General features: G+C 42.1%; 1 protein-coding gene across 1 annotated transcript; it reads right to left on the bottom strand.

Annotated features, from left to right (window-relative positions):
* Positions 1 to 23,886: 23,886 nt before the first annotated feature.
* On the bottom strand, positions 23,887 to 59,718 carry EDAR (ectodysplasin A receptor). Its single transcript, XM_054592011.1, has 11 exons — positions 59,641 to 59,718; positions 58,732 to 58,854; positions 58,304 to 58,485; positions 50,719 to 50,804; positions 40,797 to 40,883; positions 39,700 to 39,828; positions 39,518 to 39,592; positions 39,164 to 39,236; positions 36,653 to 36,812; positions 35,508 to 35,568; positions 23,887 to 24,613 (listed from the first exon to the last, which is right to left on the bottom strand). Exons 1-11 carry the CDS (start codon positions 59,689 to 59,691, stop codon positions 24,291 to 24,293), a joined length of 1,350 nt encoding a protein of 449 aa, XP_054447986.1. The 5' UTR covers positions 59,692 to 59,718; the 3' UTR covers positions 23,887 to 24,290.
* Between the last annotated feature and the right edge of the window lie 12,371 nt (positions 59,719 to 72,089).

Here is a 72,089-nt window from a genome sequence, read left to right as displayed (position 1 = left end):
TACAAGTAACCCAAACTATTTTATATGAAATTTGTGTGCTTGGATTTAGCAACAGATTATTGTGCTAAGGCTTCTAAGCATGGGTTGTCCTATTTCTGATTTAAAGCAATTCCAGTCAACATGTTCAGTCTCCAGGTGTCTTCTACATTCAAAGAACTCATCCTATATTAAATATTTAGAAATTGTGGTTGTTTGGGCAGGTTAATTGTAGGACCTGGATTACTAATGTTACGTGTAATATAGAATCCCTTTCTCCCAGAATATCCATCTTTATTGTACTGAGTCATCTTAAAGTAGCATTTATTGCATTTATTACAGGTTTAAAAAACCCTGGACTATGTAATGTTTCAATGGATTGTTCTCAGAGTCTGCTTTGAACATTAGTAACATAGCCAAGAATTACTTAAGAATTGGAGACTGGTTTTGTTTGGTTGTTTTGTCTTGTTCTTACCAGGAAGAAAAGTAAGCTGCTGGCAGCCATAGAGGTGATGTGATCTCTCCTCATCCCTTTAAATATATTTGTTTATTTGTTGTTTAAATATCTTATTAAGAATTTGCTCATAAAAAAAAAGGAATTTTCTCATGTATGACAATGTATTTGTTCATGGATATATCAAGCTGTGAAAAGAATTATTTTGGGCAGATAGACTTTAAAAGATTTTAATTATGTAAAGCAATTCAAATTCAGATATCCTTTTAAAGTTGCCTGTTTTAAAAATAGCCATTTTTGCTTTTGTTGAAATTAGTTGTATTTTTTTTGTGTATGTGTCATGCCAGCTTTTAAGGAGTTGTTAGTCATATGAGATTGTTAATTTGTTTATATGTTGAAAATTAATAAAAATGTATAAATAATAACAATAAAGTACATTTTAAATATTTATTAGCTTATAAGCTTGTTTTCTATTTTTTATTTTTATTGTATTTTTCCCATTAACATTTAACCCCCTTATACTCCCCTCTTCCCTGCTACCACCACACTGTCCATATCTATGAGTTTTTTTTCTTTTTTGCTCTATCCTTCCATCCACTAAGTTTTATATGATCTTGTGTTCCATGTAGATTCATCCAAACATTTTGCAGAGACATTTAATGTAAAGCCATAAGATTTTCAGAAGTGCATTGTCAGGTCCCATGCAACATGCCACAGATTCTTACAGATTTTATCATGAAAAGATTTTGTTTTCTAAAAGTATCAGGAAAATGCACAGTAAGTAATACTTTGATATTTAGAAAAATGAAAATTCATTTTTGTACAAATGTAATCAATATACCTTTGGTGGTAGTAATACATGCTTATTATCTCCAAACACCCTTTCTATTCTCTTTCCATTTTAAAGCCAGATAACTTCTGAATAACATGTTAGAAAGCAAATTCCCCCTCCTCTCCTTTACTCTGTTCCAAAGTTGGCTTAGCTTTTTGTGGACTTTTATTCTTACATAGATATTTTAGAAGCAGTATGCTAGGTTCTATTTTTTAAGTCCATTTGGAATTTTTATTTGGATTGTATTGAATTTATAGATTTAGTATAGGGAAGATTTGACATCTCTACTATGAAAATATTTACATTTCTTCTAATTTTTCATGTTTTACTAGAGTTTGGAAATTTTCTTCATAGAGATCTTAAGTATCTATTTGTTCACTTTTACAAATGTTAACAGTTTTTGTTATGAGTAGTGTCTTTTTTTGTTTTGTTTATTGCATGTACAGAACACTTGTTTTTTGCAAATTGTCCTTATATCCAACATTCCTACTGAACTCTCATTTTAATTATGTTTATTTATTCCATTTTTTTTTTGTGTAGATCAGCATCATCTGCAAATATTGACAGTTTTAATCCTTCTGCCAGTTCTTATATGTTATGTCTTCTTCAAGACATGTTAACTGTGTCTCTTTTCTGGCCAACCCCTTAATCTAAGAGTGGATGTGGGTGAGTTTCATCCAAGAGGGTTCCACCTGAGATTCCTCCATAAAATGTGATGGGCTTGATTATAGGTTCTGAGTATGTGCCTCTTATAAAACTGAGAAAATTCCTTTCTATTCCTATTTTACTAGAAGTCTTTAATTATAAATAATTATTGAACTTTATAAACTGCTACTCTTTATTTGGGAGATAATTTTATAATTTTTATCTTTTAATCTACTACTACATTGATAGATTTTCTGATAGTGAATCATCCTTGAATTCCTGAGTTACAACTCCTTTATCATTCTGTTAATTTATTTACTACATTATTGGATTTGGTTAACTATCTTTAGATTTCTTTCAATTTTTAAATTTCAGTTGATATTCAATATTATAGTATTTTCAGGTGTATTGCATAGTGGTTTGACATATAACTTACAAATGGATCTCTCATTCTCCATGAATCCAGAACATGCCTGACACCATACATAGTTATTACAATATTGTTGGCTATACTCGTATTCCCTATGCTGGACTATTTTTTAACTACCAATTTCTTCTTCTTAATCCCTTCACCGTTTTCACCCAGCTCCCCAACCTCCTTCCTATCTGGTGACCATCAGTTTTTTCTCTGTATGTATGAGTCTATTTTTGTCTTGTTCAGTTAACCATATTTTGTCATGTATAGTGCACATTTTTTTTTTGCCCAAACTTTTGAGGGAAAAATAAGGATGAGCATTATACAGGGGTAGTACTAATTCTGTATCTATATAAATGTTTTTAATTCTTTTATTTATGCTTATGCATTAAAAGTATAACTTGCGAAAGCAATAGTGATATCCATATGAAAATAATACCCTCAAATATGATAATCAGTTTTGTTGAGATATAAATAAATAAATAATCAAATTAAAAAATTGAATTAAAAAATTAAAACAAGCCCTGGCTGGTATGGCTCAGTGGGTTGAGTGCTGGCCTGCAAACCAAAACGTTACTGGTTCAATTGTCAGTCAGGGCATGTGCCTGGCTTGCAGGTCAGGTCCCCAGCTGGGGAGGTGTGAGAGGCAACCAGTCAATGTATCTCTCACACATTGATGTTTCTTTTCCTCTCTTTCTCCCTCTCTTCCTCCTTCTTTCTAAAAATAAATAAAGAAAATCTTTAAAAATTTTTTTATTTATTTACTTTTAGAGAGGGGGGGAAGAAGGGAGAAAAAGAGGTAAAGAAACATCAATGTGTGGTTGCCTCTCCTGCACCCCTCACTGGGTACCTGGCCTGCAACCCAGGCATGTGCCCTGACTGGGAATTGAAACAACGACCCTAGGTTTCACAGGCCAGTGCTCAATCCACTGAGCTGCACCAGCCAGGGCTAAAATTAAATAAATAAAATCTTTACAAAAATTTAAAAAAGATTTTTTTCCTGAAAGTTTGGGCCAGAAACATGAGTGTGCATTATATACAAAAAATACAGTACTTTGTTTTCTAGATACCACAAGGAAGTGAAATTATATGGTATTTGTATGACTTATTCTATTTAGCATAATGACCTCAAGGCACATCCATGTTGTCAAAAGTGGTAAGATTTTATTCTTTTTTATGGCTGAGTAATATTCTGTTTTATATATGTATAACTTCTTTATCCAGTTGTCTCTCAACAGACACTTAGGTTGCTTCCCTATCTTTGCAAGTGAGTCTGTGCACAGGCCATTTAAGTGGGTGCCATGGTTCCTGGGAGACTCTTGTCTAACCTGGATAGATAGAATCCTCACTGGTTTTCACAACCAGATATTATGGGGTCTCCTCTTCTTGGCACTGGAATCCTGGGCTTGGACTTCTTACTCCTTAGTAGGGGATTCCACAACTGAGATAATATCCCTATTGATTTTCAGCTGCCAAATATGGGTGTGCATTATATACACACCATAGAAGGAACAACCCCTTCTATGTCTCTGCCAGTACTACCAGTCTTGAAGTGACTTTTTCCTTCTATAGAACTTCTGTTCATCTAGACTTCAGGCAATTCTCAATGCTGGCTGTTCCATAGTTTAGTTGTAATTTTGATGTAGTCGTGGGAGGAGGTAAACTCAGTGTTACTTACTTACTTTGTCATCTTGACCTGAACTCAGGTTAGCTATATTTTAATATAGATGATTTTATTTTTTAAAATTGTTGTTCAATTACAGTTTTCCCAAGTTTTCCCCCATTGTTCTTCCCATTTCCACCCACTCCTTGCTTCCCCAGTCAACCCCACCCTGCTGTTCATCACCACAGGTCCCCCATACATGTTCCTTGACTAGACCCCTTCCCTGCTTTCTCCCATTATCCATCTCATCTCTCTCCTCTGCTCACTGTCAATTTGACCCATATTTCCATGTTTCTGGTTACGTTTTGCTCATTTTTTTTGTTTTATTCATTAAATTTCAGTTATGAGTGAGATCACATAGTATTTGTCTTTCACTGCCTGGCTTATTTCACTTAGCATAATACTCCTCAGTTCCATCCATGCTGTCATTAAGGGTAGGAGTTCCTTCTTTTCTTCTGCTGTATCATATTCCATTGTATAAATGTAGCACTGTATTTTGATCCACTCATTTACTGATGGGCACTTAGGCTGTTTCCAGCACTTGGTAATTGCAAATAACGCTGCTATGAACACTGGGGTGCATAGGTTCTTTTGAATTGGTGTTTCAGAATTCTTAAGGTATAATCCCAGCAGTGGTATCACTGGCTAAAAAGGCAGTTCCATTTTCAGTTTTTTGAGGAAACTCCAAAGTGTTTTCCACAGTGGCTGTACCAGTCTGCATTCCCACCAACAGTGTACTATGGTTCCCTTCTCTCCACAACCTCACCAGCACTTGTTGTTTGTTGATTGTTAATCATGGCCATTCTGACCAGTATGAAGTGGTTTCTCATTGTGGTTTTAATTTGCATCTCTCTGATTGGGCATTCTTTCATATATCTATGGGCTGTCTGTATATCCTCCTTGGAGAAGTGTCTGTTTAGGCTATTTGCCCATTTTTTAATTGGATTGTCTTCCTGGTGCAAGTATGTTTTCCCATATAGTTGGTTCCCATTTCATTTTGTTGATGTTTTCTTTAGCCATGCAGAACCTTTTTAATTCGATGGAATCCCATTTCTTTATTGTTTCCTTTATATCCCTTGCCCTAGGAGATACATTGGAGAAGATATTACTTCATGGGCTATCTGACATTTTACTGCCTGTTTTTTTCTAGGACTTTTATGGTCATGACTTCTATTTAAGTCTTTTTTAAAAAATGAATTTATTTATTTATTTTTAGAGAGGGGAAGGAAGAGAGAAAGAGAGGGAGAGAAACATCAATGTGTGATTGTCTCTCATGCACCCCCTACTGGAGACCTGGTCCACAACCAAGGCATGTGCCCTGACTGGGAATCGAACTGGTGACCCTTTGGTTTGCAGGTCGGCACTCAGTCCACTGAGTCACACCAGCCAGGGCTAGTCTTTGTCAATCTAGAGTTTATTTTTGTGTGGTGTAAGTTGGTGGTCAAGTTTCTTTTCTTTTCTTTTTTCTTTTTTCTTTTTGACATGCACCTGCTCTCCCAACACCATTTATTGTAGAGGCTATTTTAACTCCATTTTATGCTCCTGTCCCCTTTGTCAAATATTTACTGATCATAGAAACATAGGTTTATTTCTGGGCTCTCTATTCTGTTCCATTGATCCATGTGTCTGTTCTTATGCCAGTGCCACTGTTTTGATTACAGTGACCTTGTAATATAGTTTGGTATCAGGTATTGTAACCCCTCCTACTTTGTCCTCCTTTCTAAAAACTGCTGAGGCTATTCAGTGTCATTTTTGGTTTGATATACACTTTTGAAACATTTGTTCTATATTTGTGAAATATTATTGGTATTTTGATAGGGATTGTGTTGAATCTATAGGTTGCATTGGGTAGTGTAGGGACAGTGGAGTCAGTCAGGCTCCCTCACCTGGATGTCCAGGAAAACATAACTTAGCAATGTTCATATAAGCTTGAGTATGGGCCCGCGTGCATGGAACAAAGCTCTGTTATACAACCAGCAAGTCAGTGTTAGCACCCTGCCAGCTTTGTGTGAAGTTAGTATATAAGGGAGTCAGGACTTTCTGTGGTGTGACTTGTGGCTTTGGCATGTGTGGATCGACCCACTCTGGAATAAAGGCATGTCAGAAATCCCAAGGGCTCTGCCTTCATTCTTCTGTCTGCCTGAATCCCGTGTGAACCTGCCTGGCCTCCAATGCTTGCAGGACAGTTGCTGTAGTCTGCAGAATTTGTCACAGTATGGTATAGAGCCAGGACCCCTGGAAGGGGTATTAGAGGATTGGCTTGCCACTGGTCTATAGTATTCAGTGGCAGGGCTCCTAGCGGCTTGGACTCCTCCTCAGGACTGGCCCAATGTTAATGACTCACCTGCCATGGTAGAGAAGGCCCTGTGGGTGGTAGGGGAGACCCTGGAGAAGCTGAGTCCTGGGTGTCTGTGGGGGCCATGGACTGGGTGTTTCTAACAGCTTTGTGAGCTGTGACAAAGACTGCACTTTGTGTCACAGAGAAGTTATGAGAGCTCCAAAAGGGAATGGAAGACTTGGAGGCTCAAGTCTGTGCCGTCAAGGAAGACTTCAGGACAGCAGAATCGTGGCAATATCCCTCCCTGATCACTCTGGTTGATTGGAGGGGGAGGAGCTGTGTTCCCTGTGTTCTTGCCCAGTAGTGATACAAAAGATGAAATCATAGCAGCCTATGGCGCCTGGGTGGAATCAGGCTGGTCCCACCCAGATGGTTGAGCACACTACATACAGCCCTTAAATGCAGGCCAAACTAGTCAATCTGGTGAAATAGTTTTGGCAATGGGCTGGGGAGCCCTTGGTGGCATGGCTCCTCTGCCTTTGGGATTTAGGGGTAGATAGTATCATGTGCACTGAAAATGAGATGGAAAAGTTGACTTCCACCGCAACTCACCCTTTCCTGTGCCAGCAGCTGCAAAAAAAGCCAGTGGTAAAGAAGGGGACAGGGCTTTCATTCTTTGTTAGAATGGGTCATGTCTGTGACTTGTGTGATCTGGGAAGATGTAGGAGATATGCCAGACACTGTGAGCAAATGGCAGTCCTACATGGATTTTGTGCAGATCCTACAGGAATTGGGCATGCACCAGGCCATGTTTAATCCAATACTCAGTGTTCTGATGATGAATACTTTATGGCAGGAATGAGGGATCTGGTGTTACAACATGTCCCCCTGCCTCTTTGGGATCCCTTATAGCTATTTTGGCCCCGTATTTCGGGAGCCATATTAATGATGTCACTACAATGGTGTTAAGTCTGGGAGAGGCAGAGAGTTGGTGGCAGCAGAAAGGAGTTTGTGTGGTGTCCTGGGCCCCATATGTCTCTCAGGCAAAGGGTGACCAAGTGCAGGTGACCATGACCCAGATGTGAGTGGATCTTTTGCGGGGGGGGGGGGGCTGGAGTAGATTGAAATAAGATTGATGGGAAGCTGAATGCTTACCTATTAGAACTGTGGAAACTGTCGCGAGCTGACCAATGCTTTCTGCAGCCCCAGAAGAAGAAGGAAGCAATGGGAAAACCCAGGAACACAACCCGAGAGGCCCATCCTGTCCAACTGGAAGACCATCTGGCTGTGTCAGCCTCCTGAGAAGAAGGAGGAGATATCCTCTGGTGTTTTGAATAGGGGGAGGGCTGAGGGACCCATCTACAGGGGATGAGCAGGGACCAGAGGCTGCATGTAGAATTGGATATCCACTGGTCCCCTACAAATGTCCAGTGGGTCCTGGCTCTAGGAGACACAGGGGCAGAATGTATGCTCTTGTATGAAAACTCCGACAAATTTATGGGGCCTGCAGCCTCTATTGATGGTTACAGGGGTTGCAGTGTAAGTGAAGGCTGTGCAGCTCTCCCTGAGTACTGGGCAATTGCCTCCTCCCCCCCACCCCCTGTGAATATACTGTTTATGTGTCCCCCGTTCCTGAGTATATCCTGGGCATTGATGTGCTCCAAAAATTGAGTTCTGCCTGAGAATGAGAGTGGTAAAAGCCATTGTGCAGGGAAATGCTGAGCATGCACCTGTTCATTTGCCTTCCCCATGATGAATGACGGTGGTGAAGCAGTACCAGCTGCCTGGGGGACAGGAAGAGATTACAACTATATGAGAGTTGGAAAAGGTGAGGATAATTAGGTCTGCTCACAGTCCCTTCAGCTCCCTCATGTGACCAGTATGGAAGCTGGATGCACATGAAGAATGATGGTAGATTACTGGGAGCTGAATAAGGTTGTTCCCCCAATACATGCAGTGGTCCCTTCTGTGATGGATTTGATGGACTGATTAACTAATAAGTTAGGAATGTACTACTTTGTAGCTGATCTGGCAAATGCCTTTTTCTCCATTGATATTGCTCCAGAGAGTCAAGACCAGTTTGCCTTTATGTATGAAGGCCAACAATGGACTTTTATAGTGTTCCCTCAGGGGTACTTGCCCAGCCCGACCATCTGTCACAGGGTTGTGGAGGAGGACCTGGCTAAGTGGCCATGCCCTGCCACTGTGTGCCTTTTTTACTACATTGATGGTGTTTCGCTAACTAGTGATTCTCTTGCAGAATTAGAAAAGGCAGTACTGCAAGTGTTGTGGCATTTGAAGTCATGTGGTTGGGCAGTCAATGACGCCAAGCTGCAAGGGCCTGGATTATCTTTCAAATTCTTGGGGGTTTTCTCATTGGGTAACACAGAAGTAATCCCTGATGTCATAATAGATAAAATTCAAGCACACCCCTACCACTGTGAAGCAGCTCCAGATGTTTTTAGGCCTGCTGGGGTAATGGAGAGTAACCTTGCTCAGGTTATCCACCCCTTATATGCTTTGGTAAAAAAGAGAGTGAAATGGGACTGGACCCCAACCTCAGAACAAGCATTCCAAGGAACGAAGTGCACTATTAAATGCACTTGGGCCTTGCATGCTTTGGATCCTGCTAGACCTTGTGATCTAGACATGCAAAGGCCTCGGGTGGGGTCTTTGACAGAGATCAGGATGGCTCTGACAACCCTGGGTTTCTGATCCTAACTATGGAAGGGAGCAGAGGTATGGTACTCCCTAAATGAAAAGCAACGGGAAGCAGTGTATGCTGCCCTTTTGGCCATGGAGGCTATAACAGGAAATGTCCCCATGACAGTAAGGACCATTTACCCCATTGCAGGGTGGGTCTGAGATTGGATGGCCAAGCCTCGCAGTGGGATGGCCCAGATATCCACATTAGCTAAGTAGGGGGCTTATCTGCAACAAAGATGTGCTCTTTCAACTAGCCCACTGTGGGCAGAGTTGCAAGGAGTGTTAAGCCCTGTTACCTATGTAGATGAAAAATCTACTGCTCCTGACACTATAGAAGAAATGGAAGCTAGCTCCTTTCATGAAGGACAGGCACCTGCTCCCTCAGATGCATGGTATACTGACGGGTCCAGCAGGGGTCAGCTTGCCATGTGGACTGCTGTGGTAATGCAACCAGAAACAGACACAATCTGGTTTGATACTGGAGTCAGTCAAAGTAGCCAGTGGACAGGACTGTGAGCTGTGTGGATCATGGTTACGAACGAAGGACTGCCCCTGACTATTTTCACAGATAGCTGGGTGGTATACTGGGGACTAATGTTATGGAATTCTACATGGCATGCAAATAAATGGGTGGTTATGCATAGGGATAGGACTTGTGGCAAGAGCTATGGGAATTAGACCACCAGAAACAAATCGCTGTATATCATATGACTGGGCATGCACCCCTTGTTCTCCTGGTAATGATGAGGCTGATATGTTAGCCAAGGTGTGATGGCTGGAAACAGTGCCTGCCAGACTGTCAGGAAGAGACTTCACCCAGTGTCTGCACCGTCACCTCTTATATGCTGGACAGAAGATTATGTGGTCTACTCTACAAACTTGGAAGTTACCTGTCACCTTAGCAGAGGTACAGGAAGCTTGTGAGACTTGTGTTGTCTGCTTGTGAGAGCATCCACAGAGGCAGGTGGGAACTACTGGGAAGGTGGTGTGGGGACGAATACCACTGGCCAGGTGGCAGTTTGGTATGATTGGACCCTGACCTAGTTCAGAGGGGTATAAGTATGCAATCATGGTGTGGACATGGCTAGCAGATGTTGGCTGCATACTGGGCATGTCACCCAGGTCAGAATGCGGTGATCGCTGCGCTGCAGTGCTTATGTGCTGCCTGTTGGCTACCCTTGATCATTGAAAGTGATCGGGGGTGCGTTTTACAGGGGTATTGGTGCAAAAATGGGCCCAAGGCATGCAGATTGGCTGGAAGTTCAATGTGGCCTATTACCCCCAAACTGCTGGGATGATTGAATAATATAATGCCTTACTGAAGCAGGGCCTGCATGCCGTGCTGCCCCACCCTGCTGAGAGGCTGGATGAAATGCCTGTGGACTGTCTCCCAGACTCTAAATGAGAGGAGTCAGAGGTGGGGGGCCAGCTCTGGTGGAAGGGTTACTTTACCAGACTGCAGCTCCAATCAGCTACAAGTACAGACTAAGGATGGTTTGCTGGAATCAGGCATGGGAAAACAAGGAAATACTCTCTTGCCTGCACCCAAGGGCTTAGAGTGAGGGCAAATGGCCATTTTGATGTGGCCATGGGAGATAAAAGCCCCCCACATGCATAGGGTGGCCCTTGTTGCCCCTTGAGGATACAGGGTGAAGAGAAAACTTGCAAATAGTGCCCTAGGTGATTGAGACATGGCCCTCAATGTTAAAGGTATCATACCCAGGGCCAGCAGATTATGAAAAACTGCTCCATTGGCTTCTTTGTGGTATCCCTGTGACCCATTATGAGTTCTTCGTTCTTTTTGCAAGTAGATGCTGCACCCCAAGTTGAGGCACAAAAGATATGGTATTTGCACCCAGGAAGGCCCCCTCTGCAAGCCACCATCTTATCAGCTGGCCAGAAATTTGCTTGTATCTTGCCTGAGGGTCATGATTTGCCATTGTTAGTTCCAGTAACTGCTTTGTCTTTTCGCCCCTAGGGTCCAAGCTAACACCCTAGTTGATTGGGTACATACCTATGCCTCAGTGGCTAACCAGTCAGCATTCTGGGTCTGCACTGAAATCCCCTTCAGTACATCTGCTGCCAGCCTCCCATGGCGCATCTCTCCAGCTTCTGTCTCAAAGTGAACTTGGTTACAGAACCAGTAGAACAGCGCACATTCCTTGTGGAATGCAACCTGGGCCGACATCTACACTGGGGCAGAGCGGTGGTATGACCAGCCCTGGCTGGTAGTCAGCTACTCCATATGGGATGACTTGGGGTGGCTCATGGCCGAGGCTGTATTGAGAACCCTAAAGGACAAACCCAAGTGGGCTGGACTCCAATAGATCTGTATCAGAAGCATACTCTTAAGCATTACTGGGAGGTACAGAATAAGGCATGGGCTGAAGTTTCCACTGGGGCCCTCTGAGTGTGTAGCTCACATGGGTGGCCTTACTTGCCCAGAAATTGGACTGGCCTTGGTACCTGGGTGTGGCCTTATCTGTCTGCCTGAGTTCAGAAAACTTACAAACTGGCCAGTCAATTGGGAAGCATTTAAGGCATGACACCAGGTAAAATGTACCCCCTGGTGATACTACCTATTAGCCATTTTTCCTCTTCAAGCTGCTTCTATAGTCTCTGAGGCTAAGATAACTGTTTTAGCTTTACACACTGCTCATGCATTGAATGCAACACATGATTCTTTGAGCCTCTTGAATGAGGAAGTGTATCAATTAAGAAAAGTTGCCCTACAAAATCACATGGACTTAGACTTGCTCACTGCATCACAAGGTGGGGTATGTGCCCTAGTTGGGGCCGAATGATGTGTGTACACTCCAGATGTCCTTCACAATATTAGCCAAGCCACCCACGTGAGCCACATACTCAGAGGGCCCCAGTGGGAACGGTAGCCCATGCATTATTCTGTGCCTCCCATTAATGCTTAAGAGTATGCTTCTGAGACAGACCTGTTGGAGTCCAGCCCAATTGGCCTTGTCCTTTACGGTTCTCAATACCCATACTTCTGAGACCCATGCTATTGTACACCTAACAGGTGATCCCCTGCAGGAATGGTTGGCATTCTTAACTACTGAATGGTGGGTCCTTGCTGCCTTGGGCAGCAACACTTTGTGTTTTGGTTGTGTGCTGTTGCAGCTTGTACTGCTGTTGCAGCATTTGGATGCAGGGCTCTCCCCTCCTCACCAAGGGACCCTGGTGGAAGACAGCCTCATGTAGATTGTATGGTGAGGAACCATGAAAGGGTGGAATGTAGGGACAATGGAGTCAGTCAGGCTCTCTTACCCAGATATCTGGGCAAACATAATTTGCAGTGTTCATATAACCTTGAGTAGGAGCCTGCATGCATAGAATGAAGCTCTGTTATGCAACCAGAAAATTAGTATTGGCAACCTGCTAGCTTTGTGTGCACTTAGTATATAAGGGAGTTAGGACTTTCTGCACTGTAACTTGTGGCTTGTGATGCATGTGGATCACCCCACCCCAGAATAAAGGCATGTCAGAAATCCTGACAGCTTTGCATATATTCTTTTGTCTGCTTAAATCCTGTGTGAACCTGCTTGGCTTCAAACTCTTGCAGGACAGGCAGTATGGACATTTTATTGATATTAATTCTTCTACTCCATGAACACAGTATGTGCTTCCATTTATTTGTGTGATTCTTAATTTCTTTTCTTCAGTTTTCAGTAGTTTTCTAAGTACAGGTCTTTTACTTCCTTGGTTAAGTTTATTCTTAGGTACTTTATTTTTCTTGTTGCTATAGTCAGTGGGATTTCTTTCCTAGTTTCTGTTTCTAATATTTCATTGTTATTGTACAAAAATGCCCTTGATTTCTGAATATTGAATTTGTATCCTGCTGTTTTGCAAATTCATTTAGTTGGTCAATAAGTTGTTTTGCAAATGCCTTTATTTGTTGGGACAGCCTCAAAACCAGATGGGTGGTCTTTTTTCCACACTTTCCTCTCTTGGGCAAGTCTGCTGAGGGCAACCCCAGACATAAAGTCCTAGGGTGGTCTTGGCTGGCCAGTGAGGTAGATGGTGGTGCTTCCTTTGTCTCAGGACTTTTCTGATTTTCTTCTTAAAGAAGACCCTTAGCATTTCATATTATGCTGGTTTGGTGATAATGTACTCTCTTTAGCTTTTTCTTGTCTGGGAAGCTCTTTATCTGCCTTCGATTTTAAATGATGGCTTTGCTGGACAGAATAGCCCATTTTCAAGTATTATTATCTAGTGTAAAGTTTACTTTAAGGAAGGGTGCCATAAATAAAACAGCATTGAAAACTACTATACTAGGTAACAGATGATTAATTTTTTAAATCTCCATCAGAAATCAGATCAAAAAAATTCAATAAGCCTAGGTAATAGACAAAGCCGCAATCTCAGGGACTTAAAACCATGATATATATTCAGCAGATGGCTATGCTTCATTTTGTCCGCATTCAGAGACCAGCTACAGGACCTCTGTTTACTGTGACAGAATAAATGTGACAAATCATTCATTGCCCCTTACAGTCTTTTTCCCAGGGTGGCACTGCTAGGTGCATCTGTTGACTTTTCATCATCCAAGCAAATCACACAGTCATGACTAATTTCAAGAGGGATAGAATTTTACTCCTACTCTGTACCATGATGGAGGAGAACTGGAAACAAAAGAAAACTGAAGTTAATGACAACAAGAGTCAACTTTATGTAAGAGAGTATGCTGGATAAACACTTGCACAGCTCCTAACCTCATGGATCTTAGAGGACTAATTAGATTCCATAGCAACAAGATTGATAGAAGTGTCATGTACATTTTCATCATAATATGGATATATAGAAATGGAACCTCCTAGAATCTAAAAAGTGGAACATTATGGAAAATGAGACCTCAAAATTTATTGATTATGTGTGCAATTGTAAAATCTTTGATCTTTCTGTTTCCCAACCTTCTTGTTATAAGTTATAATTAAAGGTAATATTACAAAAAAAACTTGACTTATTTGGTCAATAAGTTTTTTGGTGGCACTATATACACTATCATGTCATCTGCAAATAATGACAGTTTTACCTCCTTCTTTCCAATTTGGATGCTTTTTGTTTCTTCTTGTCTGATCACTGTGGCTAGAACTTACAATAATATAATGAATAAAAGTGTTGAAAGCAGATATCCTTGTCTTGTTCCTGATCTTAGGAGGAAAGCTTTATTTTATTTTTCCCATTGAGTATGATGTTGACTGTAGGTTTCTCATATATGGATTTTATTATGTGGAGATATGCTCCCTCTATTCTCACTTTGCTGAGTGTTTTTATGAAAAATGGGTGCTAGATTTTATCAAATGCTCTTTCAGCTTCTATTCATATGATCATGTGATTTTTTTCTTTCATTTTTTTGTATGTGATTTATTATATTTATCGATTTGTGAATATTGAACCATCCTTTCATCCTTGGGATGAAACCCACTCGATCATGGTGTATGATCTTTGTAATGTATTGCTGGATGCAGTTTGCCAATATTTTGTTGAGGATTTTACCATCTATGTTCATCAGTAATATTGGCCTGCAGGTTTTTTTCTTTGTGGTGTCTGTACCTGGCTTTGGAATTGGAATAATGCTGTCCTCATAAAAAGAGTTTGGGAGTCTTCCCTCTTCTTGAATTTTTTTGGAATATTTTAAGCAGGAGAGAAGTTAGCTCTTCCCTAAATATTTGGTAAAATTCACCTGCAAATCCATCCAGTCCAGGGCTTTAGTGTGTTGAGAGTTTTTATTTTTATTACTGTTTCAATTTCACTAGCTGTTATCAGTCTATTTGGGCTTTCTGCTTCCTCTTGATTCACTTTTGGATGATTATGTGTTTCTAGATATTTGTACTTTTTGCCCAGGCTGTCAAATTTCTTGGCATATTGTTTGTAATAATTTCTGAAAATCCTTTGTGTTTCTTTGATATCAGTTGTAATTACTCCTCTTTCATATCTGACTTTATTTATTTGGGTTTTCTCTCTTTTTTTCTAGATGAGTGTGTTTGAAGGCTTATTGATTTTATCTTTTCAAAGAACCAGCTCCTGGATTTATTGATTCTTTGAATTGTTCTTTTAGTCTCTGTGTCATTTAATTCTGCTCTAATCTTGATTATTTACTTCCTTCTACTTACTCTGGACTTTTTTGTTGTTTTGTTGTTCATCCACTTTTGTGGGTGTAGGGTTAGGATGTTTGTTGGAAATCTTTCTATCTTTTTTAGGTAGGCCTGTATTGCTATGAACTTTCCTCTCAGGACTGCCTTCACTGTGTCCCATAGGTTTTGGACTGTTGTGTGTTCATTTTCATTTGTTTCCAGAAACCTTTTGATTTCTTCATTTATCTCATTATTAAACCATTCATTGTTTAATTGTCTCCATGAATTTGAATGTTTTTGAGTATTTTCCCTGAGGTTAGTTTCTAGTTTCAAGCCATTGTGGTCTGAGGAAGGGCTTTATATAATTTCAATTTTCTTGAGGCTTTTTTTGCATCCTATCATGCGGTCTGTCTTTGAAAATGTCCAATGTACATTTGAAAAAAATGTATATTTTGCTCCTTTGGGGTGAAAGGTTCTTTATATGATAGGTAAATCCATGTGATCTATTGTGTCATTCAGTGCCACAATATCCTTATTGATTCTTTGTTTGGAAGATCTATCCATTATTGACAGTGGGATGTGAAAATCCCAGTGTGTTGCTGTCTATATCTTTTTTGAAGTCCTTCAAGATTTTCCTTATACATTTGGGTGCTCCTATGTTGGGTGCATATATGTCTACAATGGTTATATCTTCTTGGTGGATATTTCCCTTAATTATGATGAAGTATCCATCTCTGTTTTTTCTAATGGACTTTTAAAAAAAAATCTATTTTGTCTGATGTAAGTGCTCTTACCCCGGCTTTTTTGTCCTGTCCATTTGCTTGGAATATTTTTTCCCAGCCCTTTACTTTCAGTCTATGTAGGAATTTTGTTCTGAGGTGGGTCTCTTGTAGACAGAATATGTGTGGGTCCTGTTTTCTCATCCATTCAGCTACCCTTTGTCTTTTGATTGGAGCATTTAATCCATTTACATTTGTTATTACTGATAGGTACTTATTCATTGCCCTTTTTTCCACACCTGTGTTTCTCCCTCTCTCTCTTGATCTTTTTTTCTTTCTCTCTCCCTCTCTCTCTGTTTCTTCTTCTTTTGATAGCAGTCCACTTAGCTTCTCTTGCAATGGTTGCTTGGTGGAGCCATACTCTTTTAGTCTTCTTTTGTTCGGGAAGCTCTTTATTTCACCATCTATTTTAAATGAGAGCCTTGCTGGACAGAGTAATCCTGGTGTAGGTCCTTGTTTTTCATTATCTGGAATATTTCATGCCAATTCCTTCTGAGTGGTAGTGTTTCTGTTGAGAAGTCTGCTGAGAGCCTTATTGGACCTCCTTGTATGTTAGTTGCTTTTTCTCCTTTGCTGCCTTTAAGATTCTCTGTTTGTCTTTAACATTTGGCATTTTAATTATGATGTGTCTTGGAGTAGGCCTCTTTGGGCTCATCTTGATTGAGACCCTCTGTGCTTCATGACCTTGCATGACTTTTCCTTTCACCAAGTTAGGGAACTTTTTTGTCATCATTTTTTTCAAAAACGTTTCCTATTCCTTGTTCCTTTTCTTCTCTTTCTGATTTTCCTGTGACATGAATGTTGTTACGTTTCATGTTGTCTTGAAGTTCCCTTAAACTATCCTCATTCTTTAAGAGTCTTGTTTTGTTGTTCTGCCTGGGTATGTCTTTCTACCTTGTCTTCTAGCTCACTGATTCAGTCTTCTGTTTCATCCAGCCTACTTTTAATTCCTTCTAGTATATTTTTCATTTCAGATATTGTATTCTTCATTTCTTCATGGTTCTTGTTCATAGTTTATTTTTCTTTTTTCATGCTGTTGTAGTTCCCACTCAGTTCCTTGTAGTTGCTACTGAGTCCCTTCAGCATCCTTATAACCATTTTTTTTTTGAATTCTATGTCTGAGAGATTGCTTGCCTCAATTTCACTTAGCTGTCTTTTGGGGATTCCTCCAGTCCTTTCAATTGGGGGTTCTTTCTTTGCCTCCCCATTTAGGTGACTCTTTCTAATGTTTTTTTCTGCATCTCAAGTTGTTCTGCTTTGCCTGCCTATCTTAGTAGGGTGGATTACTGTGGTAGGAGTTCTGCTGGACTCAGTGGTCCAGTCTCTTTGATCACCTGATCTGGATGCTCTAGAATTGCCCTTTATTCAGTTTATGTGGGCTCTCTTGTTGTACTTCTGCTTTGGTAATTGGTAGCTCATTTGTTAGGGTGTTCTCCCCTCCAGCAGGTTAACTGGGAGTCACAACTTCCACCATGTGTTGTATGCTGTTGTACAGGTGGTTGTTAAGAACAATATTACTAGAAAACCAAACCCACACCAGAAAAAAAATACCCTTCCATATCAGCAATATTAAGAGCAATTGAGAAAATATTAATAAAGGTGGAAAAAGAGTAAGAATATTATAAGATAGGAAAAAAGGTATATGAGATGTCTAAAGGAAATAAAAATAATTTTGAGTTGGAAGAGGGAGGAGATATAAGACTAGGGGATAGAAAAAAGGAAGAGAAAATAACATTTAAAATATAAGTAAAACAGGGAATGGTGATGGCAAAATGGAGTAAGAAAAGGGAAGAGTATACTATGAGGTTTGAAATGAATGGTAGTGAACAAAAGGGAAAAAAATTCAGCAGGGTCAATAACAGTGAGAGCTGAGCAAAGATTAATCCATGTGGAAAGAGAATAAGAAAATTATACAAAGAGAAGAGAGAATATGAGATGTCTACAGTAAAGACATCTTTATGGGGGAAGAGTAATAATAAAAGTAAGGGAATAAATCCAGGCCTAGAAAGGGGAAAAAATTGAAATTCCTAACTCAAATAAGCAAGGGCAGGAGGAAGGAAAAATGGAATAAGACAGGGGAGAGTAACCTATGAGATTTGAAGTACAAAAAGTAGTAAACAAATAGGAATACTGTCAAAGAAGAACAGCAATAACCATAATATCCACACCAAATGAGCAACAATTTATAAATGTAGAAAGGGATTGAGAATATTATAAGAGGGGGAAAAAGAATGTGAGCTTTGTAAAGGAAGGAAGCATGCTTTTGAGAGGATAGAGGGAGGAGAAAGTAAGAATAAGGAATAGGAACAAGGTGTAGTGTGGGAGATAATATAATTTACAATGAAACTAAGAAAGAGCAGGAGGTAGGCAAAAAATGGAATAAGACAAGAGAAGGGTGCAATGTGAAGTTTGAAATAACAATAAATAAAAAAAAAACCCGAATAGAAAGAATAAAAAAGAAAACACAAAGAGTAGTGAATTAGTTGGAATACAATTGAAGCAAAAGAGGAAATATTAAAAGGCTATGTGAAAGGAAGAAAAAAATGCAGATTCTGAAGAACAATGAGGTAAAATTTATCTTAGCCATTTGGTGTTCACCTTCTGACTTCTCTCTCTGGATCCACATCTGGTTTTTTATCAGCTCAAGGTCCTGGGTTGGGTCATCCTACTTCTGGCAACATCACATCCATCACCTTCACCTGCCTCTAGAGGGAGCTTCTATTGAGATCAGGAGGGTGGGACCCCTAGGTCTCCCCTGGGCGGCACTGTTCAGTTTTCTGGAAAATTTGTGGGTGTGTTCCCTCTGCTCCTGTATCACCTGTCCTGGTCTGTTCCCCTTATTTCCAAAAATGTATAGTTTCTGATTAATTGGTTGTCAGTTTCACAGGGAGAGCAATCTGTGTAAGAGGGTCAGCTCTCCTGCTTGGTGTTGATGACAGCTGTGTGTTGAGCAAAGGCTGAATGGGGCCCTGATTCCCTCTTGCTGCACCAAATTCTGATCTCCCTGCTTCGCTAGCCTCAGTGAAATAGGAACCAGTGTATATTGTTTCCCTGAGAGAATTTCAAAATTGGCCATTTAGGTATTCTTCTTGATGACTTTCTCTTACAGAAATGCACCCTGAAGTGTTTTTGAGCCTGACTTGCCTGTTTTGCAGATCTTCCCTGCTGCTGCAGGAAGTGTGGGCTGGGTGCAACGTTCCTTTCCCAGAGGTTTGATCTCTTACAGGGAAGGGGGCTCTGTCTGGCTTTAAATGATCTCAGGTGCACAGCTCCCATCTTTCCAGTTCCCAGCCCACTGCCCTCACAGCAGACAGTCCTGCACTTTCCACTCTGCACAGCCTCTACCCTGCCAGCTGAGCTGGGATGGGCCAAGAAATTCTCTTGTTCTGAACTCTTCTGATCAATCTGCCCAGCTGCACTGAGTCGGAGCAAACTGCACCCTTGATCCTTTCCTTGCACAGTATACCTTGGGTCTCCTTTTAAGTAGTCTCTCTGGGCACTCACACTATAGCACTGTCTGGGTTTCTGTATGTGCCACCTCTCCAAAAAGTCAAGAGTCTCTTGTGGTGATGGCTGACTGTGGCCAGCCTACTTCACTCCACCCAGGTGTAGATAGTGACCTTTCTCTGTGGCACTCTCCTAGTTGGTGTTGGCTGGTGCATCTCTGGGCATACTTCTTGCAGTATATGTGTGTGTAGCCTGGATCTCCCCAACTTTGTATATCCTAGTCACTCCTGGCCCAGTTCTGGTCATTTCCTTCAAGAGGGGAGCGAGCTGCAAAACTGCCTTCTCTGACCAGGCTCTCCACAGCTGCAGGAGAAGGCAGAATACTCAAATGACTGAGTGAAAAGCGCAACAAATCTGCATCAAATTTTGCATTATACTTGAACATCATGGAAACTATCCAGATGATTCAGAAGGCTACAGCTATGGGCATCTGGTGATTGGCAACTTCATCATGACAAAACACCCACTTGTGTGTCATGTCTCACGCAGTTTTTTAGCGAAACATCAAATCACCCAGGTGACTCAGCCCTGCTACAGCCCAGGTTTGGCTCTGTGCAACTTCTGGCTCTCCCAAAACTAAAATCACCTTTGAAAGGGGGGAGATTTCAGATCATCAATGAGATTTAGGAAAATATGATGGGACAGCTGAAGGTGACTGGGAGAACTGTGTGAGGTCCCAAGTTGACTACTTTGAAGGGAACAGAGTTCTTATAGCCCTATGTACAATGTTTCTTGTATCTTCAATAAATGTCCGTATTTTTCATATTACACTGATGGATACCTTCTGGGAAGACCTCATACACCTTAGCTATTGGTTCTACACAAAGTCAATAGCTCTTTTAAGTGTCTGAAGCCATCATTGTTACCAAAGTGAATGATTCACTAGAAATTTTTTTGCAAAGTCTTGGATAAAAGAATGTCCTCCTTTTCAAACTGGGGATTCATGTGACTCTGCCACATTTGTTCTGGACCACTGAGGATAGAAGTGGAGGAAGGAGATTCAGCGAAGGGGAAATACTGAGCACCTGCAGACCAGTCCATTTCTCTTAGTCCTCTGCCAATGCTCAGTTTACATTTTTGCCCCACAAGAGGATAGACCCAGCTGGAAAGCTTGCTTTGTTAGTGCTTCCTCTGTGGTGTTACATTGTCATATTCCACTATTTCTTACACACTTGCTGTAGTTGGCAGAACAATGATCCCTCCAAGAGGTCTATCTCCTAATCCCCAGAAGCTGTGAATATGGGGCCTTATATAGCAAAGGAACTTTGTAGTTGTGATTAAATTAAGGATTTTGAAATGGTAAGGTTATCCTGGATTATAATCCTCATAAGGGAAAGAGGAAAGCAGAAGGGTGAGAGGTGGAGAAGGAGGTGTGGTGATGGAAGCAGAGGTCAAAGCAATGTGATTGCTGGCTTGGAAGATAGAAAAGAGCCATGACCTAAGGAATATGGGTGGAATTTGTAAATTAGAAAGGGCAAGGAAACTGATTTCTTTCCGAAGTCTCCATTAGGAACACAATCCTGCTGAAAACTTGATTTTAGGAGTTCTGACCTCCAGACCAACAAGATCATAAATCTGTGTTTCTTAAATCAGTAGGTTTGTAGTAATTTGGTACAGCAGCTGTTGGAAACTAATATAGCTGTGGATATTTGCATTATCTGTCCCAATTTATTACCTTTCACTCTTTGACTTTGCAGTTCTTCATAGAGATAGAGTGGAGTCGTTCCCCACCCTGGACCCTGGGTTAGCCATGGGATTTGTTTTGGCCAATAGAATGAGCTAGAAGTGATGGTGTGCCAGTTCTGAGGCTAGGCCTGAAGAAACTTTCTGTCACTCCTCATTTTTGCGGTCCTGTCACTGCCATGATGAAGGCCTGGGCTAGATGACTGTTTGGGGAGGAGGAGGAGTGAAAATGGAATAGAGCTATTCCAGTTAAAGTATTCCAGCTGACAGAAGCCGCAGCCGAGCCACAACCAACTTAGCCCAACCTAGGTCAGCTAGGACCCTCACTGACCCCTGAGTTGTAATAATCAAATGGTTGTTGGCTTAAGCCACTGAATGATGTTAGGGCAGTATGCTACATAGCAGTAGCTAAGTGAATCAATGCCTTATAAACAAATGATGGCAACTTGGAAAGTAATGTTCCAAGTATTTTTTTTTTTACATGATCTCATTGTAATGCTTGCTTCTGTTGAGTGAATGGCCCAGGCCATAACATTTTAGGTATTTCATATCTGGCTGGTCCTAATCTTATAGTCTCATCATACATAGTGCAATAACCAGGAACAGAGCAATCAGAACTTTTTCCAGTCCCCTACCTTCCCCTCCCAAAGAGCTCACATTGTAGCAGTCTGTGGATCTCTTTTTTATTAGTTTGTTAATTGAAACTGTAACATATAATAAGTTATATATATAGAATTAGACAAAAAAAAAATGACAAGACTTCATTGGCTACGGGCCACAGCTCTAACCGGGGGCGTTTTCTAAATATTTTTAAGTATAACAAAATAATGACTGTCTTCATACAAAAGGTCAGGGTGGAGTCCTGGCTTTGGTCAGTAATAATCATTATGGCCTCATTGATTTGAATTTTGTGTATAGGATAAAACTTACTATAGTAAACCTTTGTTTTTGGATTTGTCTCCAAATGAGTAAATGACAAAGAAAGGTGTAACTAGCTCTCTAAAAATGGTAGGATGGGAGTCAATAAAACATGATCTGATGGTTGATCTCTGGCCCCAGAATTCAACAGTGTGAACTGAGTGCACTCCCTTCATCTCCCAACGAGGGGGGCCAGAGAAACAGCCACCCTTGCTCCTTTATTGAAATGTTGTTCCAAGGAAGCTGTAAGCTATTATTCTGGAAATGCATGCTCCTCACATGTGACATTTGCACTCTAAGGGGGAGACTCTCATTATCATTATCACAAGCAGGGGAAAGGGGCACCCAGGATTTCAGGGGGAATTAAAAAGTGTAATTAAGTTTTGCTGCAGTGTATTTAGCTTGCAGGATATATCAAATAGCTTCTGACAAACAGCAGCAGGCAGTGGTATATGATGAAATCAAATATTCATTATGATTCTATCACAGTATATTTTACATTCATTTCTGGGAAATTGCTTATTGGCTTTAAATATCACTGATTTCCCCCCTCAAAGCATTTGCTCAGTCGTGCAACTTGTAATTTTAAAACACATTGCTTTATAAGTGAGAGGATGATTTTAATTTAGTAATTGCTACAGTGAGACCTGTCATTAGGGAGCTCAGCAGAGAGCACCACACTAACCCCCAGTGTGATCATTACCCTGGCTCACTAGTTCTGGCAATGGCAAAGGTAGTAAGAGAATCTGCCAAGAAGAATGCCAGTTTATTAACTTCATTTCTGAATGTATCCCAAACAATTGCAGTTACTGTGAAAGCTTGAAATCTGAGGGATTTTTTTTTTTTAATTCCCATTTTACTTAATGACTAACACGGTAGTCACTTCCATGGAACACTCCCAAGGGCTGGCATTTCCTATAGCTCCACTTTCTTTTTGCTCATTGAACCTTACTTTTCCTGTGATTATAGAATGACAGACTAACCTCTCATTTGCAGATGACAAAGTGAAGCCTAGGGAGGGTGAAGAAAATGGCCCAGTTTGGCACAACTAGAACCCGGTCGCTGGACTTCAAGTCCAGCCTCCCCCTCCATAGGGGGCTCCACTTTCCCTGACTGGCTTAGAAGGCCAGACCCTAAAACTCTCATGCTATGTGGCTCATTCACAAGTTTCAACACTCTGGAAATCTAAAGTTATGTGTGGCTGAACTCTTAGGAAGTCATCATTTCCCTTTCTAAGCAGAGGTGACCACCCATTTCTCTTCAAAGCAAAAGAGCTTGACACACAATTTAAATGCTGACCCCAAAGAGTCAAATATGACTGAGAATGAGAGTTGGAATGCAATTAATATGTAATAAAAAAAAAAAAACAATTGGGTCCCCAGGCCTAGGACCCATGCAGTAAGTGAAACTGACTACTGCATAGCTATTCTATGCATAGGTCTTCTCGACTGGACAAATGCATGCCTTGCATATCAGTGACATAAAACAGGCTACAGGGTGAGCTCTTCCATTAGTGACTAGAAGGGCTGTAAAAACATAATGACCTCAAGAATAGGCAAATTTATCCTAATGACATCACTTGTACTGAACCTGAAACAATGCATGTAGTGGGGTGTCTGCATTTTGCAGCCATTTTACCAAACTTTCAAGCTGTTTTCTTCATGAGGATGACTCCTTCACCACTTCAGCGAGAAACCATCTCCCTCTCTCCGGACTTTCATTCCATTTTCTTAGATTGTTTTTTATCTTCTAGAAAAGTGGCATGTCTTCTTTCACTGGGATGTAAACTCTTTAAACAGGGACCAGATTCTTCACCTTTGTCATTCCCACATTTTTTGGCTCATTGAGTGCCCCAAAATATCCCTTGAATGAGTTAATCAAGGGACTCGTTGGCTGAATAAATATTTACTCTAGCTGGTGAGGTGCAGATGGGTAGCTGGCAGTATCCTAGCTTTAATCTCTTATCTTTAGTTAGATTGGAAGAGACACCTCATTTCCCCTTCTTCCTTCAAATAGCCTAAGGCAGGGGTCCCTAACCTCCAGGCCGTGGACCAGTACCAGTCTGGGCCTGTTAGGAACGGGGCCACACAACAGGAGGTGAGCTTGAATGTAATGAGCCTGAATCATCCTGAAACCATCCCCCTCACCCCAGTCCATGGAAAAATTGTCTTCCACAAAACTGGTCCCTGGTGCCAAAAGGTTGGGGACTGCTGGCCTCAGGTATAACCTGGTGACATAGCACAAAAAGCCTTCATTCTTGGCAGTCTGTTGGCACCACCTACAGCTGCAGAGCCCTGATTATACCCTTGGCACATGCCAAGAAGGACAATCCACAGGCATTTTCTTCAGGATGTAGTAGGTAGCTGGGAGACAGGTGGCATGACCCCAGCCCACTCCAGTATGTCTGCACACAAGGACTCCACAGCATCCAGCCTTTCGATCTGTACCAGTTTTGTGAGCAGCTCTGGGATGCTGTAACCTGCTGTGCTGATACGATCAAAGAGCTGCATGCCATCTGTCATGCCTCCAATTTCATCTCTTTTTAGTCCAAAGCTCTCAGCGAGGTGGCGCCATGTTTTCACAACAGCCTTCTCAGAGTTGTATGTTGAGCTGAGCATTCGGCTAGTTTTCTCAAGGCAATCAAAGGGCAGCTCCGTGGGGCTGAGACCTGAGGATATAAAGGACCAGTTAGATGTTGCAGATGCAGTCAACAGAAGCCCAACATCATTAAAATTATTTTAAAAACCTTTAAAAAATTGTAAAATAAAACACAGATGTAGAAAACCACTTCAAAATAAATGCATAGCTTAAGGTGAACAATGTCTAGGACTTCGGCAGCCACATGAGAAGTCTCTCCATAAACCCTAATCCCACTAATGACCTTTCTCCTCCTAGGAAAATTACTACCATAACCATATTGACTTTTATATTAATAGTAATCCCCTAAAGACTGTTTTCAGCAATCACTAAAGCCTTCAATATAGGCTACCCTTAGTTGAGTAACTCTGCCTTACTTGGACCTGCTCTGGGAAGGAGGTCAGAGGCATAGTACCATGGTCCTTTTATGGGAACAGTAGTCACTTTTGTGAAAGGTGCTCTCAAAGACAACCCAAATTTTGTGTTATCTGAGCAAAGTCACTGCCAGCTCAGTGGTTTTCAGACTTTGCTATACATTAGACTCACTTAAAAAAAATGACATATTTCACACTTTTGGAAGGTGGACTAGGTATGTTTTTCCCTATTTTTCCAGGTCAGTAGTGCTAAAGCCCCTGGCACTATGTATAAAGCAAACATAAGAGGATGCTGGAAAGTGGAGAAAAAAAGACAGCTCAGGACCTCAGGACTGGAGCAATGCTACAATGGTGAGTTCCTTGGGTTTTCTTTTGCCTCATCATCCAAAACATGGAGCTGAAGAGTTCAGGAATCCAAATTCCTGCAATAACAAAAATAGCTCCAACAAAGGCTTGTTCTCTCTAATTAAAGCACTAGGAAAAGAGAAGCCTGGTAAGAAGAACACATTTAAACAATAACTGCTTTATTACAGCCAACCACCACAGAAAAACTGTGGTACCACCATCACCAAGGCCAGCAAAGGCTGAATGAGAAGCCTGGGTGTCCACCCTTAGTAGGCTGTAGCACTGCACCAGGGTGTTGTCAGGGATGGCCAAGTAGGGAGCCTGGACTTTCTTATTATCAGCTGAAAATAAGCCTCCCAACCCCAATAGTGTCAGCAGAGACCACTTGGAAAAATAGATTCCCACCCTACAACCAGCAGTCAAAGGGAGCCAATGGTTGGGTATCAATGAAGGCTGAGTGAGAACTTGAACATCTACCTGCATCTGCCTGTAACAAGGTGGCATCCCCCCACCCCCATTTCCCCTGCCACAGAGGTATAACAGGAACAGCTATATAGAAGGCTTTAAAAAGATCCAGAGTTTCATAACATGACATAAAATTGTCCAGGTTTCAATAGAAATTCACTCATCATACCAAGAACCAGGAAGATCACAAAATAAATGAAAAAAGACAGTCAATAGATGCCAACACTAACATAAGTTATGTTAAAATTATCTGACAAACATTTTAAAGAAGCCATGCTTCAGCAGTAATTTCAAATATGCTTGAAACAAATAAAGAAATTGGAAGCCTGCCCTGGCCAGTTTGGCTCAGTTTGTTGGGCATCAGACCACAAAGTGAAAGGTCATCAGTTTGATTCCCAGTCAGGGCACGTGCCTGGCTTGTGGGTTTGACCCCTGGTCAGGATGCATGCTAGAGGCAACTGATTGATGTTTCTCTCTCACATCAATGTTTCTCTCCCTCTCTTCCTACCTCCCTTTCCCTCTCTGTAAAAAATGAAGAAATTTGAAAGCCTTAGCAAATGATAAAAAATATAAAGAAGAACCAAAGGAAATATTTTATTGTATTGAAAAATACAATAACCAATATTAAAAACTCATTAGATATGCTCAATGGAAGACTAAAGACAGAGGAGAGAATTAGTGAGCTGAATAGTAGAATAGAAATCACTGAATCTGAACAATAGAAAATAAACCGAAAAACACAGAGCCCCAGGGATCTGTTAGGTTACAACAAAAGATCTCACATTTGTTTCATGGAGTCCTAGAAGGACAGAAAAAGAAAGTGAGGCTGAAAAAAAAAAGGCTGAAAACTTCCCAAACTTGGGAAGAAACAAAAGCGTGCAGATTCAAGAAGCTGAGAAAACTCCAAACAAGATAAACCTAAGGAAAGTCATATCAAGACACATCATAAGTGAACTTCTGAAAACTAAAGACAAGAAAGTCTTAAGTGCAGCCAGAGAAAAAGAGCACCTTAACCATTGGGAAAAAGCAATTAGAATGACAGTGGATTTCTGATCAGACACCAGCCAGCAGGAAGTTGCGCAGTGTTTTCTGGTACTGAAAGAAAAGAACTGTCAATCCAGTATCCCATACCCACTGAAAATATCCTTCAGAAATGAAGGGGAAATCCAGATATCCTCAAGATAAAGAAAAACAGAGAATTTGTCACTAGCAAAGCTACCTTAAAAGAGTGACTAAAGGAAGTCTCTAAACAAAAAGGAAATGATAAAAGAATAAACATTGGAACATCTGAAAATAACATAGTAAACAAATTTGGGTAAATATAATAGGCTTTCTTTTTATGTTTATGAATTATTATTGTCAGGTGATGCAACTGATGTGGTTCTAAATATATGTAGAGGAAATATATAAGACAACTATAAACAAGAAGGATGTAGGGAGGTAAAGTGTATATACTTTAGTCAAGCTAGTAAAATAATGACACCAGTAAACTGTGGAATATATATGGGAAAAGATTCACTCTAAATGCATCAAATACATCAGTCAAAAAAAAAATCAAAATGGATTTCTATATTTAAATTACCTAAAGGAAAGCAGGTAAAAAGAAAGCAGAGAAATAAAAATAGTCTAAACACAGAGTAAACATAAAATAGCAATCTTAGACCCTAGCACATCAATAGCTACATTAAATGTAAAAAGCTTAAATTCCAATTAAAAGACAGAGCTTGGCAGAGTGAATTTTATTTATTTATTTATTTTAAATTTTTTAAAATTAATTAATTTTTTCAAATACATTTGTCTCCGCCTTCCCCCCACCGCTTTCCCCTCCCTCCTCTTTCCTCTCCCTCCCTCAATCTTTCCCCACTTTGGCTTTGTCCATGAGTTCTTGCTATATGTTCCTTGACTTGCTCCTTCCCTTCCTTTAAATATTACCCATTTACATGCTGTGTACAAGAAACTCATGTCAAATATAATGATATGGACAAGTTGAAAGTAAAATAATGGGAAAAGATATATTATGTGAACATTAATAAAAGGAAAGTAGAAGTGGCTATCACATCAGCTAAAGCAGACTTCAGAACAAAGGAAATTACCAGAGATCGAGAGGGATATTATATACTGATAAAAGGGTCTATTCACTAAGAAGACATAGCAGTTCTAAACATGTATGCATCAAACAACAGAGCTCCAAAATACATGAGGCAAAAGCTGAAAGAACTGAAAGAATAAATACACAAATCTACAATTATAGTTGTAGACTTCAAACCCCTCTCCCTTGGTAACTGATAGAGCAATTGGAAGGAAATCAGCAAGAATATAGAACTCAACACCATTAACCAAGAGAATCCAATCAACATTTATAGAACACTCCACCCCAAAATAACGGAGTACACATTCTTTTCAAGTGAAGGCCTTATACTTGAACAAAAGAATTTAAAAGAATTGAAATTGTATGCAGAGTGTATTCTTCTACCAAAATGGAATTAAAAAATCAAAATACCAGAAAGATACCGTAATAGGAATATTTTCACACATTTGTAAACTAAACAACACACTTTTGGAGGGTGGGAGGGGTAAAGATTGATTTTCGTTCATTGCATGTATTTCCCCATAAGTTAGTGCATTTAAAGACATGGTTTATTTTTCAAATGGAGAAACACAGTTTTCAGAGACCTTTATTAGGTTTCTGCCAGCTTCCTTGACATTCCTTTCTAAGAAAATCGGATGGTATATGAGGATGGAAGGAAGAAAGATGTGGGGTCCTAATCTTTCTGGGAGGATCTGGGACCAAAGGCTATTGGTGATTCCCATGTTGGGAAGAGTCACTGGCAGTCACTTCCTGATTTGTGGGAGTAACTCCACAGTGCCGACCTCCCATTGCATTCAGGGAGCTCTGTTATTCTGCTGGCTTCTGTCTTGCACCACTGTTAATGCATTGGGTATAGTATAAGGACTAAACAACATACTTCTAAATAATCAGTGATTCAAAGAAATCTCAAAGAAAATGTTTTAAGTAATTGAAAATAAAAATACAACATATCAAAATTTATAGGACATTACCTAAAGCAATATGAGAGGATATTTATATAGTAAATACCTATGTTACAAAAGAGGGAAAATCTCAAATCAGTAATCTAAGCTCCTATGTCAAGCACCTAGAAAAAGATTAGTAAAATATTACCCAATATTAGTAAAATAATACCCAAAATATTTGGGTATTAGTAAAATACCCAAAGTAAAGAGAAGGAAAAATATAACAAAGAGCACTAAACAATGAAGTTGAGAAAAGAAAAACAAGAGGTAAACATGAAAAGAGCCAGCCAGTTTTTTGAAAATATCAACAAAATGGACAAATCTCTAGTAAGATTGAAAAAAAAAGAAAGAAAGAAGACACAAATTAGCACTATCAAGCAATTAAGAAGGGGAATCACTACAGACCCTGGAGACATTAAAAAGATAATAACAGAATATAGCAAACAACAACTACCACAACTCACCCAATATGAAGTAGATCATTTGAATAGCCTTATCACTGTTTTAAAAAATGGAGTCTGTCTGTAGTTTTAAAAATCAACAACACCCTCCTCCCACCAAGAAAATTTACAGGCCCACATAGTTCTACTGGAGAATGCTACCAAAATTCAAAGAATTAACATAAATTCCACATAAAATCTGGAAAATATTAAAGGAGTAAACATTCCCCAGCTTATTCTGTAAAGCTAGTATTAGCCTAATACCAAAACCATATAAACACAGTACAAAAAACCCCCACTATCGATCAATATCTCTTGTGAATATAGATGCAAAATCCTCAACGAAATATTAACCAATAGAATTCAACAATATATTAAAAGAATTATACACATAACAAGTGGGCTTTATTCCAGGGAAGCAAGGCTGGTTCAATATTTTAAAAATAACGTAGCCCTATCTGGTGTGACTCAGTGGATTGAGTGCTGGTCTACAAACCAAAGGGTCACCGGTTCTATTTCTGGTTGGGCACATGCCTGGGTTGTGGGCCAGGTCCCTGGTTGGGGGCATGTGAGAGGTAACTGATCAATGTTTCTTTTGCTTCTCAAAGTTTTTCTCCCTCTCCTTCTCCTTTCTTTTCCCCTCTCTGAAAATAAAGAAATCTTTTAAAAAATAATGTAATCTATTCACAAAAGTAATGTAAATCACTTACAACCCCCCCGCCCCCGGCTAACATTCTACTTAATAGTGAAAAACTAAATGCTTTCCCTTCAAGACCAGGAAGAAGGCAAGTTCGTTTGCTCTCATCACTCTTATTCAACTTAGTGCTAATGTTATAACCAGTCTAGTGAGGCAAAATGGCAGCATAGATAAACACAGCTCACCTCCTCGCACAACCACAGGAAAATTACATTGAAAATATAGAACCATCACTCAGAACTGTCAGAAAATTGAGCTTTATGGAAGTCTGACAACTGAGGAATTAAAGTAACCACATTCATCCAGATGGGTAGGAGGCATGGAGTGGTGGAGATGTGGAGACGCAGAACTTACTGTTCCTAAACCCATGCGTGGTGGATATAAAATGGAGGGATATCTCAGGAGCAATGGATCCCAGCCCATGGTTCCAATTCCAGAAAGACAATATCCATAACTTCTTGTTGTAAAAACCAGTGGGGGTTGGGTCGGCAGAAGAAACTGTGGGATTCTCAGGCCTCTCCTCTTAAAGGTCCTTGCAGGACTCCCAGACTTACTCAGACTTACTCCCTCTGGGCTCCAGCAATGGGGAAGCAGCTTGAGGGCACCAGTGCCATATGGAGAGGAACTGAAGTGTCTGGCATCAAGGTGAGAGCTGGGGGACAGCTACCTCCCAGACAGAACTGTAGATCGTGGCAATTTTACCTTTGTTGAGCCCTCCCTCACACAGAGCCACAGAGTGGAGGTACCATATCTGAATCTCCATTGACCTGGTTCAAATGGTAAGCCCTGCCCTGATGATTACCTAATGGTCCTCCCCATCCAACTTAGGGGCCCACATAAGCAACCCTCCCCCACTAGTAATAGTGGCTTTTCCATATGAAGGGTTGGGCTAGGCACAGGCTTCACTCAGACCTACCTAAATCCTCTCAAACAAGAAACACCTGAGCCCAGCCCTTGTGCCTCTTGCTGAATGCCCACAGTCCTGGCACTGGCAGCAGCCACTGTAGATCACTTTATAGGTTATGCCAAGGGGCCCCAGACAGAACACAGGACTGAGGCTGACTTTGGCCTGTACCACCTGGGAAACCCCAGAGCCTGCAAGCCCAGCAGACAGTTACAGATTACATTAAAGCACCACCCAACCACCTCCACAGCCATGTAGGGATGTGGTTGCTGGCCAGGGGTCACAGCCAGTCCTACTAGATGTCTGACCTGCTGATAGCAATCAAGACTCATCTATAAGAGGTGGGAGTTTTCAGCCCACATAGAGGGTGCACCTTGAGTACACAGCTTTGGAGATAGGGGAGGCTGTGCCTATTACAGGACACCTACTACATTAGGCCATGCTACCAAGACAGGGAGTCATAGCAGCTCTACTTAATCCATAGAAACAAACACAGGGAGGCTGTCAAAATGAGGAGACAAAGAAATGTGACCCAAATGAAAGAACAAAACAAAACTCCAAATAAAGAACTAAACAAAATGGAAATAAGCAATCTATTAGATACAGAGTTCAAAACACTAGTTATAAGGATGCTCAAGGACCTCAGTGAGTACTTCAACAGCATAAAAAAGGCCCAGGCAGAAATGAAATATATACCATGTTTTTGCCATGTGTAATGTACACCCACGTTTTTTGGACCAAACTTTCAGGATAAAAATTTTTGTTTTAATTTTTAATTCAATTTTTAAATTTATTTATATTTAGATACTTGTTTCTAGTATTATAAAGGAATTTTAGCATTTATTTTTCAACATATTATGGTACAAGAAATTTTATGTAACAAATAAACACAAGAACAAATACAAGGTATTTCAAGTACTAGTCATGCATAATGTGCATCTTTATTTTTCCTGCGAAAGAAAAATTGGGCAAAGAGTGCTCATTACACATGGAAAAATATGGTACTGACTGAAATAAAAAAAAACAAAACAATGTACAGAGAATCAATAATAGAGTGGATGAAGCCAAGAATCAAATCAATGGTTTATAACATAAGGAAGAAAAAGACATCCAATCAGTACAATACAAAGAAAAAAGAATGGAAAACATCAAGAATAGTGTAAGGAGCTTCTGGGACAACTTCAAATGTTCCAATATTCACATAATAGGGGTGCCAGAAGGAGAAGAGAAAGAAGAAGAAATTGGAAATGTATTTGAAAAAATAATCAAAGAAAACTTCCTTGATTTGGTAAAGGAAATAAACATACAAGTCCAGGAAGCACAGAGAATCCCAAACAAGATGGATGTAAAGAGGAACACACCAACGCACATAGTAATAAAAATGCCAAAAGTTAAAGAGAAAGGGAGAATTTTAAAAGCAGCAAAAGAAAAGCAGATAAATACCTACAGAAGAGTTCCCATAAGACTGTCAGCTGATTTCTCAAAAGAAACTTTGCAGGCAAGAAGGGATTGGTAAACAGTATTCGAAGTGATGAAAAGCAAGAGCTTACAACCCAGATTATCCTATCTAGCAAAGATATCATGGGGAATCAAAGGGCAGATAAAATTTTTCCCAGCTGAGGTAACGCTGAAGTTTATTAAAACCAAACCATTATTATATGAAATGTTAAAGGGACTAATTTAACAAAAAGAAGATCAAAACTATGACTGTTAAAATGGCAATAAATACATAACTATCAGCAATTGAATCTAAAAAACACACTAAGTAAACAAGCAGAACAGAAATTGAATCATAGACATGAGAACATTGGGATGGGGGCCAGTTGGGAGAGAGGTCGGGGAAATGGGGGAAAGGTGAAGGGATTAAGAAGTACAAATTGGTAGTTACACAATAGGCAGGGAGATTTTAAGAACAAGTATAGGAAATGAGTTTTCAAAGAACTTATATGCATGACCCATGGAAATGATCAAAGGAGGGGGGACTGCCAGAGGGAGTTGGGGTGCTGGGTGGAGGGGGACAAAAGGGGAAAAATGGGACAACTGTAATAGCATTTCCAATTAAAAAAAAGAAAAGAAAAAAATTAACTGATTGTGGACTCAAATGGAAAATATAAAACTACAAAACTTTTTAGAAAAAAATCACAGAAAAATATCACTGGGACCTAGAGCTAAACAAAGAGATCTTAGCTTTGATATCAGAACACAATCTATAGAAGGAAAATGATAAATATGATTATCAAAATTTAAAACTTTGCTCTATGAAAGACCCTATTAAGAGAATGAAAAGACAAGTGGACAGAGTGGTGAAAATATTTGGAAATAAGCAATCTATTAGATCACCCATCAAAGGGCTAGTATCAAGAATACATTAAAAACTCCCAAAACTCAACAGCAAAGAAATCAAAAAACAAAAAAACAACACAATGCAATTGGAAAATGAGCAAAAGACATGAAGAAACATTTCACTGAAGGGATATGAAGATGGCAAATAAGCCCATGAAAAGATGTTCAAACTTTAAGGAAATGTATATTAAAACCAAAATGAGATATCAAATACATCCATCAGAATGACTGAAACCCCCCTCACCCCCCCGCCCCAAACAATAAAACCACCAAATGCTGGCCAGGATGTGGAAAAACTAGGTCAGCCATCCAACGCTGGTGGGAATGCAAATGGTAAAGCCATTTTGGAAAATCATGGCAGTTTTTTAAAACTCTAATCTATCATATGACCAAACAATTGCACTCCTGGGCATTTATTCCAAAGAAATGATCATTTATGTTCACATAAAGCCCTCTACATGAATATTTACAGCACCTTTACTCATAAGGGCCCTAAACTGGAAACAACCAAGATGTTCTTAAATGGATGAATGCATAATTAAACAAATTGTGGTACATCCTTAACACTGACTACTACTTAGGAATAAAAAGAAACAAACTAAGAGATATGCACCAACCTTGGTGAATCTCCAATGAATTATGCTGAATTAAAAAAAAAACATTTGCAATAGGTTATACTAGTGTACGATTCTACTCATATAACGGTTTTGAAATGACAAAACTACAGAAATCAAGAACAAATTAGTGGTTGCCCGGGGCTAAGGAGGGGGTGGGGTAGGTAGGAAGTGGATGTGGCTATAAAAGGGCAACCAGAGGGATCCTGGTGGTGAGGGAGTGGGCGGTTTTCACTGTATCCATGTCAATATCCTGATTGTGACTTACAGGGATGGTTTGGCTAGATGTTACCATTGGGAGAAACTGGGTGACGAGTAGTATTACAGGATTTCTCTGTATCACCTCTTACCACTACAATGATCTCAAAATAAAAAGCTTAATTAAAAACCCAACAAAACATAAGACATTGATGACTGGGACTCACCCCAGACTAATTACATCAGGACCTGGGGGCAGATGCATAGAGGGAGCTAGCATAAGACTCTCCAAATGACTAATATCCACTCAAGGCTGGGTATTGCTGGTCTAAGGTTCTCAGCAGCACTCTGGGGTTGCCCATGAGAGGGTGGCTAAGTGCACAGGGCTTCACGCTCTTCAACCTCCCAGTCTCACTGGAGGGGCTCCTCTTTCCTAAAATTTATTTGAAAAAACTGACCCTGTAGTATGAGCTCTTAAAACAAAGGCATCTTTGGAGTAGGGAAGAGCTTTCTTGAGTGATAAAATGCAAATCTCAGACCATCCTCCACTGGGCAGCAGATGGCTCCCAGTCATGTAGGCTTGATCAGACAGACTGACCCTGGGGCATGAATATGGAGAGAGACCACATTTCAGCAGACAGCTGAGTAGAGTTCTTGGCCTCCTGAACTCACCCTCAGCAGTTATTTCTGACCAAAACAGCACCCAAACAACAAGCCTGCTCCAGGCTCAGTGTGCTGGGCTCAGCTCAAATGGAAAAATGAGTGGGTGCCAGGCTCTACTCCTGCTGCCTGGGGCAGATGAGGCAGTCCATGGAGGAGACACTGAGACAAGACCAAGTGGCCAGAGAAAGCCAGGAAGAATTCCCTAACCTCAGTGATGAGGGTTTCATCTCTTGGGTGAATGAGAAGGTATCTTTATGAGGGGACACCTCCCCGTCATATACCATGAGCAGCTAGAGGGGAGGGGAAGGATAGCTATTACTGGATAAATGACGATTATCAAAGATTTCAAAGATGATAATGCCAAAATAGAGACATCATCTGGAGGGCACAAGGGAAAACCTAGCCCCTGAGTAAAGTTCTTGGCCTCCTGAACTCACCCTCAGCAGTTATTTCTGACCAAGACAGCACACAAGCAGCAAGTCTGCTCCAGGCTCAGTGTGCTGGGCATGCTGGAGTGCCGGAGTATCCTGACTCTATGTGTCCTTCCAGTGAGGCCCTGCACTTGGGTGAATGTTGGCTCCTTAAATTGTGAGGGAAGGGTGTTGGGAAATGCTGGGGAAATGTATTAACACAGCTTGGAGTCAAATTCCATGTCCTTCCATCCTGAAATCAGTTCAGCCAGCCTGTCTGATGAGGAGCATGACAAGTTGGATGGGCGACTTTTTTCAGACCCCTCCCAAGAGTATCAGGACTCTGGCCAGAGCCTTCTTCTCATGGTCAGTGGTCAGAAGAAAGTCCTGGAGAAAGACCTGGGGTGAGTGTCTTGCCGAATACTGCTCTTATGCTCACCTTCGACAACTCCACATACATTGGCATACACATCCAGTATTTTTTTCCTTCGACTTTGAATCTATGAAAAAAGTTAAGAGAATGTTAATTTTCAGAAAGGGGAAAATGGTAGCAGACAACAAACCAAGCCCTCCATCTCAGTGTTGGCAGATAGCTGCTCTACCCTGATTTCCAATCAGAAATGTTGAATCAAGTCCTCATATGAACATCTTATCCATAATTCAGAGAGAAAGCCTTTCTTGGGTTATCCAAGTCAAGCACCTTCAATGCCCATTGGTGGGGCTTCTTAGGCTTCACTGGACATTTAGATGCACAAGAAAACCAGAGGCCACATCTGCCATTTATCTGTTTGGAAGGATATATGTTGGGGACCCCAGCTTAACAGCAGGCAGCCAAGAAATGAGGCCCATGATGGTGCAGAAGTGGCCCTGCTTGAAAGGTCACAGGCTCCCCTGGAACCAGTATCTCTCATAACCACTCCATGGGCCTCCAGGCTTCTGCAAGTGACAGGCCCCACTGCAGAGGTCACTGAACTGGGCAGCACAGAGCATGATGTCCCCGTGAGAACCCAGGCCAGATGCAGCCTCTCAACCAGAGACACTTTTAGCAAGAACATCATTGCCTAGCAACTTATTTGACCTGATGTTTGGATCCAGCTGCCAGTGAACCACATGCTAGGCATTCAGACACCCTGGGACAGGGCTTGGCTCACCTTTGCCCACACTCCTACCATGGCACATTCCAAGGTGGGCTGATTCAGGTGACAAACCATGTGGAGCATTTATACATGAAAAATGTGCATACTGTGTCTATATATAGTTATGTATTCATATATTATATAGATAAGTATATAAATAGATATATTTAACTATTATAAGTGTGGTAGAATATAGGCCAGTAAGTTTACAAAGGGTTTTTTTCTGTCCTATGGTATTCCAAGCAATTTTAACTTTTTGTCTTTGCTTATTATTTTTCATTTTCTTCTATGAAACTATATATAAGAAATACATTTTTTATTTTTAAAATATCTTGCTCTAAATATGTCACTCCTTCTAGGTTTCCTGACTGGGGCTGTGGGAGTGATACCGTATTACCCAACTACACAGTAAGTCAGAAGGTGGGTGGCCAGGCTGCCAGAACCTCACCCCGGCTGACTTGGTGGTGGTGGCTGACTTCTCCCTGGCTAGGTGGACCAGTGACAGCAGGCACAGCTCGGGGGAGCCCTGCTTGTCAGTGGCAGGCTCCTCATCACTGTCCATGCTTCGACTCAGCAGCTGCTCATTCTCAGACGAGGCATCATTCTCACTGTGGAAACAAGAAGGAGGTTCATTCATGGTTGGGATACAGAGACTTGTTTCTTAAGCTTTCACTAAGCAGACTGTGGGCACAGGGTGTGGGACATAAGATGAAAGAGAGACAGCCTCCTATCTATTTCTTTTCAGACCAGGAAGTTGGACCCAGAGTGGCCCACAGGTGCTGTGCTCATTCCTCCACTCCACCCACTTCAAGAAAGTGTTCTTGAATATGTTATAGTTTTCTGCATGTCATCCAGAGAAGCGCAAACCTCAACCTTGTGTCTTCATGTACAAAACAAGTTTATGTTGTGCCAACTCTCTGGAATAACTGAAAAAAAAAAAAAAAGCTTAACAGAGCCTGAGCTTGGGGAGCTCTCTTGACTGGATTACAGTAATGAAGCCCACACTGAACATAACTCTAGAGACAGGAGAATGCAAAGAAAACAAAAATGGTGGGTGACACTCAGGAGATTTCAGGCCTCGTGGGAGGTGGTGGCCTGCGGCTGTCCTCATTGGAGAGCAGGACAGGTGGAAAGCCCCACTGTCCCCAGACCACTGAGCGGCCTCAGTTCCTTTTCATAAGACCCTAGAGAAGGCAGATGGAATGAAATCTCAGTGCTTTGTCTTTTAAAAAACAATGGTCAAGTGTCAATTTTTATTTAACATTTGTGTATTAAATAAGCATTATTCTTCCAAGTAGAGTCCCCAAATATTTTCTCAGTCATTAGAGGAAACCTAAGTGATGGGATGCATCCCTGTGTTTTTGAGTGTTCTTTTTTTTTTTTTTTCCCCCTCCTCTTCGGAATGAGAAATGGCTGGAAGTACAGGTGGAGAGAGGCTGGCACAACATGGGATTAGACAGATGAAGACTGGAGGAGGAATTCATCTCCCAAGAGGCACATTGAAGAACCAAGTCCCCACCATACAACTGCAAGCCTGAGTTCTACCCTGGTAACAGCAGCTTGGACCTGGCATATCCTTGCCAGATTGTGCACAAAGTTGCTCAGACCACAAATTCATGGGGTTTTGAAAAATGATCATGGGTAACAGAGGCAATTATCAGGAATACCATTTTCTAAGGGACTGCCAAGTTTGTGTCTACACAATTCCTTTTTTTCTCCGAGTATGCAAAGATTTCATGATTTAAATTTGCTTCCTGCCCTTGTATCAAGAATGCGGAGTTTTCCAAATGGGATAACATGCTTGGTTGTGCTTTATAAATGCCAAAGCTCTATGCGAACATCTAGATTCATTATCATTCCTAAAAAGCAAGGCTTTGCAAGAGTTCACATACCCTGGAAACATCATAGGCTGGGAGTTAGGAGAGGAGGGATTTACCCTCTGCTCTTTCTGTAGCCAGTTTAGTGACTTCTCATGGCCTCTGCACCCCCATCTGCAACAGGGACATTTGTTTGGGTGGGGTCCTGGGACAACCATGAGGTGGACCGTTACCATGGGATGGATTTTTGGAACCTAAGTAGATTTCAAGTGATCATACAAGAGGGCAAATAAAAAATTACTTCCTTTCACCTTAGATGTTAAAACTGGAGCTGATTCCATATCTCAATGTGTGTGTGTGGTAAATCTGGTAAAGACTTCATGTGTCAAATCTTTTCCTGAAGAGGCCTTACTTCTCTAAGTGTTAGTGGTTGATCCATAGCCTGTGGAACACACACTGGAGCCAGATGGCCTGGACTTGGCTCCTAGCCCAGCCACTTACTGGGCATGCGACCACAGTTACGTGACAGCATCCAAACCACAATTTCCTACAAATGTGCACAATGTTAACACCTTGCTCATTGGGCTTATGCAGGTAACACATTCATGTCTGGTGGGTAATCAGCATCAAATGTTTGGTAGCTGTATTCATCACCACTGTCACAGTATTACAGGGACATCAGCTCTAGCTTCAACACTATGTTGTCAGTATTTGCATGGGCAGCAGCAGCAGGAATATTATTCATGCTGTTGGCGAGGAAGAGGTCATACAGAAGCTTCGGGGTCTCCATGAGGAAGGTGGATGTTGAAGAGAAAGGCCTGGAGCATCTGGCCCTGGAGGATGGGAGGAGGCCAACCCAGAGTGGCTGGTAGGTGTTAACCACCTGCCCCTAATACCACCTGGTCCCTGCTTCAGGTCAACAGTGAGGCTGTGACCCCATGCTGACTGGGATGCCTTGCTGGTCCCTGGAGCCTTGCTCACTCTGGAGCTGTCTCCAGCACAGCCACCAGGCTAGTTGAGAGGTTTCTCAGTGCACTTCTCACCTGGCATGGCCAGCTCCCCTTCCTACTCAGGACGCCTGAGGACCCCCTCACTTCAGCCTGGAAATGGGGACTACTGGGAGCTGCTTTGGTTTGACATACCTCTTGGCATTCTTTGCTGGAACTGCTGCTAGCTTCTCAAATTCATCCTTCTCTGAGAATATCACCACACTATCTGTAGGAAAATAGGAAGATTGAGGGAGGGGGGAGTTAGAGTCAGCTGTAGCTCTGAGTTCCTTCTACTGCTCACTCCCTCTTTAGTGGACCTACTTGGTGGCTAAACCACACTACCATAAGAATTAAGCACAACATGGCTGCACTGACACCCCTTCCTATGACTCCTATGACACAAGAGCATAGCCAGTTAGAAGGCCAGGCCACCAGGGCAGTGGCGAGAGGGGCAGAAAATCTGCACCCTGGAGATGGGCACCCACACTTGTGGGGGACTCTGCAGACCTTGAGTCTCTTTCTTGTCCTCTTCCTTGCTCACTTGAGCTTCCACACTCTTCATTGAGTGGCTGGTGCAGCAGGCTAGTTGGAGAAAGAGAAGTGTGTGAGCAGCCAGGCTCACAGACTGGGTAAACTGATGGAGCTGTTCAAGGAGGAGGGATATGGGGAAGGCATTGAGGAGCAGTCACCTGGGGCAGAAGGCTTTGTCTTCATAATGTAGAACATGATGATGAGGACAATAGCGATGGCCATGATGAAGATGGTGGACATGGCAATGATCAGAGCCGTGGCCAGGTGTCCTTGGCCTGAGAGCTCTGCTGAAGTTAGGAAAAGAAGGCAATGACTTAGGGCTCAAGAGTCCCTACAGGAACCCATCCATCAGGCAGGGCCCTTTCTCCTTCAAGACCGCAGCCCCTGTAAGCAGTGGTCCTACCTTTGGGACACTTTCTGGGGGCCCTTAGAAACCAAAATGCTTACTTAGTCTGAGAACCCAGCCCTTCTAGTTTGTTTTGGCCACCTCATCAGGACTGCCCATGAACTCCCCTTGCTGGTCTCAACTGAGGCAGAGCCAGACTTCTCTGGAATGTCATGGTTTAGATTTGTTCAGTTGTTTCCTGGGCTTGCCCTTGGTTCTACTACTATGGAAGCCTGGCATGTATGCTGAATACACTGTGGGTATCTAAAGGCAACCCAAGCCACGCTGAGGACCCAGGCCTTAAATATGCTTAAACAGATGGCATTGAGAGAGTACAAGAGGGAAGGAGGAGCCACTATGAGGTCTTGCTCTGAGAAAAACTGTGGACCTTGGGGTTCCTCCTCCATCCTTCCATCCCAAAGGGATTGGGGAGTGGACTGAAATGCAGTTATTGGAAACAGGTAGTAAAGTGTTGAGATCAGCAGGTTTACATGAAAGCCAGCAACAGAATTGCTGCAGACATAAGGGCTAGCCAAAGCCCAGGAAGCTGCAGAAGCTGCTCCTCTCCTGCGCTCGCCACTCGCATTCTGAGCACACACCCCTGGCGCCCTGGGAATGTGCCTTCATTACCAACATACTCTAGTGGGTCCAGGACATCCATGGAGGGATTGGCTCTACTCCTTGCAAAGACAGTACTAACTTCCAGCAACTGGCATATTGAATGTGATTCAATTACATTAGGGAAGTGATTTGAAATGGAGAAGAGCTTCATGGTTACTTCTAATAATTCCTTCCTATCTTCCTTTTCAGCCCTCCCCCTTCTGTCTAGCTGGTTAACTCCAAAATATCAATCCTAGGCACCCTGCCTACCTTTATGGGCATGCTGGAGAGGAGAGAGGGTGCTGCTCCCAGCAGTGCTGGGGAAGTTGGCAGAGACCCCCGAGGTGGCTCCCGAACCTGCAAGGAGAACAGTTGCTGTGCATTTCTCAGGATGGCCTGCAGAAGCTCCACCATTAACACTGGAACACCTGTTGCAGCAACAGAGCTACTGATCTAAAATTCCAGAATAGGAATGGGATGGAGAGGAGCCCAAATAATATATGCTATATAAGTTATACAAGTAACACATGCTCATTATTTAAAAAAACAAAACACAAGAAAGAAATAAAAGAATCACCCACAGCCTCCGTCTAAAGTTAACATTTTGGTGCATTTTTCTCTAGGATTTTTGTTATGATACTTTTAAAAAATAGTTGTGAAGAAACTAAGAGCAGTTATGAGCTTGGTCTTCTTTTAAAACTGTGATTCATAAAACTCCTGTTCTATGTAAAAAGTGTTACTTAGAAGAAATAAAATGAGAGCTGATTTTGTGATCAGACAATTCACAAAATATTTCAGTTAAAATAACAAACAAAAATATTCTACCACAGAGAAGACATTCTAATGGTGAACTTTCCTTTTAGACTAAACTTGAGTTTTTCAGTTAATAAAAATGATCATGTTTCAAATAAGTTCTCTCCTGTCTTGCTTTTTTCTCCACCAATTCTGGATTAACTGGGAAAGTGGCTTTGCCCTGAGTGATAAGTGAGTGTCTTCTTTAAACTCCACACATGTTGGGCTTCCCAGTAGCCCAGCCAGGAGGAACAGTCCTGATGCTGGACCCAGGTCTGCAAGGCTTCTGTGAGAAACAGGGCTGTTTTCTGTAACAGAAGGCTCCCAGGAGAAACAGAGCCAACCACTCTGTGAGTGGTATTTCTAAAGCCACTTGTACCTGTAGCTTGGGGAAACCCATGAGACAATGACCACAGCCACCTGGGCAAGAAAAGTCCTCCTGACTTCCAGCTGAGATGGAGGCATAGGTAGATCGGCTTTGCTTCCTCACACAACAAAAGAAAGGATAACAACCAATTTTAAAACAAAACAAAAAAAACCCCAGACCTGCCAGAAAATTGAACTATATGGAAATCTTGCAACCAAGTAGTTAAAGAAAAAAGCATTCATTCAGATTGGTAGGAGGGGCAGAGCCAGGAGCTGGCTGGAAGAGGACATACAGCAAGGTGGGAGACCAGGTGGGTAAGGTGGCGGCTGGTTGACCGGTATATCCCACATTCTTGTGCAGATACGCTGGGAGGGACTTCTGGGGAGTGAGACAGACCACACAAACCAGGGTTCCAGCATAAGAAACTAAAGCCTCAAAACCTCTGGTGATAAAAACCTGTGGGGGTTGTGGCAGTGGGAGAAATGCCCAGTCTCACAGGAGAGTTCCTTGGAGAGAGCCATGGGGTCCTAGAACATACACAAACCCATCTACCTGGGAATCAGCACCAGAAGGGCCCAATTTGCTTGTGAGAAGCCAGGGAAATGACTGAAAGTGGGGCAAGAGCTGAGCAATTGGCATTGTTCCCTCTCTGATCCCTCTCTCATATACATACAGAGCCATAATGCAACAAAGTGGGTTGCCCCACCCTGGTGAATACCTGGGGCTCCTCCCCTTACAATGTAACAGGTGCACTGAGACAAAGGAATATGGCCCAAATGAAAGAAGAGATCAAAACTCCAGAAAAAGAACTAAACCATGAGGAGATAGCCAACCTATCAGATGCAGAGTTCAAAACACAGTAATCAGGATGCTCACAGAAATAATTGAGTATGGCCACAAAACAGGAAAAAGTGAAGGCTATGTGAAGTGAAATAAAGGACAATATACAGGGGACCAACAGTGAAGGGAAGGAAACCAGGACTCAAATCAATGATTTGGAACAGAAGGGAAAAATAAACATTCAGCCTAAAGAGAATGAAGAAACAAGAATTCAAAAAAAATGAAAGGCTTAGGAACCCCTGAGACAACTTTAAATGTCCCAATGTCCAACTCGTAGGGGTGCCAAAAGGAGAAGAGGAAGAGGGAGAGCAAGAAATTGAAAACTTATTTAAACAAATAATGAAGGAAAATTACCCTACTCCGGTGAAGGAAATAGACTTCCAGGAAGTCCAGGAAGCCCAGAGAGTCCCAAGGAAATTAGACCCAAGTAGGAACACAAGACACATCATTATTAAATATCTCAAGATTAAAGATAATGGTAGAATCTTAAAAGCAGCAAAAGAAAAGCAGAGAGTTACCTACAAAGGAAATTCCATAAGACTATCAGCTGATTTCTCAAAAGAAACCTTGCAGGCAAGAAGGGGCTGGAAAGAAGTATTCAAAGTCATGAAAAGCAAGGACCTACATCCAAGATTACTGTATCCGACAAAGCTATCATTTAGAATGAAAGGGCAGATAAAGTGCTTCCCAGATAAGGTAAAGCTAAAGGAGTTCATAATTTCCAAGCCCTTATTATATGAAATGTTAAAGGGACTTATCTAAGAAAAAGAAGATCAAAACTATGAACAGTAAAATGACAAGTCTCACAAATGTCAAAAACTGAACCTAAAAAATGAAAACAAAAACCAACTAAGGAAACAACTGGAACAGGAACAGAGCCATAGAAATGGAGATCAGAAGGGCAGGGGGCAGAATGGGGGATAAGGTACAGGGAATAAGAAGCATAGTTGGTAGGTACAGAATTGACAGGGGAGAGTTAAGAATAGTATAGGAAATGGAGAAGCCAAAGAACTTACATGTATGACACATGGATATGAACTAAGGTGGAGGCAATGCTATTGGGAGAGGAGGAGCAGGGCAGTGGGGGGATAAAGGGGAGGAATAAATGGGACAACTGTAACAGCATAATCACTAAAATATGCTTAAAAATACAGCCCTTAAAAAAAAAGGAAAAAATCCTCCTCAATTATCCATACTTATGTGGCCAGTAAGCTGAGGTCAAAGGAGATAGCAGGATCAGAAACTTTTGATCCCCACACCTTTGAAAACAAATAGAAACTACAAGTAAAATTGGATGGCAGTCTGGGAGAGATAAGGTGAGGCCTGGCTCCTGGTATAATTCTGCATTTCTATGAAGTGTCACAGTGTCAGGGTCAGCCAGTTGCTCAGGTGAGACAGGAGATTAAACTGTCATGGGTACATGAGAAATGTGATTTTGAGACAGGAAATTAAACTGTTCTGTGTACATTAGAAATGTGATTTGCCGCCTGAGGGGCCAAAAGTCAGGTTTTTTAGGAAGCACTGAAAGGTATGAAGGCTCACATTCTCCTCAACACTGGACAGGGGCTCACCCTGGGGAGCGTCGGCAAAGCAAGTATGCATGCTCCTGGTTCCATCCTGCTGCCCTTCCAGCTCGTGCTCAGAGAAATTTTCCATGTTGTTTCCTCGGTGAGGGTCCTGCCTGAAACATGAGTGTGGTGCCACCCAGACCACTAAAGGATGGGGGAGTCAGTCCTTTCACTCTGCAGGGCATGGTGAGTTCTGTGGTATGCACTTCTTTCCTTTTTTTTTTTTTCCCTCAACTGCTGTCATTGGGATGACTTCTTAGCTCTTCTACCAAGAGAGGGAGAGGTGCTGAGAGGTATAAAGAGCACTAAGGTAACAGGTCTGCATGGGCTGCCATCTGAACCAACAGAGATCCCAGAAGTGACATGCTCAGAACAGAGCGGGGCTCACTGATGCCCTGACCTTGTGTCCCAGGGCCTCCCTGCTTCTTCTGTAATTGCTGGTGGATGAGAGGGCAGGAAGCTGGGAAGTGGGACATGGGACTTGTTGGGTGGTTGGAGGAGGAATGTTTATGGTAACAGCTGGAAGGTGTGGTTTTTATTTCTTTTTCTCCTAGGCCTTCCAGCACCTCCCCTGCTATGAGAATGGCTCCCCACTTGTATTGAGCTTAGAGAGATGTTTCTTTGTCTTTCTGGAGAATAAATAGCTTTCCCCACTCCCCAAATTTAGATGAGATTAAATTAATTTAGCCTTCTCACCTGGCCTCAGAATCAGTGGCCTACCAAGGAGGTGCTGGTGAAGGTGTATACTTCCCGAGGAAGGGGTACATGTCTTTCAGTAACTGCTCCCAGGGAGAAGATTGATCTGGAGGCCTGCCATTCACTCCTCACGCACCACATGGATTCCCTTTGAAAGTTCCAGAATGATAAGATGGACTTCAGATTTTTAGCTGTCTGCATCAAGCCGGGAGGTAGCCTATCAAACTTTTTCTAGTGAAGTGAGAAAAAAGAATAAGGGGTATAGCTTCAAGCAAATTGAACCTTGAAAATGAAGCTAATCTACCTTTTTGTTAAGGAGCTCAAGGGAGTTTAAGCTATATAGTCAGGAAAAGACCACCCGTGGGCTCTAGCTGTGCATCTTTGTCATCTGTCTCTCTTGTCCCTTTATGCCTGGGCTTGCTGGCTGGGGCTGTGTGACAGAAGTTGGGGTGGGGGGACACAAATGCAGCCAGGTCTGTGGTCCACAGAGGGACAGTGGGAATAGTCTAGTGGCACGCTGACTTATAAAATGCCTTTGCATCTGACTGGTAGGGCTGGTTACATGTGCACATCACCAGACAGTGGGTGCATGCTATTGCATCAGTAAAGCTTACCTCGCTGCACCTGGCAGGTGCCAGGGCAAGCTGGGCCATACCTCCACTCTTATTTTCTGGACAATTCCCCCCAAAGTGAGCCTCAGTTGATATTAAATGAATAGCTTGGCATATCTGAGGATACACAGGGAGAGTGGGCAGGAATGCTGCATGACTAGAGATCTATCTTTAGGGCAGGTACACTCAGGACAGCATGCCATTGCCACCACGACCCTGCATGGCACATTGTCCTGCTCCAGGTTCTACTGTGGTCTTATGCACCAAAAACACTCTTTCGTGGCTGGGCGTTTTCCCTTTGCTCAAACATGGGCTATGTCTTTCCAGTTCACTTGGCCTCTTTGGAATTGACCACTGATGAAAATGTTTCTCAGTGTAGTTTCTATTAGGTGGTCAACTACTAACTCGTCTTACCTTCCATAATACTTGAAGCCTGGCTTTGAATAAGCAAAGATGAGATATTTTATAATAGGGGTAAGGGAAGGTTGTTCAAAACAGTAGTCCCAGAAAATAAACAGAAACTTCCACATAAGATCTCTATTAAAAAAAAAGAAAATGGAATCTGAGCTTGAGGCACCACTGACTGTGGACAGAAGGTATAGGCAGATGGGGGCTCTGTGGGGGGGGGGCACACTCACCTTTCTCAGGAGGATTCTTAGATCTATGAGCGTGACTTAATGCAGTTAGACCTCTATTCAATGTAATGAGAGGGTTTACTAAGAGCCTTTGAGGCTTGTTAATCCACACTGTTTATAAATGTGCTGGTGCATATTAGAGGGGGCTGGCATATGGTAAACAGCTTTGGTTTTCAGGAATGATTTGTCTGATCCTTCTTACAGCTGTCAAGGAGGGTGCCTGAGTCTGTTGCATTGGCTCAGAGGCCCCTATTGGCAGAACTGTGGGCAGAGCCATTAGAACTTGGCTGCTCAAAGTGGAGTCCTGGGGAGCTTGCTGGAAGGGCAGTTTTTGAACCCACCCAGATCTGCTGCAGCAGCACCTGTTTCTTAACGTGACCCCTGGTGATGGTGTGACAGATTGAAATGCTCATTTTCTTAGACTTTATTCTAACCTGTATTTCTCCTGTGGCCTTCAAGCGAAGAGCTCCTGCTACAGATATGCTCATTATTAGAGGAATTCTACTTGGGGTGTGAGTTTTTGGAGGGACAGCCTCTTGCCAGGGGGGGTACCTCTCCTGGGGAGGTGAGGAAATGTGTACAAGGATGGTGACTGCTTATAGATGATTTGTGGTAGCCTCAGGGCTGACTCAGATTAGCAGGGGTCAAACAGTATAAAAGGAACAAAGAGATTTAGAGATTTCATACTTTTTCTTGAATCCCTGTTGGCAGCCAGATGTCTTCAGTGGTCAATGATCTCTTGTCCCTCCCATTCTCCCTTCCGTTGCCATAAAAGACAAATTTTGGGCTCTTGGAAGATGGATTTGAGGAACCATCTGCTTGAGTGGGCACCTTCTCAATCAATAGCCCTTTCCTTACCCCAAAACCTGATGTTTTGAATATTGGTCTTTTGCAGTGTCTTTGTACCATTAATACTGGGTGCACATATTCAAATATGACTAACACTGCTTTGGAAACAGCTGGAAACTGGCATTTGGGGAGGCCAAGACTTCACATTGAAGTTCCATCACTGTTGGGCATCACACAATAGCATCTAGAGGGGAACACAACACTCCTGGTGATAGAGTAGAATTTTCCAGAAGGAGAGTCTATCCTGGACTTGACTCAGGGGTCATAGTCACTGATGAGTGGTTATAAAAATGTTGACAATGAAAAGGGAACAACTTCTGGGTGCCAGACGTACCATTATCTCATGCATTCCTCCAGCACTCTGTGGGGGAGGGTTTCTTGCTATCCATGTCTCACGTGACCCGATGAGGCACAGGAGGCTACTGTGCAAGGTGGAGCTGCACAGGCCCCAGGAGACCTGGTTGGTGCTCACTCATGAGGCTTCACCATATACTAAGTGCCATGTGCATACACTGCAGTTGGGGCTGCATACACACTGGACATGTCATCTCCTCCTTCCAACAATCTTGTGAGATGAATATCCCCATTTTACAGATGGGGAAACTGAAACACAAAGTTAGGTAACTGTTTCAAGAGATAAAACTCTAATGTGCCCCAAATCTGATGCCACTCCCTTTCTTCCTCTCTCACAATGCATCTTTACCATTATAACATAGATTCTTTTCTAAGGCAGCCCTTGGGCATGTGCAGGGAAAATAAAAACCAGAAAGCTTTGGTTGCACCAAGTGGATCTTGCTCTTTGATATAACTGAAAATAACCAAAGGGATTCTTCTCTCACTTCCAGGACACAAATAGCAATGGGACTGGATGTATGAAAGCATTGCTTGTTCACTGGGGCCGAAGCTTTGGAAGAAAGGCTTGAAGCTTTCCTGATGGACAAGTCCGAAGCAGAAGAGGAGAAGGCCTGGTTTCAAAACTCCTGAATACCCCAGCATCCCTGCCACACTCCTGTGGTTTATAGAAGAGTCATCATTTACATGCTTTGTGCTTTCAATTTTCAAAATATTTTATGCACGTATGTGACAACTCTATTGGTACACTGGGAGGATATTATTTTCTCAATTATTCAGGAGAGAAAACAGAAACTGAGGGAGGTTTCATGGTTTACATGGCATTTTACAGTCTCTGAGTACCATCCAGGCTCTATCCTAAGCTCCATACAAGTCTGTTTGCATGAAGATGACACAGCCTTCCAAAGGCAGGACTAATGGTGACCAGGGCTATCCTCTGGCTTCCCTCCCCTACTTGATGGTGCTGGAAATGCAATAACTGTGCAGTGCTTTGCTACTTCTCCTGATAATATTTGGATGGGCTTCGACGTAGTAACCAGCACTGTGGCTGCGCCTATGGGCACAGCTCAATCGAGCCCCACAACAGCTGATGAGGTGGACATCTTTGGCAGGTGAGGAAACTGAGGTATTTAAACTCAGTCCCATAACCCACATGAGGGCTCTCAGTGTGGTCTTAGCAGCCCCTGGGTCTCTTATGAGAATCTCAGCCCTGCACTTCTGAAAAGCCATTATATCCTTAAGGATGGAGAAGCACTGAGAGAAGGAGCACATAGCCCCAGGCACTGACTTGGCTTATGCAGCCCAAGACTCACTCCTACACAGCCACATTCTGGCCCACACAGACCTCATATATGTGCATCTCCCACATGCTTTCCCTGAGATCTGTGCCCCAGGTTTTTTTTTGACTGTGGATTGTGTAATTCACCATGCATTGACTCAGGCAATCAAGAGCATTAGCTTTGCATGACAAGGGCCCAGGTAAGTCACATCAAAACAAAACCTAAGCAGGCTTCTCAGGTGGAGACAAAGGAGTTCTTGACCACTGACCATAGGGTCAGGAAGGGCAGAACCTGGTGGGGCCGGAGCAACCAGCCAGCACATTGCAGTCCCAATCAGTGAAGTTTCACCTAGTTCCTGGTGGGGCTGCTGATGGCAGTCCTGTGAGTTTGGGTCTCAGTGTCTTTGTGGAGGCCGTGTGCTGATTCTTGAGCAGGAGCCCTGTGCAGGGGGAAGCGGAGACCCCAGTGGTGGAGAAAGTAACTTTCATGTCCACACTTGAGACTATGACCCAGGCAGGGCTCCATTTACCATGTGACCCCACACAGCCTATCTGGTTGTCTTTCCCATTTCCCAGATGGGCTAACAGAGTTTCCATTTTCTTTGCTGGCCTCCTTCAGGACTGGATTCTTTGAACCACTAGGAGACTTTACTGGGTGCTGGTTTTCAATTAAGCAATTAAGGACTGGGTCTTGGGAGGGAGATGCACTTATTTTCAAAGTCTCCAGGACTAAGGTGCTTTGCAAATTTCAGGTATTGAAAAGGACACACTGCATGTGTGAGCTTTCAAACAAAAGAGTCCCATGAGGAAGAGTTGCTTGTTTTTTTGGTTCCATATGCAAAGAACCTTTTCTAAATAGGTGGTGAGTGTCTGACATCCTCTCAGTTGAGGACTTCATCTGAACTATCTGATATGGAGTCAGTTTAGATTTCCCAGCAGAAGATTTGTTGGCAATGGCAGCTAACTTTACCACAGTCCTGCTGGCAGCCAGGAGCCCTTAGACTTCCTCTAATTGGTGAATTAATCAGGCTGGGCAGGAACGCTCGGCTTTTAAAAAATATATATATATATATATTTTTATTGTTCTAATACATTTGTCTCCATTTTCCTGCCACCACTTTTCCCTGCCCTGCTCATCCCTACCTCCTACCCTCAGTCCTTCCCTACTTTGGCTTTGTCCATGGGTGCGTCATACATGAGGAACGCTCAGCTTTAAAGACATGCAAGTTCATTATTGCCGGGTTCCTCTACTTAAGAAGTTTGTAAGGGAGGGAATAGCCTTTGCCCCACCATTCAGAGCACCTCTCCCAGTTGAACTTAAGGTGAGGGAAGGTGGTGCTTCCCTCTTCTTGCTGTCCTTCCCTTCCTCCTAGGTACTCTCGAGAGAGGTCCTTGTTCTATTCTCTTAGATAAGATTATGGTGAAAAATTGGTATGGGCAGGGACTCACTGAGACCCAGAAGAGGCAGGGCTCCAGTATGTGCACCTCTTCTGACCTGGAGTGGGAGTAGAGCAGTCCAGGGAACAGACTCCCTGTTTCATCCCAGATGCCCATCCATCCCTCCTTCATTCATGTCTCTTAAGACCGCAGAAGAAAGAGACTACACAACGCATTCTTGGAGCAGAGGTTCCTGGCACGACCTCATAAACATGCCCATGAAAGTCAAACCAAATTAACATAAAAGAAATATCCCAAGGTAAGATTCTAAACTTGTGAGATTCATTGTTGATATAGGCTTCCTGGAATCTATTTTATTAATTGTTATCACTTTTTTTACTTTTCCTGGACTCATCTGGGAGCCTATCTTTTACTTTTAAAAAATGTATGAGAACTAACAATTGTCTAGAGCTTTATAGTACTTTGCAAAATACTCTGGTATCTGTGATCTCACTGTTTTATCCAAGAATTGCATGTCATGGTTAATTCAGATTTTAGTACCACCAAATTACAGAGAAGAAAAGTGAGGCTCATAGAGTTTATGAATCTTGTTTAAGGTCACCTGTCCAAGGTGAATGACCTAAGTCTCTGACTCATGGTTCAGCTAGAGCAAACCTCCTTCATGGACTTGATGTCTGATGGGTTTATGCCTTCACTGTATTTAACTTGTCTGTTTTCCAGGATTAGCTTCTGTCTGCCACATGGTGTAATCCAAGACATCAATACTGAAAAAGTACTGTTTTGATGGAAGGACAAAGTGCACTCACATTCCTTGGTGTTTGGAGGCGCAAGGAGGCAGGAATAGCAGACCATGCCATAGATGTTCCTGGGTCTGTTTTCCAATATGTAGTAGCTACAGGAGGGAAAAACAAGACAAAGCAAGCAGGTGAGTCAGGCACTACCACAAGCAAGTACTGAGCACTTGGCATACCCACAACCAAAGCATGACCTAAGTTGGGCTGAGACAGACACCTGAGAATCAGGAGCCCTGCTGAGCCAGCAGCTCATTTTGATCACTGGGGGGTTTTCAGCTTGTCTTAAAATAGATTTTTTCCCTAAATATTGGGCAATTTTTCATCTTTTAAAAATCTCCTCCCCTTTTTGATTCCTTTCACTGATGAATTTTAGTGTATATATGTCATCACTATTTTCATCAACATCATCCACTTGAAATATCTGCATACCCACTATGTATATGTTCTGTTTAGTACTTTGGTTGTCTTGCCAGCCAGGGACCCAGGCATCTTTGGAGGAGGATCACCCTCTCAGCAAATGCCCATCTCAGAGCCTGAGGCTTCGTGGGTTTACTGGCAGATGTGTCTATGCCTATGACACTGGGACCTCCTAGTGAGTACCTGCTGACCAACAGTGAATGGCACTAGCCAGCCAAACATGGCTACAGCAATGTCTGGAGAGGTCACCACAGAGAGCTGTAGAGACAGCCTAAAGTACAGCCAGGTGATAACTGAAATTTATTTGCTTTCTTCTCAGGAAGCACTGAACAAAAGACACATATATACGTTGATTCTGGGGTTGCACACACTTAAAGAAATGGACAAATGCTTCACAGTAAGACTGAAGTTTTTTACCCCCCATTGATATTCTGTTATGTCTTTCAAGCTTCTTCATGTTGATATGCCAGCCCCATGACCATTCAGACTCTCAGAACACCCTACCCACAGAGCTCTGCCACCACAGGTTGAAGTTCTATGCGGGCCACGCCACCTCCTGGACGTCCACCTCCTGGACCTCCCCTCCACGCCTCACAGCTTAGGCTCCTTGCCACCTGCAGGCTCTGGCACTTTTCTTAGTGTGTGCTTGTTTTCCATAAACCCATATTCAATGATGATCATGGAGCCATGCATTGCTTTGTTAGAAATCAATTAATAAATTGAGCTGGTGCCAATGTTTTCCCTTACTACCATTTCAAACAATGAAAAATCCCTCTCTGTTGTTGAAGTTTTCCATGGCTGTTTTTTAATCTTTGTGTATTAGCTGTGCACGACCCTGGCTGATGGCAGCAGTAAGTGGTAGCATGGTGCAGAAGTGCTGGGGAGACTTTGGACTCCAGCCGCCATGAACTGGACCATTACCAGTTACATTATGATCATAATTACCTGCCCTTCCTCATAGCCTTTTATCCTCAGATTCCTCTGTGTCTTATAAACATTAATTAACCAATCTTAAAATATCTCTCAGAAGCCTCAACAATTAAGCTTTCTGTAAGAAGCCTCTTTCAAGCACATATTCTGTCACCTTCCAGAAGCCATCTGTGCCCAGGAAGCAGGAAGCCACACAGGGGTCACAGTGCTTCTGCTCCCAGGAGGGCATGTATGTCTGCATGTGGCCTCATGAGGGTGACAGGGTCTAGGCCAGTCCTCCTGCAGGTTTCTGACATGCAGACCCAGTGTTGTCACTGTGAACTTCAAGAAGGAATATATCTGCCAAGAAGGACTCCTTGTAATTGAGTTGGCACAAATTCATAACCAGAGTTTAGCAGCCATTGCCAACAGAGGCTTCTCACTCAGTCTACATTTCAGGGAAAAGCTGAAAATTGAAACTTTGGCTTCCTGAACTGCGCTCCTGCTGGCTGAGTCAGTCCTTATAATGGTATTTCTGATACTGTATTTCAACTACTGGGCTGAGACCTGCCCTGTGCAATTGAAACTACCCAGCTATAAATTCATTTGCATCTTTACTAACCAATCAAGAGATACTCCATAACAACCACTCAGAACACATGAAGCTGGCCAATCAGCACAGTGTTATTTGGACCAGACAGTGCAACTTTGGATTCCTCATTTGCATAAAAATAGACCAACCAGGATGGGGACTTTTTCTATAAAAACTGGCCCCCCCTTTGTCTTCATGGAACGCACCTTCGGTTTCCACTAGAGGATGCTTCTCCAGGTTTTGCAAACTGTTTACCTGAACAGAGTTTCTTCTTTTACCATACGCTAGGTTGGGGACTACTGTTGGCATTAGATTGATAGAAGAGATCTTTTGTTTACACTACTATTACTTGCTCCTCTTCTTACATCCACCTCCAACTGCATACTTCTCACCCAGACTGCGACTGTCTGTTCCTGATCTGGGAGTCCCTCAGGGCCAGCCTTGTTCATACCTGCATTCCTAATAGTGCCTTGTACTAGGTACTGAGGAGGGAAGGTTCTAGGCAAGTATTGACTGGAAAAGAAGTGAATGAGACCAATTTTTTCTCTATGGAAGTTTAAAGTGTTGAGACTGATAGAAGATACAAGGGCATCTTGTATATCTTTCCACCCTTTACAAAAAGCAGAAACACAGCTAAGGCCATCCTGGTTAACATTCTGGTGCTGAACTCCATTTTTGGATGAAGACCCACAGCCAACTGGGTGGGTGTAGAACACTTGGGCTTAGATGGGGCACCCAATGGGTTCCTTCAGGCCACCACTGGGGGCTCTATCCTGCAATCAGTCAGCTCCTTTTTCTGGGCATGTAGGCACCTTCTTGGGCAGGCTATGTGGGCATCTCTTCCTGATTCCCAGAAGGCTGTGATGGCTGCATCTGTACCTCCTGTCCTGACTATGTGTCTGTACCAAACTATGTAACATATTAAATAACTTAGTTGAAGAAACAATATGGAAGGGCTGTAATTTTTTTAAAAAATGTTGGTTCCAGGAGGCTGCTACGAAATCATGAGTGTTAAATATGTCACGCATTTCCTAGAACATATTGCACAGAACATTTTTTAAATGTTAGGTTTTTCTCTTTAGGACTAATGTCAACTACTCATGGTTTAGTTTACCCTCATAACTTTCATTCATTGCTAGGCAGAAATGGAAAGCAATTGTTTAGCTTCTTCTAGCAACTTGAAGCTGGGTATTCATTTAGGAAGCTGAGCCCTACTAAAGAGTATCAGGTCCCTTTGTCTTGCTGTAAAGGTCTAATTTTCTGCCCTTTGCTCTCTATTTTGTCTTTTCCCTAGATCTTTTTTTCTTTTTGCTTTTCTTCCAGGGTTGATTGTAGTGAATAACCCAAGACAAGACTCAGTTTAAATGTGGCCTCTGGAATCTTCTATGTATGTAGATTTTCATCAAAGACTCCTGTCTCCCAGGGCTCTTAAGCTTGTGCTAGATGTCACTGAGCTCTTTGACACTCCTTCTGCCCACTACAGTGTTGGGGTATAGAAGCCACCTCTGCATCCTCTGCCCCTGTCCTCCAAACAACTTCAAATGCCTTATCAGCAGGGAATGGATGTGGTATAACAGCTAGCCAACAGGAGCTTCTCCAATAGATCCCATGATGCCCTGGGGAAGGTTATGAAATTTCACCTTTTCTTTCATCTTCTTCTCATGTTTTGTTCCCTGGCCCTCCCACACAAGGCTTTCTCAACAGGAAAGTCCCATGTACTGCTTGTTGTTCAGCCAGTGTCTCAGCCATGTACCAATACACAGCAGAGATGGCAGAGTAAGAAGAGAGTGCTTGCCAAACCACAAGGGCCGAGCAGGCCAAGGCAACCTGTAGTGTCAGGAAGACAAATGGGAGGCAGTCTACATCCGCAGCCTGGGGACCATATGGATTTGGGAATGAAAACAACCTTTCATGGAGCTGATAGCACCAACTTGCCAAAACCCCTTGTAATCCTTCTTTGTGACATAGCATGAGAGCTTTATTTTGTTCTCAAAACCTAGGGCATGTAATAGGAAGTGGGAGGCTCTTGGGGACCTACCCTGATAAAGCATCGTGCTTATTAAAGCCAGTATAAGGAAGTTGAGCACTGGAGATAGAGTAGGGGCCTTCTATTTCCGTGGCTTTAGTGTTGGGAGTGATTTTTTTGAAGTCATATCATAGCACAGAGCCAAACTGGAAACTGACTATACATTTTCACTGTCCATGGAATAATGTGAGGATGCACTGAGATGTGTGCCAGGATGTGTCTCTTGCACAGTACCCTTCTGGGTCTTACCTTTTCCTGGGTGGTGAAGACAAAATGTGGAAGAAGCAGATTACTGTTCTCATGGAGTGGGGAGGGAGTGACTTAAGACTTCAAAGCTGGAAAGACCCTTTTAAGAGCACAGTGGCTGGCCTCCCCACTAATTCTACAGATGGTTGTCCTTATCTTTTGAAGTCTTCTAGATGCTGGGAGCTCATGACTATTCCTTTGTAAAACTTATTTCTGGTAAAATTATTGGGACACAGCAAATTTTCTTCACTGTCATTGAGTAGCCTTTTTAGTGGCTGAGCTGTCTACGGGACAGGTCATTAATTGCGTTGGTCCTATGGCTTGTTCTTTCTGGTTAGAATTTTTCTGTGGGTCTAAGTAAGAAGGAAACAGGCTGTTCAAAGTGCATATTCATTGCCCCTTTGAGATCATCTGGAATAAAACATGGCTGAGTAGTCTGTGGGCTCACAGACTACTGTGAATACCCACACAGGTCTGAAATGCGGCTGGGTCCAAGCCAACGATGCTGATGGGCCAGGCTACATCTTGCACCCTTCCTCTTTTTCTTACTTGGGGATATTATCTGGACCACTCTCTCCCATACCATTAATGGGTAGGTGACTTCCATATCTGACCTGAGCTTTGTACTTGTTTATCCACCGACATGTTAGATACATTGGTCTGGATGTCACAGCAACCTCAAAGTCCACATGTTCCTCCTCCATCTTTCCTCTACCTCCCTACCAAAATTCTTCTTTCTCTTGTATCCTAGTACATGACATCACTATCTGCAAAGCTGGCAGAGGCAGGCATCTGAGAGTCCTCTTCAAAATCTCTTTCCCCAAATCCCACATGCACTCAGTATGCAGCTTCAATATCTGCTATCTTCCAACAAGCTCTTGAATTTCTTCTCTTCCTCCATTCCCAATGGTTTTGCCTTGCCCTGGTCCTCACAACTAACTTCCCATCTCATCCCTGTTCCCTAAGCTACCATCTCTTTCCTACTCAACACTTTATCTTCACTGCTGCCAAGAGGGCCATTCTAAGGTACAGCCTGATTATGTCCCTATACAACTTAGATGTTTACATAGCGACCTGAATCAGCATCAAGATGAAGACTTGAGTCCTCTGCAGCAGGTCTTTCTTCTTTGTCTCACTAGTACCTACCTGGTAGACTCTTAATTCAAAGATTCACTAAAATAAATAGGGGAGCTGTTATGCTAGGTTGTGAATGTCAGGTCAGATTCTCACACTGACAGGCTCTCTAAGCTGAGATTTTGTGAAAAGGGTTATTTTCTTTCCAAGCTGAGATGACAAGGGGAGCATGCTTTCCTCAGCACATGTATAGTTAATCTATGAAACTCTAAATTTCTTTCATGAATTATGTGTCTTCACCAATAAAACACAATCAAGATAAAGTTCCAGGAATTGTATAAGTTATCAGAGATTGATTCCAGCTATCTAAATTCAAGATCTTCCTAAATTTCTCTCATTCAAGTTCAGTGTGCATAGAGCAGTCCCTCAGCAGACATTTGTACTATTGGGTAGGAATGCATTGATTCTGCTTCTTTTGATACCTTCCTTCTGGTGGAGCCCCCACAACACAATAATCTCTACAACTAAATTGAGCACCATGCTAGAGAACTTTTTCTTCCTTCCTTCCTTCCTTCCTTCCTTCCTTCCTTCCTTCCTTCCTTCCTTCCTTCCTTCCTTCCTTCCTTCTTTCTTTCTTTCTTTCTTTCTTTCTTTCTTTCTTTCTTTCTTTCTTTCTTCTTTCAGATTTTTTAAAATATTTACTTTTAGAGAAGGGAAGGGAGGGAAAAAGAGAGGGAAAGAAACATCAATGTGTGGTTGCCTCTTGAGTGCCCCCTATTGGGGGAACCTGGCCTGCAACTCAGGCATGTGCCCTGACTGAGAATCGAACCATCGACCCTTTGGTTCACAGGCTGGTGCTCAGTCTACTGAGCCACACCAGCCAGGGCTTATTTACCCATATTTTCTAAGAAAATAGTTTAATATCTTCCCTGGTTATAAATACCTCCTTCTTTCTTTCTTTTCTTTTTCTTTCTTTCTTTCTTTCTTTCTTTCTTTCTTTCTTTCTTTCTTTTTTTCTTTCTTTCTTTCTTCTTTCATATTGAAAAATAAGATTCTGCAATAAGGTTCCCCTGTTTTATTTATTTGAAAAATATGTTTGAATCATACATTGTGTCAAGGAAATTGACATGGGGTTGCCCCCTCAGATATTTGGACATGTAGGTCTGTAGCTCAGGAGGTAGATGGAAAACTACGGGGATTGAAGGTGGGGGGCAAATCACCAGCAGAGAGATGGTGCTGGAAACCATGGGAATGGCTGCTTTGTAGTAACAAATTTGAACTAAGGTTAATTTCTGCAAGTTTAAAATATCTCCTTATTTTAAAGTTATTCACTTTTGATCTGTTCTTAAATTGGTGGAACTTCCTGCCTTTTTTGTACTTCTTGTTTCTTATAGACTAATGCCCAGTGTTCTCATTTGCATATATTCTTATTTTCTTCCTCCTCTCAATACAATATATTGAGATAACAGGTACACTAGCAGGTTGTAAAGTACAGTGCACTATTTGAAATGCTGCTGCCACCATGACCAACACCATCACCTCTGCCATGGCTGCCTCCACCATTACTGCCTCCATCATCATCACCAGCACCACCCTCTACCACATCTACCACCTCTTGATCACCCTTTAGCCTTCACCATAGCTTTTGGTTTCTGTGTAGCCCTTATAGACATTATGCTGTGTGGCCACTAGAGGGAGGCAGCAGCAACAGCTAAGCTTGGTGTTTACTGGGGGTCTAGGTCGATGCTTTCCTTATTTCAAGCAGAACTTGCTAATGGGTCCAGCCTGCATAAAGGAAGATTTTATCTTTATGTCTTTCAGGCTAACTGCATTTGCACTTTGCTTTTTTGAGAAGACTTTTATACATAAGAGTATTGTGGTGGAATTATAGGTACCATATGACATGTTAATATCAGTGGCTTTTACCGCCATTTTCCCGGTTTACTAAAAATTCTAAAAATAATATTTTGTACAGAATTTTGTTTTATTCTTCAAAGTTTTCCACATGTATTACCTCACTGGGTAGTCAATAAATTTGCATGATTTGGGTAATCAGAAGATATTACTATGACTGATGTTCACTTAAAGGACACAGAAGCTGGTGCTCGGTGGGCTGCCTATTTGTGAAAGGTGGCAGAACTCACCACCCTTGATGCCATGTAGCATGTGCCCTCCTCTCTGCCAAGCTGCCTCTTGTAGAACAGGACAAACAGTAGGAATGACGCTACACTGCAGACCTGAGGTGCTCATGTTCCCAGGGGGCCTCACCAATGAGATACTAAGGCTTTCTACAGAATGTGTCTGGGGTGTGGTTTGGAGAACCACATGCTTACCCAGGGAGACAAGGCCCACACTCAGCATCATTCTCCATGTCCCCTGGCATCAGCACAGTGGCCCGGAAGAAGCCTTCGCAGTCTTTGTGGCGCCTGCATATCTGGTAGCCTCCTTTGGAGAACTTCTCTGCTGGGCAAGGGACGCAGCCATAGTCCTCATCTTTGGCACCATAGCCACAAGACTGGCCAAGGAAGAGGACAGAGGACACAGGTGAGTATAGGGTTGTGCCTGCCATGACCAAACCCGTGGTCTTTGGGCATGCCAGACACAATGGGCATATCAGGTGCATTGGGCACTGATTAAGCTTAGGGACCACATGTAGAGCAACATGAGATAGGGCAACAACACCCTGTGAAGGAGGGAGAGATCACCAGTCCTAGGAAGGGGAAGGGGACTGTGGTCTGATGGCCGGGTGGGAGGGCCTTACCAGGTATGGCTCTTCCCCAGGCCCACACTGGGGACACTCATGGCACAGCCCCGTGGTCTGGTTATAGTACTCATTCTCACCACAGTTGGAGTATTCTGCTCTGGCAGAGCACATCAGAGATACCTGCCACAAGAAAGGGGTAGTTTGACTTCCACGTCTCCTTGAAGACACACATAGGTACTTGGGGTCTGTGCCCAGATAGCCCCAAGGCTGGGTGAGGAGGGAGTCTGATGGTGGGAGCTCCGCTCGGTCAGCACTTATTTGGTACCCCATCTCCAGGAACTTTAGTTAATAAACTGGGCAGACAACCCTGCCTGCACAGTCTGGCCTCATTTCTGACTCCCCTTTCCATACCTATTCCATCTTTGAGGCCTGATCCAAACTCTCTTCACCTAAGAAACCTTTTTTTCATTCTTTCCAAAGTCATGGATGAGGCAGCTTCTCCCCCCAGCCTCTAAAACAGCAGGTCTTTCAGTTGCATGGTGCCTCTTCCCACCTGAGGAGGAGCCCTGTGGTGAAGTTCTGGGTCTTTGTGGTCTGTGTGGCCCACCAGTGTGGCTCATCACACAGACTTGGTTGTGTATATCACAATGCAAATAAGCATTTTGGGTCATGCTATCCATGAAACCCTATAAAGGGAGCCACCAGCCAGGGAGGTCTAATTTGAACCCTGGCACTGTTCAGGGTATTGCAGGCATTATAAGTGAAGATGGTGCTTTTACTGTTGTTCTCATTATATAGCCATGTAAACTGAGGCTTAAGAGACCAAGGAGCTTGCCCCAGGTTGTGTAGCTGGTGAAGGACACAGACTGGATGGGAGCTCCCACTGGAATCTCCACCAGGGCTACCATGGGTATTCTCTGGGCCAAGGATACAGTATGGACAAGGCAGGTGCTGTGACCCACTTACCACCAGGACGGGGAGCCAGGGCATCAGTTTGTAGTCTCCTATGTGGGCCATCCTCTCTCACAGGTTCACCTGAAAGACACATTTAGTGAGTAGCAGTGGCCTGCAGGACCTGAGGCTGCTCCAGGGTTGTTTGGCTGTGGCCTTGCCCCTATCCTGGGTCCAGCTGCCTTCCTTGTATTCTTCTGGTTCTGAGGGACCTCCCAGCAAGCAGACGGAGGAATGAATATGCCTTAAAGGAAAAGGCAGATTTAAACTGAGCCCCAGACCCCTTGGACTGACTCATTCCATCACTGTCCGCCTAGTGTCACCCCATTCCTGGGGAAGAGCTCCACAGAGGAGGGATCAGAGCACACTCAAGGCCACAGCTGAAGCTGAGCAATGACCACTTGTTTCTTTTTCTGGGAGAGTCTGAAGAACCCTGGCATGTGTGCTCTAGGCTAGTGTTGATCCACTGGCTCCAGGGGAGACCTGGAGTTAGTGCCTTCTCCCCACCTTACTTTGTGTTCTCCCAGCTCCTCTGGGAGGTCTTCCCTCTGTCTGTGAAGAATAGGTCATCCATAGAAGTAATTGGGAGAATTTATCAGTCCAACCACTGAACTGTAGAGTTGAGACAACTGAAGCACAGAGATGTTAGTGACTTGCCTAAGGTGACACAGCTAACAGAGGATGGCTACAGCTCAGGCATTCAAGGCTTTCCCCTAACTACTAAATTAATGCATTACTTTGAAGGAGGAGGTGTTATTTTTCACCTTTTCACTGTCAGAATGGGAGACATTTGTTTCCAAGTCAAAGCAGTTTTACCTGGGAGCCTGGCTATACAAAGAGAGACAATGTGCTCATGTGAGCACCTAAATTCCCCAGTGGCCACATGCTGGGTCACTGTCACCTTGCTTTTACAGAAGGGATGAATTAGTGACAAAACAGCATGCTGAGTTATGTGAGGAGCCTGCAGAATCAACCACTGACTCAGACCATGAGTCATCTGTGAATGCTCTTTTCCATAAGCCATTGTTATCCCCAAATACCACCCAAAAATGACTATACAGGAACACAAAGCAGGAAACTAGGAAACTGATAAATGGGAATTCCAGCTTTTTGTTCACTTGCTTGTTTGTTTGTTTGTTTGTTTGTTTTTAGGAGAAAAGACCTGAACTTAATCTTTACAATACAATATCCTAAAGGCAGCAGGGAGAAAAGCAGCCAAAAGATTATTTATTGGAAACAGGAAGTTAAGTTTGAGAAAGAGGGAGGGCTGAGCAAGTCAGGAGATGGGGAAAGGCGAGGAGTGCGAAAATCAATGGCCAGTTACTGGGGTGACTGGGTGGGGCTGGTGCTGAGGACAAGTAAACTCTTTAAGTGAACAGACATGGTAGATCTTTTCTAATTCACCCTCTCCCCTAGGACTTAGCACCTTGCTCAGTAAGATTTGAGTAATGGAGGAGAGAATGCATATTTAGCAGAAGCACCTTGCATAAATATGTAGTGAGAGGCTAGGTGGGGACAAATCTGAAGAGCTCTGAGACCACCTGCCTCTCAGGTTCAGCCTCCCTTCCAGGGAACATGTGGCTCTGGCTCCCCTCAACTACAGGATGCCTGTCCAATACCTACTCTCACCTCCAACCCTTTGCCCATAAGAGGCTGGGTAAAATCAAGCTTTAACACTCTTGCTTACTTGTCATTATAACTAACAAGAAATCTAGTGGAACACTGTGCAGGGTCGATACAGGAAGAAATCACACAGGCCATCCACATTCGTATTTGCAAAAGTTTCTGTATACACAGAAGCAGGTCTGGAGTGACAGCCATTGCTCTTTCTTTTCCTTTTCAATGCAGATTTTATTTATTTATTTATATATTTAAATGTAAAAATCCATTATAAAATATTAAAAGATTTAAATCCATTATAAAGTCTCAGCAATTAAAACAACATGATACCAGCACAGAAATAATTGAGTAGATCAATGAAATAAAATGAGCATTCTAGAAACAAATGTATATATCTGTCTCACAATGTAATACATAATTAAGCTGATATTTCAAATCAATGGGCAAAAATAAGGTTTATTCAACAAATAAGGTGTGTGATCCACTATTACTTGAAATAAGACAAATATAGAGCCCTATTTCACACATTATACAAAAAATATTCAGGGGAGTTAAAAATCAATATGTAAAATCTAAGGAGTTTTAGGAGAAAATACAAAATAATATTTTTCTTTCCCTGAGGTAAAATACTCAAACTCAGAAACTATAAAGTAAAATATTGACAATATGGCTATATTAAACATTTAAGACTATGCAGTAATATACATATCAAAAAAGTTAAAGGACAAGTAATAGAATAGGAAAGTATTCGCAACACACCTAAAAAAGGGTTAATAGTTTGCTTTTTTTTTTTTTTTAGGGAAAACATTCTACAAATATTTAATCAAAAACTGGATAAAGAATACCAAAAAGTCATTTAAAGCTTTTTAAAAATAAGAGAAAGAGTCAAAAACAGGTTTAGTTTCAACAAATAATAAAGGAACAACTAAAATTACACATCATTGTCACAGATAAATTAGTATTAGAAATATTAATAATAACAAGCATTGGTGACTGTGAAAGGAACTGGGTATTCATAGACTCTTTTTCTTCATCTTCTGAAAGCAGTCCCTTTAGCATATCTTGAAATACTGGTTTGGTGGAGGTGTATTCTTTTAGCCTTCTTTTGTCTGGGAAACTCCTTCTTTCTCCTTCCATTTTAATTGAGAGCCTTGCTGGGTAGAGCAGTCTTGGTCACAGGCCTTTGCTTTTCATGACTTGGAATATTTCTTGCCATTCCCTTCTTACTTGTAGTGTTTCTGTTGAGAAGTCAGCTGCTAGCCTTGTCGGGGCTTCCTTGTATGTGACTCCCTCTTTCTCCCTTGATGCCTTTAGGATTCTCTATCTTTTGTATTTGCCATTTTAATGATGATGTGTCTTGGAGTGGGCCTCATTGGGTTCCTCTTGAATGGGACCCTCTGTGCTTTCTGGAGTTGTGTGACTTTTTCTCTCTTCCAGTTAGGGAAGTTTTCCATCCTTACTTTTTCAAACAGGCTCTCTATGCCTTGTTCCTCTTCTCCTTTTGGCATTCCTCTTATACAGATATTATTACGTTTCAGGTTGTCCTGCATTTTCCTCAATGCCTCTTCATTCTTTTTGAGTCTTTTTTCACCTTCTTGCCCTTTCTGGGAGCTTTTTTTTACCTTGTCCTCCAGCTCACTGATTCGATCCTCTGCTTCATCTAGCCTGCTTGTGATTCCGTCTACTGTGTTATTCAATTCAGGAATTGTATTCTTCATTTCCTCTTATTAATAGTTCCTATGTCCATTTTCATGCTGATATAGTTTGCAGTAAGTTCCTTGTAGTCTCCCTGTGGGTTTTGTAATTCTCTTTGAGCTCATAGAACTCACAGAGATTCCTTAGAACCATTGTTTTGAACTCAACATCTGATAGTTTACTTGCCTCTGTTTCATTTGGTTCTCTTTGTGGGGATCCTCCTTTCCCTTCGATTGGGGAGTGTTTCTTTGTCTTCCCATTATTTGTGAGACTCTTCTTTTTTGCTTCTGCTTCTTAAATTGATTTGTCTTGACTTCCTGATGTTGTGGTGTGAACTTCTATAGTAGGAGATCGCTGAGTTTTCTTTCTGGATCTGCCTCTGATGATGACTGCTTTTTCAATGAAGATTTTTTTTTTTTTGGCAGGGAGTGAAATTGTGGGGGTGAAAAAGGATTGAAGGAAGGTATGGGAAACATTCCCTTTTTATATGGTTCCTACCATCAGAAAGATTTGGAAGAGTATGTATGAACTATATGATCAGGAAAAAGGACAATAACAACTTTTTTTTGGAGGAAGAAGCCAATCTCTGTACAGAGCACAGGCAGGGGAAGGACATCCCAGGGAGTCTGGATCTTTCTCAGGATCTATCCCCTATGGGCACAGTTAACTTAGACTATAGTGTCTCACCTGGTGAATAACGTCAGGTGGCCTTTGAGAAAGAGCGAGGTTTCAGGAATGTGTTGCAGGGAGACAAAACCTGCCCTTTTGTTCTTTCTAGCACACTGTCTTGCAATTCAGTACCATATTTATGTTTGAAAGACACTAAATGGATGAAGGTGAGATTAGAACACCCAGACACACCATGGTGAAATTCTGGGTGCTTTCTTTCTAGCAGTGAGAAGGCTGGGGTAGGTAGGGTCAGAAGTGGAGGGAGGCCTGGCCTGCTGTCTCTCCAGGTGAGTAAGACAGTGTTGAAATAAAGGTCAAAAGGGAACTTAGGGCCTAATTTCCCTTGGCCTCCAAAGGATTTCACTGACAACCTGGTCTTTCCTTTAGGACAGCAGGTGGCAGAGACAGGTTTCCACCAAATCACACCAGAGGCTCTCCCAAGGCAAGCTGATACTTGAAGGACTTCCAAGAACATCACACAGGGTTTTAATTTAATTGACTTCTAATTATAGCTGAACCTGGGAGGGCTTCCCTGTAAACACAGAGAAGGGTTGGCCACAGTGTCAACCAGGAGCATTCATTGAAAGGTTCTTTAATATGTTCCAGGCTAATGGAAGGAGACAGAAAAGAAAAGCAAATAAATATGCAAAGCCAAACAAAAATTTGTGGCTTTGGATGCATTGCTCTTATTGTTACCAGTTCTATAAGAAGGTAAGGCAGGTCAAGGAAGGAAGCTGAGGGCAGCCCTCTCTTTAGGATTTCATTCCTGAGGTCTGATAGGCCTTTGAAGGGTGCAGTTCTTCCTCAGGAAGGAGTCCAACAAGCTGGTGGGTTACTCCTAGTCATCACAGTCTGGTCGTTTTGGCTTCGGAAGTCCTCAAACCCCTATGCAGGGCAGGGCAGTGTGGGGTTGCTGCTGACCAGCTGCAGAGATCAGAGTGGGAGGAGTTGGGCAGGTGCTCTGCAGCCTACATGAGTTCTGTGCCCTAAGTGTGAAGATAAAGGGGAAATGGGTGTGGGGAGACCAAAAACTCTCTTCCTATAATTTGATACACAAGGCTACTGCTAACTTCGTGGAATTGACTGGTTGGTGAATGGTCTAGTTCAGGGATCTGCAGCTAGGGGTGCGGCCCACAGGTGAATCCAGCCACCGCCTGTAAACACACTACCATGGCACCTCTTATCACCTTGTGCCTGTGGCTGCTGTCACGGCAACACAGAGAGCCTGTGGTTAAGCTCTGACCAGGCTGTCCTAGTTGACTACCTCTGCTTCCTCCAACTAACTCTTTACTTCTCTGCTTTGTGGCCATTCCTTTCTCAACACTATTTCCACCTAAAATAACAACACAGCAATAAAAACAACAATAGCGTATGACTATGGATCTCTGAGCCCTGCCCAGATCCTGTTCCAACTTGATTCTTACTACATTATGTGAGCTTTACATCAGGCTCAGAGGGGAGAAAGGCCTTGAACTACAGGCCCATTTAAAGAGAGATATGCCACTGGAATGACTGGTATATTTTGTTTCTATGCCATCCTTTGACCTCAGCCAGGGAATCCCAGACCTGCTGTTAACCAAATAGGGAACAAAAGTGTACTGATTAAAAACCAGAGCTGAATGAATCACATCCTGTTTGGGCCAGTTATGTCACCTCTTGGTGGCTCAATAAAATGGGCATAACAAGAATGCCCATGTCACATGAGAAAGGGAGGCTGGAGGGTTCCCCAACTCAAACCTGGCCTCCTCTTCTGTTACCATTTTCTCAGTCCCAGCCTGGGCATTTCTGGCATGAGATTTTCCTGTAACAACATCCTGTTATGGCAAGTCTTTGGCCAACACCAGGCAGTCTGATGTCTGGATGCCTGGGCTGGGGATGGTGTTCTGGGAACAGCCATTGGTGTTGGATTCCAAGTCCTCCTGTGCTCTCAGGGGTACTGTAGGCACCATGCCGATTTGCCTGAGCTAAGCACTGGCAGGGCCCTGTCCTCCCCCCACCCCTTGTTCCCTATTCTCCGCAGCCCTTTCTAACTCTAGAACTGAGGAAGGAAAGTAAAACAGTTTTTTCCAAACATGTAAATCTTCTGCATTTTCTATCATGTAAAGCTCCTCTCATGAGCTATGGGAAGTAAGAATCGATCAGGAAGAAGTTGGAAATACACTAGGATCTAAAATGTGAAATTGGTCATCCATCAAGAAATCTCTCCATGGGCCTCAAGTCAACAGTATAGATAAGCATTTGACAAAACCTGCTCTGGGGCGAGGTGGGTTCTTGGCCCAAAAAGATTCATGGTATCTCACAGGTGGTGGCCATTAGTAGACTTATGGTTTGTTAACCTTAGAGGGCTGGAGTTGAGATATAGTAACTCTGCAGTGTTCTGCTTACACCCATTAAAAATATGAAGCATCTCCAATCCGGCCCAATTCTAGGCTGGCATGGGGATTACAAGGAGGAGGCCCAGCTCTAAGTGATTGGAAACTGAGATGAGCCAGATGGCCACCTACAGTTTGGGTGCTGGATATACAAGATGCTCAGGTATGTGGGACAGTGGGGTGTGGGCTGGACTGGAGGGCTGAGCATAAGGCCAGATGAAGCTGAGAGACTGAAATGGGTTTTGTGCAGAAGCTGTGTACTGAAGCAAAGAGGGGCAGGGACCAACTCTCTACTGCAGTGAAAGAAGGGGAGACTCATAGAAGAAATGAACATCACAATGTGATCTAACACACATGTATTATATTACCAAGGTAATTGAGATAAAAATTAAATGAAACAACATTTATACTTACTGCATGAAATGTATTATGACCTATTCTGTCCTATTATTTTTATTCCATTAAAAATGGTGGTAGTTGCAGCACATGAAATTGATTTCATGACCTTTTATTGGGACATAATTTGTAATGTGAAAACTACTGCCCAGGGAAGAAAGGAGGTAGAAACCTCCTAGGAGGTGATAGTGTCAGTGATGACAGCGCAGAAGCTGGCCCAGGTCTCCATGAGGCTGTTGGGCACATCTGAGGCTGCTACTGAGCAGAAAGCAGAGGCAGGTAGGAGGTGTTGGAGGTGGTGGACATATTCAGGGGCCTGGAGGATCTCTAAGAGAAGGCAGCCTATATGAATTAAGCTCAGGTGAAAGATCTGTGTATGGGAGAGACCTGGTTGTCACGGTATCCAGGTGACTTAGGTTCTAATGAGCTGCCTGTGAAGCCACAGGGCCCATCTCTTCCTCTCATTCTGGACAAAGACCTGTTCATTCATGCAGTAGAGGCCCTGGTCAAGGCTGAGGGAGAAGACAGAAACCAAGGATCCCCTGTCCTCATGCACATTCCTTCCTCATGCACATTCCTTTCTCCTGCCAGAAACATTCCAAGTTGTCTGCCACTAGATCATGGGCTCCAAGCAGAGCCTTTCCAGAGCTCATAAGAAAACCGGGATTTAAGCGGATAGAAGCACATCCTTCTGGGCCCATGAGAGGTGAATCAGTGGCCAAAAGACACCACATTTGGCAAAATGATAACGAATGCTCGCAACGTCTCTGTAAGTTTGACATTATTTCAAGGTAGAAAGTTAAAAAATGGTACCATACTTTAACACGCAGCTAACTTGTATCTAAAACAACTAACCAAGGGGTGAAGAAAAGCCTTGCTTATTTGGAAATAAACGGTTCCTTCACAGGTCATCTAGGGAAGACAAAAAGTGGGGCTGCTGCTTTCAGCTCCATGTGAAGTATGGCGTGAGCAGATTACTTGCAGGGCTACAACACCTCCAGCCCTTCCCCAGAAGCTCTTAGAGGCACATGCACTCCAGACAATCCCGCCCGCCCCCCATCACTGCACCTCTGGCATTGGGTCCCAACCCGGATGGAAGGCACATGGACTCTATAGACAAGCTGTGCTAACCTGCTTCCTAGGGCCTTGGCAACAGCACACCTGTGACCAGTCTCTCCCTGAGCCTGCAGCCTTGTTCCCTAATTTCCTCAGCCTCATTTGTTGGCTGTGCCAGTGCCCATCCTTCTCCTCACTAACATTTTGTGCTGACTCATTACTTTGCAGGCACTAGCCTGTGTTAACTCACTGAATCCTCATCACTAACCTGTAGTTAGGTACTGCTAAAACTCATGTAAGTGAATGAGCGACAGGTTACCTGGGTCGTAGACACAACTTTTTATTCAAAAGGTATGAAAAGATCTGCAGGGACTGTGGAATCCTTTGGGGGTGGGTTTACGGAGGTTTGCTTTATTAGTTGTTGCATGACTCCCTCAAGGGGTATCGTGCATTCTTTTCTATAAAAATAGGATAATGCAGCCCCTCCCCAACCAAGTGATTGCTGTAACAAAATGTGACTCCAGTGTGACAGAGCTTTGCAGGCTTGAAAGCAGCCTAAAAGTAACAGGTGAAAGTATTCCTAGCAAACAAGTCACAGTAGCTACTATGTAACAACAACTTGGATTGTTGGAGAGGGTTGACTTTCCTAGCTCCTAGTTAACTGTGAAGATAGCTGGGAGTTACTGTCATCTTCCTGAGCAGTTTAGAAAGGACAACAATGCCTTCTTCTTTAAGAGCATCTGACAGTTCTCAACATACTTTGTGTTGCATGGGTTCCTAGGAGGGTCAATTAGAAAGTGAGACTGCCACATTTCAAGAGACAGTTCACGACAGTCATGTGGCTTCTTCCCAATCAGAGTTTGGCAGCTTTAGGCATGAATCCTGTTGCTGGCACCCAGCCTTGGCCGCAGCCCATAGCAGCTTTCCTAGGAGATGACCTCCTGCCTGGCTAAGGCCTTCTCAGAAGCTCTCTGTGATATTTCTAACCCATAGAGAAGACCACAGGAAGAGTAGAAGGATCTTGAGTGTATGTGTGTGAGAATTATGGATGGTAGCCTTGCTTTGGGGACTAGAAAATTGCTAATATGTGTGATGTGAGAGGGACCACTGTCAAGGGGAAGTAGCTCCATCCTTTGCAGCTACTGGTGAACCAAAAGGGGTGGGAATGGAAAGGGAATCAAAATGCTTTCCCTTCACAGCAGTCAAGAGCACACTTGACATTTTCTTCCCAAGTCTAGAGTTAGGCTGGATATTCAGACAAGGCTGAAATAAAGGTAAAATCAGGGAACAATATCTATGCAGCCTTGCTGTCCAGAGTGGGGTCTGGGGTCCAGCAGCATCCAGCTTGTTGAGAAATGCTGACTCTCAGGTCCTCCTGACCTGCTGCATCAGAGTCTGCATGCCAACGAGGTCCCTTGGTGCTCCGTACACACAGGAAATTTGTAAAATCTGATCTAGACAGCCTCATTATAGAATCTTACTCGCAGCTCTGTTTAATTCCCCCTTGTAGATCCACACAGGAAATTTTGTCCTCTTAAAATGAGGAGATAATATTCTAAGGCTAGTCCCATTCCCTTCTTGAAATTTTGTCATTGTTTTAAATTTGTTCCTATTTCTGTTTTGAAAGGAGTGGCTTAGACTAAATGGGCTAATTAGAATTGTTTTGCTAAAGGTCTAGTAAGTGGGGTAAGACCTTTAATGTGCAAGCTCTTATGTTGTTACATCATAAGGATACTCAGAAAATACTTTAAATTGATAGTGTAAAGAGGGGAAAAGATCTCACTCCTCTCTCAGACAGTAAAATTTGGGAAGAAAAGAAAAAAAATGCCTTTTAAACTCTGAATTCTCCTTCTGGAGGTCCAGGAGCTGCTGTCCTGGGAATAAGCCCGGGGCTAATATCTCCCCCACCTCTTCTTCAGTCTCTGCAAAAGTTGTCAAGGTCACTACATAATGAAATAGTTCATTTTTGAGCATACTAAAAGAATGCAGTAATCACCAAGAATAAAAATGTGAGTGTATTTGCAAATGGGAAAAAACAAACCTTCGGAAAGTTATGAAATATATTAATGAATTAGTCAATCTAAAAGAATGTTAATTACTTACTTTTAATTGTCACTAAAAATTAAAAATTCTAATTAAATTAGGAAAGAATATATAGTCTTGATAATAAAAGGTATAAATTATGGCAATATATTTGTAATGAAATAGAATTAAAAGTAAAATGTTCTAATTTCTGGATGCATTAAAACGGCAAACTAAAAGAGACTAGGAAAATTGCAGAGGGTTTATGAAAGTTGAAGAAGGATTGTGTAGAAGGAAGAAGCAAAAGGACAAGCAAATGAGAAAAATCTTGTGCTTTCTCTACAAAAAATTAGTAATTCAAATTATATGTGTAGTCTTTATGTGCTCAGTCATCATCTATATGGTATTTATGTGATAGGTGGTCATCTGTGTATTATGTGTGGTGGCATAATCAGGATGTAATATTTTATTGGCTTAAAGAAAGTAAACACATATAAATTAAATAGAATCTTGTGCTCTGGACAAATTTGACAAAATTTGATGTCCAAAGCAGTTTTAAGTTTAATTAGTATCTTTTGAAGTTATTACCATATAAAATGTGTTATTTTACAAAAAGTTTGTTATACTCATTTGGTTAAGATTTTATGATATTCTTCCTTAAGTTCAAAGTTTAACAGACTTTTTAACCAAGAAATGACTTTGAGTAATTCCAATGGGCCTCTGGAATACCTCAATGATTTGTTCTTTTAGAAAAGAGAAACTTTTGAACTTATTAGGCCTATTTAATATGGTTAAAGTTCATGGGAAGCTTCATCAATAAAGAAATAATAAGTATGTTCTATTTGTATACATGTATTTTTATCATTAAAGTAGATGTTCTGGAGATTATATAAGTATTGATATACTTACATTTATAATTTTAGTTGTCTTTTTAAAATGTATGCTATTTATTTATATTTTTAAAAGATTTTATTTCTTTTCTTGTAATTTGATCTTTATTGTATTTTTTCCCATTGCAATTTAGTTTCCTTATATACCCCTCCATTTAGCAATCACCACACTGTTGTCCATGTCCATGGGTCCTTTTCCCTTTTTGCCCAATCCCTCAACCCCCTAGACTCCCCTCCCCACCTAGCTGTCATCCTGCTCTCCTTCTATGAGTTTGTCCCAATTTTCCTTGTTAGTCTGTTCATTAAATTCCACATATGAGTGAACTTTATGGCATTTGTCTTTCTCTGACTGGCTTATTTTATTTAGTATAGTGTTCTCCAGGTCCATTCATATTGTCACAAAGGCTAAAATTTTATTCTTTCTTATGGCCGAGTAGAATTCCATTGTGTAAATGTCCCATAGTTGTTTTACCCACTCATTTACTGATGGACACTTGGGCTGCTTCCATTTCTTAGCAATTGTAAATAATGCTGCAATGAACATAGGGGTGATTATATTCTTTGAAGGGCAGATCCATTTTTAATTTTTTGAGGTATTTCTATACTGCTATCCATACTAGCTGCACCAGTCTGCAATCCCAGCAACAGTTCAAAAGGGTCCCTTTCTCCATATCCTTGCCAGCACTTGCTTGTTGACTTATTGATCATAGTCATTCTGACAGCTGTGAGATGATCTCTCATTGTGGTTTTATTTGCATTTCTCTGATGATTAGTGATGTTGCGCATCTTTTCATGTCTATTGGCCATCTGTATGTCCTCTTTGGAGAAGTATCTATTCAGGTCCTTTACCTATTTTTTTAATTGAGGTTTTTTTTTTTTTTTGGTGTTGAGTTTTGTAAGTTCTTTATAAATTTTGGATATGAACCCACTAACAGATGTATTGCTCAGTACAGAATACAGGCATTCTGTGCATTGCCTTTCTATTCTTTTTTCTGTGCAAAAACGTTTTAATTTGATGTAGTACTATTTATTTTTTTCTTTTGTTTCCTTTGCCTGGGGAGATATATCCAATAAAATGTTACTACAAGCAATGTCCAAGATTTTGCTGCCTATGTTTTCTCCTAGGATTTTTATGCTTTCATGCCTAACATTTAAGTCTTTAATCCATTTTGGATTTATTCTTGTGTGTAGTATAAGAGGTGGTCTAGTTTCATTTTTCTGCATGAAGCTGTCCAGTTTTCCCAATACTGCTTATTGAATAAATTATCTTTGTTCCATTTTACGGGCTTGCTTTTGTCAAATATTAATTGACTATAAACGTGTAGATTGATTTCTGGGCTCTTTTCTGTTCCATTGATCTATCTGTCTGTTTTTATGCCCGTACTAGGCTATTTTGACCACTACAGCCTTACAGTATAATTTCATATTAGGTAGTATGATTCCTCTAACTTTGTTTTTATTTTTCAAGATCACTGTTTCTATGCAGGGCCTTTTGTTGTTCCATATAAATTTTTGAAATATTTGTTCTAGTTCTGTGGAATGTGTTGAATCTATAGATTGCTTTGGGTAGTATGGACATTTTAATGATGCTAATTAATCCTATCCATGAACATGGTATGTACTTCCACTTATTTCTCTCTTCTTTAATTTCTTTCTTCAGTGTCTTATAATTTTCCAAGTATAAGTCTTTTACATCCTTGGTTAAGTTTATTCCTAAGTATTTTATTCTTTTTGTAGCTATTGT

This window comes from Pteronotus mesoamericanus, unplaced genomic scaffold, assembly GCF_021234165.1.
Source record: "Pteronotus mesoamericanus isolate MK-2021 breed Mesoamerican mustached bat unplaced genomic scaffold, CSHL_Meso_final scaffold_31, whole genome shotgun sequence".
Classification (NCBI taxonomy): Eukaryota; Metazoa; Chordata; class Mammalia; order Chiroptera; family Mormoopidae; genus Pteronotus; species Pteronotus mesoamericanus.
Note: the sequence above shows the minus strand (reverse complement) of the source record. Positions and strands in the feature narration are given on the sequence as shown.

Coding starts and splice junctions, on each gene's coding strand:
- EDAR (XM_054592011.1), bottom strand. CDS start 59,691: ATGGCCCACATAGGAGACTACAAACTGATGCCCTGGCTCCCCGTCCTG. Junction 39,829..40,796: donor TCTCCAGCATGCCCATAAAG/GTAGGCAGGGTG, acceptor TCCTAACTTCAG/CAGAGCTCTCAGGCCAAGGA. Junction 39,593..39,699: donor GACAAAGCCTTCTGCCCCAG/GTGACTGCTCCT, acceptor TTCTCCAACTAG/CCTGCTGCACCAGCCACTCA.